This window comes from Mustela lutreola, chromosome 9, assembly GCF_030435805.1.
Source record: "Mustela lutreola isolate mMusLut2 chromosome 9, mMusLut2.pri, whole genome shotgun sequence".
Lineage (NCBI taxonomy): Eukaryota > Metazoa > Chordata > Mammalia > Carnivora > Mustelidae > Mustela > Mustela lutreola.
The window spans coordinates 91,152,355-91,224,443 of record NC_081298.1 but is presented as its reverse complement, the minus strand read 5'-3'; the positions used below and the strand labels follow the sequence as shown (position 1 = coordinate 91,224,443).

Below are 72,089 nucleotides of genomic sequence, written 5' to 3'. Positions count from 1 at the left end.
TGCTGCTTTAATTATAGAGAATTTATAGTGTATTAGTAATTTCTAGAGTTATCTCTCCTCATTAATCCTTTTCCCTCCCCCCAGATTTTCCTATATATGCATATATACCTGGGACGGGGGGCTGCCAGAAGAACTTTAGAATCAATTTTCCGGAAAATTGATTTCAGGAAAAGTACTTGTTGAAATTTTACTGGAGTAGTGTTAAACTAGGGATGATTTACATCTCAATGATGTCGAGTGATCCAAGACCAAGGAATATTTCCACTTGTCTTTCAGGAGTGTTTAAAATTTTTCCTCATTTGAGTTTTGCACATTCCTTTTTAAACTTATTTCCAAGTATTTTTATCTCTTATGTTGCTATTATAAATGTAATTTTCTCTTCCTTTATCTTCTAATTGATTATCATTACACACACACATACTGCTATTGATTTTTGTAGCTTGATTTTCTAGCCTGTTTACCACTGTATTCTTTTGTTCATATTAGTGTTATCATTGAGTCTATTGAGTTTCCCAGATATATTATCATATCACCTGCAAGTGAATTTTACTTCGCTTTCAGTCTTATGTCCCTATTGTTTTTCCCTTGAATGAGTACACTGATTTATGTATCCAGTATGATGTGAAATAGTAATGGAGATTGTGGACATTTTTTACTTGTTCCTTACCTTAATGGGGATGCTTTCAGTGTTTCTTTCAACAATCTTTCTCTCTCCCATATATATATATATATGTGTGTGTGTGTGTATATATATATGTGTATATATATATACATGCATATATGTAAATGCCAACATTTTAAATAATTTGATAAATCTTTGTAGCTATTCAGCCACATATATATATATACACATATATATATATGAGAAACATTAAAGGACAATATATGATAATTATATAATTTATAATATATAATATATTAATCACATTAAAGGGACATCCAGGGATGCCTGGGTGGCTCAGTCGGTTAAGTGTCTGCCTTCAGCTCAGGTCATGACCCCAGGATGCTGGGATCGAGTCCCCCCTTGGGCTCCCTCCCCAGTGGGGAACCTGATTCTCTCTCTGTCTACCTCTTCCTGTGCTAGTTCTCTCTCTCCCTCTCCTGGACAAATAAATAAATAAAATATTTTTAAACAGGAACATCCATTAATTTCTATTTTATCTAATACTTTTACTAGCAATGGATATTGAATTTTATAAAAGGACTATTTGACATTTATGATTTAAGTTAGACATTTCTCACCTGAGAATTTTTAAGAACTTTACAAGTATTATGTTACTATTCTACATGCTATAACAATAGCTTCTTTTTTTTTTTACTTATTTATCAGAGAGAGAGAGGGGGAGAGAGCGAACACAGGCAGACAGAATGGCAGGCAGAGGCAGAGGGAGAAGCAGGCTCCCCGCTGAGCAAGGAGCCCGATGTGGGACTCGATCCCAGGACGCTGGGATCATGACCTGAGCCGAAGGCAGCTGCTTAACCAACTGAGCCACCCAGGCGTCCCTATAACAATAGCTTCTTAGGTTGCTATAACACATGCATGTTTTCTCATATCCAGAAAATCAACAGTATTGAAAATCATGTTTTACAACCTTGAGAAACTGGATGAGCAGCCTTGCTTTCTTCCCCCAAATTGTCTCGTAATAATAATATCTTCCATTGATTTACTTTTACATAGCCATTTACTCATCAAATAGACTTGAAAGCTAGTGCGCTAACATTAATATTTTAAAGATGCAAAAATTGAGATTCATGGAGGCAAAGTAACTTGAGTAAGGTCAAGGAGCTTGTACCTGGAGGAAGGAACTTTGACCCCAGGACTGGCAGAGAAACTGTCTCTGCTACACCATCCTGGAGACCTGTAGATGCTACCTGGTCGCCAGCAGGGGGAGCAATGCCTCTGTTGAAACTCTGACAAGGAGTTTAGGAATAAGAGGACAGAGTTCCTCATTTCAGCCATGTTAGCTAATTGGAAAATCTCAGAAGTCAGAACTTATACAAACCTTTTTGTTGTAAATGACAGAACTGAAACCAGTCCTGCCCATCTTCTGGGCATTTCCCAGAAGAGAACACTGGAGATAAATAAAAAATGACAAGCAGTTTTTCTACTTGGAGAGTTAAGATGTCAGGGAATAGAACACGCCAACGAAAAGAATTCTCATTCCATGCTGCCCTCCACTCCTATCCTGACCTCTCCATAGATTTGTGTCTTGATTTCCACAAGCACAATAAAGAACACATGAATTCAGTTTTGCAGCTTTTTCCCCAAAGAAGTATGTCCACGTCATTATTCTGTGCAGATGTTTTTACATAGGGATATTACTTCTTTTTTTTTTTTTTTAAATAGGTTTTTTCTCCAGATTTTCAGCCCTGTGTCCATGGATACTGTAGTTCCATGAGGTTAGGCTGTTAGTGTGAGTATATTCTACTAAAGTGACAGATGTGACTTCTGAAGTGGTCGCATTCAAGACTTACAATTTCTGGTTTAACAATCTTTAGGTGTCAAGAAGTTTCTTACCCTTTTACCAACATTGTCAATAAATTCTATTCTCTTATATGAAGAGACTATAAAAGGAATTCATCCAGCAGTGAAGACTCCTCTAGAAATATGTTTTTAGTTTCCCTTTGAAACTCATTTGGGCAGAAAGAGTGAGCCAGGGGCCCTAAGTAGTTGAGTAAGGTAACCAAAATTCATGTGCAAGATTCCATTTCATTTACAAATAAATCTGTCACTTGTCCACTTCTTGGTTACACATTTTATTATGTATATAAATATCCTTATCTCAAAATGGAAAGCAAAACGTTTGTTGTTTAATTTTATCTTATATCACTTAGTTTTTTTAATTCTATTTTACTGACCGTGCCTGAAGAACAGTATGTTTCTGATATAAAAATCACCACTCAAGATTAATGCCTGTAGATAATAACTGCGACCCTAGGTTGAGTGCTCCCTATGTACAAGATACCTTTCCAACAATCATTGGACATAGTTCGTTCCTACATCTTCTCCTTACTGTGTGTGCAAGTTATCCATGCCTTAGATTTTCATCTGTAATATGATTACAAAAAGATTCATCTCATGGACCTGTCATGAAAATCATGTCCCATCTCCCCTTTTCCCCTTTCCCTGCCTCAGTTACTGCTTATCTACTTTCTGTCCCTATAGATTTGCCTATTCTTTTCATTTGAGTCAATTTTTATAAATGGTGTGAGGTAAGGCTTCATACTTTTGCATTAAGCTCTCTACTTGTCCCAGCACTATTTGTTGAAAAAAACTGTTCCTTCCTCATTGAATGATTTTGGGACCCTTGTTGAAAAATCACTTGACCTACATGGGTTCATTCTGGAATCTCCATTCTATTCCACTGAACTATCTATTCTTACTCCCGTGCCTCTTTGTCTTGATTCCTGCAGCTTTGCATTAAGTGCTCTCAGGAAGTGTAAGTCCTCTAACTTTGTTGTTTTTTAAGATTGTTTTGACGATTCTGAGTCTCAGGAGGATAGTTTTTTAACCTTACTCTAGCTGGGGGAGTTTTCCAAAAGGAAGAGAGAGAAAACTGTCCTGGGTGGGGTGTGGGAGTGGCGGAGACTTCTGAGTGATTGCACTGTCTTTTCTCACAATCTCAGCATGGAGTAGATCTCTTGTAGCTAAAGTAGCAGAAGGTATTTAGTAATACATTAATACTCAAGACATATTATCCCTCTGGTATTTTCCATATTACATACTTTTGTGCAGTAGCAAATACTAACAAAGATAAAGCAATAGATTTTTTTTTTTAAGATTTTATTTATTTGACAGAGAGAGCGAGCATGAACACAGACAGGGAGAGCTGCAGGCGGAGGGAGAAGCAGGGTCCCCACGGAGCAGAGTGCCCGACATGGGGTCCCATTCCAGGGCCCTGGGATCATGATCTGAGCCAAAGGCAGACACCCTGCCCACAGAGCCACAGAGGCGCTCCAAAGCAATAGAGTTATGAACACTGGTTTTCAGTGATGCTCCAGGCTGAATCCTTCTGTTGACAAACAGGCCTGCTGTTGGCATTAAAGAGGCACTTGAGAGAACACAGGCCCTGGCAGTCTGGGCAATCTCTGCTCTCAGAAAACTATTCCGGGGACCCCAACTCCTAGGAGTTACTTAAGTCCAGAGGTCACTTTGAGAGGTCATGCTGAGTAACTCATGTCACTGTCAGCCTTGTTTCTTTTTAAGTAATGGGAGCTTATTTTTCCTGACCTTCATTCCACAAATACTTGAGGATTTGGAGTTAAATTTAGTAAGGTTTAACATTTTGATTTTATGCACTTCCCGCTCTAGTCTTTTGTCACCTCTCTATTTTTATTCTCTGTATTTATCCTTTAGCTTAGTTTGACTTTGTTTTTACTTTCACCCTATCTATTCTTGACTTTACAGTGTATATTTTACCCTTCTTTATATCCTTTTTATTTAGCTCAAATGTTTATCCTTAATCCTTGTTTCTTTAATTTTTTAGTTATATCCCTTTTACTATTTCCTTTTTATTTTACTATTTATTTTTGAGAGAGAGAGCAGATGGTAGGGAGGGGCAGAGGGAGAGGGAAAGAGGGAATCCTAAGCAGGCTACACACCCAGCACAGAGCCCAACACAGGGCTCGATCTCATGACCCTGAGTTCATGACCTGAGCTGAAATCTAGAGTTGGACACTTAATCGAGTGAGCCACCCAGGCACCCCTCCTTTTTCTTTGTTTAACCAAATCTATTACTTTATTTTTCTGAGTTATTCTTGGCTCAGTCCTGGTTTAAAAAAGGGGGGAGTGCTTACTTTTGTAAGGAACCATATAATGTTTAACCCTCCCCTAAATCCCTATGGAATAAGGCAAATTCATTCTTCACAAGCCTGCTTCTATGTATTTTTAATTGGATTTGTGTTCATTTTTCATGAAATTACTAAAAGATCCTTTCATTCTTACATTCTGTGCGTTTAGTAGGTGAATTTTCTTTTCTCTCTTCCCTTTGTGTTCCTTTCAGAGTCAGGAAGTTCCTAAAGAAATCAAAGAGTCATTTGATTTCTTTAAATACAGGAATACATAAATGTCAAGTGCCTTCAGGGGCCAAGCTGGCAACAAACAGGAATGAAGCAAGCTGAATATAAGAAAAAGTCACCTAAGGAGGGGCGCCTGGGTGGCTCAGTCAGTTAAGCGTCTACCTTCAGCTCAGGTCGGGATCCTGGGGTCCTGAGATCCAACCCTATATCTAATCTCCCTGGTCAGTGCACAGTCTACTTTGCCCCTATCCCTCTGCCACACTCCTTGCTTGTGCACTCTCTCAAGTAAATAAAATCCTTAAAAAGAAGAAAAGAAAGTCAGCAGGGGAAAGAGAATCAAATTTGCCTTATTTTTGCATGATTGTGGCTTAAGCACATAATCTCATACACATTTATACAATATTAGAAGATTTATTGTGAAGATGAAACGGAATACAAATAAAAAATATAAATATTGAATTTTCCTGAATACTTTCATAGGTTTTCTTACACAACATATACACATAGAAAAGCATTTTTCCTTTATTTAGCTGACATGACTGATCAGGTGTTCACTGGAAGCCTCCAGCCTCTGAGTTTCAGCAGAGGAAGAAAGGTTTACTATTTAATCCATTTCAAACCTTAGACCAATCCAGTGACATAAAGTATTACTAAATATCAAACTTTTGAGAGAAATGCTCACATCTTATATTTCCTGCTCTCTATCCTGTTCTCATTCAAAATGGTGAAGAGCACTGGGGGTAGAGGGATACATGGGATTTTGCACCAGAAGAGATCACATGACATTTATTCTTCTATCATCATGTGGGCTTATGGCTGCTGAAGCGTAGTTGGCTGGTACTGTCCTGGGCTGCTTCTAGCCTCTGCTGCTGATTTACATGGGCTTTTCTCCACTGTCTCGTGCTAACCAGGCCTGCCTTTAGTGATTGGTTTGCTATAGACATGACTCTCCTCCGGGTCTTCCATTGGTCTCATAGTCAATAGCTCTCCCTTCTGTTCTGCTGTGAATGACTGCTCCTACCAATGGCAGTCATGATGACAAGCCTGCTGGCTCTCAGCCTGGAGCCAAGATAGGATTGGTGTCTAAATGGGAGCTGCTCTCTTCATGGTCAACGCACAACAGCTTTCTTGGCTATGCTGGTTCACCTATACTGACCCAGAGCTTCTACCCAAGAGTCCCTTCCAGAATCTCCAACTGTGAGCAGGGAAAGCCACTCTCCCTTCGATTTATCTGACTCTGCCCATTCTCTACACCAAGGCCCAAAGATGGACAATCACAACACACTTCTATTCCTTCTGATTCTTTCTTTCTGTCCTTTCCCACAACCCCAGAAATAGAATGGGCAGATGTCAACCACCACCACCCCTTGTTGTGCTCTAGCCTCCCCACCTGGCCATCCCAACGGAAGTCTGTTCTCTACATTACCTCTACGATCTCAGTTTGCAAGACTTAGAAAAATGTTAGCCCTTTCTATCTCCCCATTAACTGGATTTCAAGCATATCATCTCACTGTAAATCTCAAAGAATGTCAAAAAAGGAGTATTACCTTATTCTTGCTCTCACATTGCTTCTGTAACAGATCTAAATCTCCTCCAAAGCTAAGCAGGAAAATGATCACATACTTGGAAAGGCACAATTATACTTTTCTCTAAATATCATCACTGTTACATTTTCCTTCTTTAATTGGTTGCTTCTTTGATTTGGAACTAAAATATCATGCATTTTCTTCTTCACTAAGCTGTCACTGCCAGGCTTGTATTTTTTGTTATAGTTTGCAATGCAGAATTTAGTCTTGAATCATTTAGGTGAGAGAGATAATTATTTTTATTCATAATGAAATCAGCTGATCACAAATGTAGGTACTTTGAAATATGGGTACGATATTTGCACCATGGTCTTTATACCTAGACTAGCCATTCTTAGGATATTTGTAAAATTCTGCTCTTCTGAAATCACTTGATTTTTTTTTTTTTTTTTTTTTTGCTCTTGCTTAACTGCATTTGGTAACTTTCCTTTGTAGCAATTTTCTACAATATCAATACTCAGATGATAAAAAAGAATCATCCTAGCTCATTTTCATAAATTTAAAGTCAGAGAACTTTTTGAAATTTAGTTCTTAGCTTCACAATTATACTTCATACCATGATTTCTATTTTTGGAAACTGACTTCAGTGTAGCAAAGTGGGTCAGATTATTTTCCACCAGTTGAATTTCCTTGACACAATTTCACTAAGAATGAGTAGGTTCCATGTGATATGTTTATGTCACCACATATGAATGCCCATGCAAGGTTATATTCCCTATGATGAATTGAAATGTCAGGCAAATGACCAAGTATTTGATCTGATCTTGTCAGGTATCTAAGGTAGGGATTTTTTTTTCATGGCATAAAACAAACTGGTTGCTTTGTTTTGTTTTCACATTTTAAGCAATCTCTTCAACATTTTGCAGAACTAAGTCCTTCAATTGCTGCTACCACATTGTGTAGCAATTTACTAAGCAGAACATAGAACTGTCTGGGTATTAAGGAACTGGGCCATATTTAGTTCATAGCAATACATCCATAATGTTTTAAATGATAATTTGCCCAAGTTAATTCTTTAATAAACTGTAATTGCCACATTTTATTTTGAGGCTTCACTTTTTAACTAGCCCTTTCACTGATTTTAATTTCACTGAAATTTTAGTTTAAAGAAAACTTCAGGCTTAGTAAGAGAAAGTATACAACGCATTCTACCAATTAGTATTTGTAGCTGACATCCAGGTGCCTGGATGGAGTAGAAAATGTAAGTGGATGCCTTCACTTGTGTGCACCACATACACAGACACTGTGGACTTTGGGGCAGCATTTCTGGCACCTTTGCTTCCGTATGATGCTGAAACACATGAAACAAATCAAGTAAGGGGATATTTGCATCTTTGCTGACTCACGACATAAACAAGCAACCAGCCCCCAAAGGTGAATGCAAATGAGGAGTGAGGAGATAGAGAATGTGGGAGGGAATCAACTGGAAAGATATTTTTCCAATTCGTGATAAGACCTTGAGCCCTGAAGAAGCATCCACAGGGAGAGAGAGAACATTTAGCACCGATATACGAATGCATAATGATAGCCACACAAAGGTGTGTAAAACTTACAGGTAATAGGTTAGCATTCTACATATTAATCCACAGCTCCTCGATCAAGTTATAGAACCTTCCAGCATCCTACAAGATTCCCTGTTGCTATTTCCCAAATTATATCCCATGCCCCCCCTAAATAATCCATATTCTGACTTTCAAAACTACTAATTTTGCTGGATCTTAAAAGCCACATAAATGGAATCGTGCAGTATGTATTCTTTGGGGGCTGGTTTCATGTGATATCCATGAGAAGAATCTATATAGGGTAACAATTTGAAATATTATCAGAGGGGCGCCTGGGTGGCTCAGTGGGTTAAGCCGCTGCCTTCGGCTCAGGTCATGATCTCAGGGTCCTGGGATCGAGTCCTGCATCGGGCTCTCTGCTCAGCAGGGAGTCTGCTTCCTTCTCTCTCTCTCTGCCTGCCTCTCAGTGTACTTGTAATTTCTCTCTGTCAAATAAATAAATAAAATCTTTAAAAAAAAATGAAATATTATCAGAAACGCTTTTTATTCTTGGCAATTTGCATTGCTCCCTTAGTCTGTTCAAAGGGGTAAGCAGAACCCAGCTACCAAAAAAGGAAACACTGTTTGACTTTTAGTTCCAAACTAGGCATTGATACCATTTTAGAGATAAATAGTTATGAAAACCAATGTTTTCATTAGCGAGTGCTAAGTTTTATTGGGAGAAGAAAGGAATTTTATGTTCAGTTGAGCCAAAGCTATAGGATCAGATAGAGTTCATTTAAAAGTTAACTAGACACTAAGGAAATATTAAAATAAGATATATAAGGACACTTTCTGAAATACAAGAAAGGCTTCTTTCCAAAAATACATACCAATTCTGTTTGAGGTTAGTGATTCCACTTCTCGCCTGCCGATCCCATGACACGTGGAATTCGAATAGCCCAGGTGTCAGCAATAACTTGTAGTTTACTAGCAACTTTGCTGGGTCCTCTCGAGAGACTATTCTTCCTGGGGATGAGGACCTCTAACTTGCAGCATCCAGAGTTGCAAGGACCAGTAGCCCAAAATCACCTGGTGCGTCATTGGGTATGATGGTAAGTGAGGCTACTCCTGCTTCCACCCACTGGTTCTCAGACACAGTGCCACATAGAGGTCTCTGATTCAGTTGACACACTGCACCCTTGATCTCTGCAGAGTACTGCTCCAAACTGTCACTTTAGCTGTGCATCCAGTAGGCCATTCCAGAACATTCTACCACTCCAGAAGTCTCAGGATGATACAGTATGTCATATGACTAATGGATCTCATGGTAGTAGGCTCATTTCCTCACCTCCCTCATTGTGAAGTGGGTTGGCTGTTTGAATGCTATGTTGTATAGGTCCCATGCCTTAGATCAGGCACTCTATAAACCCTTAGATAGTGATGCTGCCTGAGGACTCTATGGACAGGAAAGGAAAATTCATACCCCAAATTGACGTCTGTTCCTATCACTGGCCCTTCCAGGATGGAAGGTATTCGATGTAGTCAACTTGCCAAGTGGCTGGTTGGTCTCCTTGAAGAATAATGCCATACACGGAGCTCAGCATTGGTCTCTGCTGCTGACAGGTTGGGCATTCTGAGGTGGCAGTAACTAGAAGAGCCTTGGAGAGTGGAGGTATATTCTGTTGGGACTAGTCATAGCCCCCATCTCTGCAACTGTGACTACTCTATTCGTGCGTCTCCTGTGCCCATTCACCCCTCCAGGAATAAATGATAGCCCAAGGACTCGCTCACATCAACTGACTAACTTTTAGGGTGAATGCTTTTTGTGGGGTATTAACAAATGATACAAACACCTTCATACTTGAGGCCCACTTTCATTATGTCCATATACCACTACCCCAGAACTTCTTGGCTATGATCTTTTTCTTTATAGCCCATTGCCACTTCAGGAGTCCATCTGTATTACCATCCTGGGCCATCTCTCCTTCCTCACAAAACTCAAACCTCTGTCCACCAGGAGGATTATCCTTTGTCACTGACTTCCAAGGCCACCCCTGTCAGATCAACATCACAGTCTAAAAGGCTTTCTCTACCGAACTTCACTTCCTTTTTCTTTTATCTTGTGTGGGATTAACGACCCCTGCCCCTCTTCTCAAAAAGCCTCTTTCATTCCTAATGCTGTCTCAGTGTCTGTTTTCCAGAGAACCCAGCTGACGTGTTCTTCCTTCAGAGGAGTGGTTTTCAGAGGAACAAAGGAGGAAGAACTGTATGCATGTGTGTTTTATATATATATATATATATGTGTGTGTGTGTGTGTGTGTGTATGTGTATATATAAAAGAACCCTATGTATATATGTATATATATGAAAGAGTTTCATCTATATATATGATATATATATAAAAGAGTGAACAGAAACTGCTTCATGTCAGGGATGGGCAATGACAACTAAGATAGGAGGAAGAATTTAAAATGAGAAGGGAGGAAAGAATGTATGTCTTCTCCTCACACTTCAGAAGTTTTGGAAAAATTGGTGAGGTGGTCAGATTTCCCAGGTGTACAGGTAGACAGGAATGGAGTCATCTTGTTTGGATGCTAATAGAAAAGATAACCACAGAAGGCTGGAGAATTCCTGCTACAGTCTGTGCTAAATGTAGCAATGGATTCAAATGACACCCAGAGGAAGAGCGTGAGGAACAGAAGAGAAAACATAACATTGATTAAAATTGCAAAATCAGGGTTTGAATCCCATCTCCAGTGCTCTAGTCATGTAAGCTTGGCTAATTTATTTCGCCCTTCTGAGCCTCAATGCCCTCATCTATAAAATGGGGATAATGAAAGGAACTATAGCAGAGGGTTAAGGTGAGGTTGAAAGAAAGCAATGTTTGCTTAGCACAGCATCTGGCCCAGGCTACCAATTCTGTAAATGGTTATTCTTTGATTAAATTCGAGGAAGCACCAATATCACATGTGTCACCCCTCAAGGAATAAATGATAGTGTGCATTTTTCCCCAGAAGAATTGCAAACATATGGCTGAAACTGTGCTACCCAAATTGCACCATCTTTGCCCTTGCAAACAAACCTACTGTTCGTAAAACAACTTGAGTCTCCCACTCATTCCCCAGGAAAGAGAAAAGATGTTAAAGAAGCAAGATTAGGGTTCTTCATGACTCCCTCACACGTAGATACTCAAGCAGAACTTGTAGTTAGAGGAACTTTCGAAAAGAGGGACATACCCAAGACATTAGAAAGTATGTACTCCTTCAACCCTGTACGTGCCACATGGCAAGTTATACATCCCACATACCGCCCCCACACACATCATTATGCCGAACACTATCATAGCGTCTCATCAGAGCCTATTTAATTATGAGGACAAGCCACAATGAGAAAGTGGAAGGAGCCCCAGGAGAAACGTGTATTCCATCCCAGTACCAGGATTTCTGCTCTGATGTTTCTAATTTCCTACATCAGAACCTTCATATCTTGTCCTCCTTTGCACAGACCTGGGTTTCCATTCCCTGACCATTCGCCTCAGACTGGGAGTGTATCTCATCTCCTCAGTCCTCCAGGGTTCTTCTCCTGAACTGTCACACTGGTAAGGATCCTCAAAACTGCAGTGTCTACCTGAAGTGGCCCAAAGACCGCCAAGCAGGAGAACTTTTATATTATATGCATTGAAAGTTGTTTCGCTTCGTGATTTCTCACCCTAGTACAATCTTAATATATAATAATAATCTTTTAAGCTTTTATTATGTGCCAGGAACTGTCCTCAGGTATTTACATGATTTTGAATTTAATCCTCATATTAACCCTACCTAGTAGTATTTTCATACCCATTTTGCTGATAAAGAAACAGAGGCTGAGTTAAGTAACTGGCTGAAGGGCATCTAACCAGGAAGTAAAATGCTCTGCTGCTGGATCATTCCCTGGAGGAAACTGAACTCCAGGAGAGCCTCCTGCACCTTCCTTATTATACTCTTATGGGAGTCCATTCAGTTCCTTCTATTATTGAAACAGACCCTGAGAATCTGGCTGAACATTAACCTCTTCGAACATGCCTGTATTTCCACTTCTGAAACAAGTGTATATGCATTTTTAAAACTGGGAAAACATAAAAATATATAAAAAGTAAAATGTAGTAAATTTATCAATAAGAAAGATCCTCAGATCTCTGGCAGAACTGCACCATTCTTATTTTTAGAAGTATATAACCTTTGAAAGCCTCATTCTTTAGAACAGCTCATTACAAATTTTAACATACATAGGACATCACCCAGGGATATAGTTAAATTTCACTGTCTGACTTGGGAATCAGCATTGGAACCTTGGCTTTCTGGAATAGACTCCCAGGGGCTACTGACCCTGTGGTCTGGGGACCCTACTTTCAGTTGCACTTCCATACTTTTATGCTGCTACACACACACCCAGCCTTCCACCCACACCAGGAACCTAACCTCTTAGCCCCACTCAGGACACTGGTGTCCTTCTGTATCCCATGTGTGCCCTGTTCCTACTGCTGGAGCCACCACCCCAGCCTGACTTATTCCCTTCAGGTCCTTTGTCCTCACTTTACGGTTCCTACGGACTCTGACAGATGTCAAGGGCTTTTCTTACTCCTTGCACTACATTGAGACTGATGTTCTCTACTCTCAACTGAGCCTCCAAAATTTCTACTCCAAACCTCCTCTGTCCTCAGGCTCCAACTGTTCCTCTCACTCAAATCCCCCTGCGCGACCTCATCACTCGCTTGAGAGAGAGATGTCAGAAGGGATGCAACCTAAGCTGTCTTCTCTCTCCCATCAACCTCTAAAGGACTCTGTAGCTATATGTGCCTGTATGTCCTTTTCTGCATCAGTGGTGTCCCTCCTGCATTCCATGGCAACCCTCTGTCTGGCCCCATGATCTAAACCATCCCCACCCTCTCTAAAACCCTCCTTCCTCATTTTTCTCCTCTCTTCTCTCTAGCATATTCCTGTCCTCAATCTATGACTTACAAACATACAGTCCTTCAGTAGGAGAAAAATCTTGCCCTTGGTTCTAACCACTCCTCTAAACCCCACCTCCACCTGGATGGCTCTAAACTCATCACATATGAGCACAACGAAACCCCTGACTCCCACCCCGCACCCCACATCTGCACCTCCTCTAACCTTCCCATAACAGCAAGTGGTTTTACTGGTTATGCAGTCACTCAGGCCAAATACCTAGGAGACATCCTGTTGTGATTCTACCACCAACACACGCCCCAAATCTGACCCCTTCTCTCCATTTTCAGGCTTACCAGTCCAGTCTAAGCCATGCTTACCCCTTCCCTAACTTATTCAGCTTCTTCTCCTGTGTCCATGCTTGAACTCCTGCTTTCTTCTGCAGTCCATTCTTCACAAAGTTGTAAATCTGATCGTGTCGCTTCCTTGTATAAAATCCACAATGGTGTCTGTCTTCTTGCATGTAGAATAAAATCCAAAGTCCTTCCCTATATCTCTTGGATGTCTCCTATCACTTTCCCTGTAACTCATCAAGCACCAAACACATTGTCTTTTTTGTTCCTTGAATATTCACTCAATCTTGCTTCAGGATCTATGAACATTTTCTTTCCATAGATGGGAAAGGGTTTATTTCATGCCTTGTTTTATTTTCATCAACAGCACTTTGAAGATCTGAAGTTGTCTTCATTGCTTAAAGACTGTCCCCTCCACACTAGAAAGCAAGCTCCAGAATACCAGTGATCATGCCCGCCTTATTCACTTAGCAGTGAACAAGCAGGTAGTGGGCTCTAATAAATATGGTCCTGTTGAACAAATAAATGAATGAGTTACCTATTATTCCTGGAAGCTACAAACTGATTCTCTACTCTATAATTCACTATAATAAACTTCTAGAATGAACAGTGTGCAACTACTGCTTCTCCCTTTCACACCCTTCCTCCCCATTGTCTCTGTGCTGTGACTTTTCCCCTTGACCTCCTTCTGAAACTGTTCCCTTGAAGGTCACCATGGTGCTTTAATCACCAAACCCAACTGTCTTTTTGAGGCCTCAGCCTCCTTAAGCTCTACACATTTGACACTTTTGACCACTTCCTTTTTCTTGTAGAATCACCCTTCTCCCTAGGCTTCTGACAGTCGTCATCTAAAAAGATTGTTCCCAATCTCCACCATGAGATAAGGCTGTATTGTCTTAATTCTACATATTTACCTTCGGTGAACGTATCTCCTTAGACCTCAGCTCTTACTTCTTTGCTCAGGAGTCTAAGCAGATCCCTGCATCTCACTCCTTTATCTTCAAACTCATGTCCCAAACCTGCCCTCACCATATGACTTTCCTTTTTCTGTTAAGCAACTCCTGTCCTTAGAGGATCAAGACTCTACAGTCCTCCCTGAGTATACATAATGCTCACCATCTTATTCGGTGGGTACAATATGTGGATTCTTCTTTTAAATAACTGTGCTCACCTTATCTCTACTACCTACACAGTATTACCTCTCATACAGATAAACTATAATAGTACCCAACTGATTACCCTGTCCCTTGAGTCACTGTCCTATAAGCTCCCTCTGTCCTGGCCCCCTTTAATAAATGCCTCCCATTGCCTACAAGGAAAAAGAGAAAGCTTAAATTATTTAGCTTTTTGGCACAAATAGTGCCTCAAGTCAGATTTCTAGACTTTCCTCAACATTTCCACTTTCTCACTTTTTAAGAGATTTTCTACAAATGGAAGTATAATCTCATCACAGTGATCATCTATGTGGTTCATGGGCATTAATCTTTATAAACAGATGTTAAGTCCCAGGGACATGATCAAGTCTTGGCTTTTCTGTGCCTGCATAACCCCCAAGGGTATGGTCAATTAAAGTTGGTCCAATCAACTTCTTTTGAAGATTCATTGCTTGCAGTGCAGAAGAATCAGATAACAGGTGGGAGAAGTGAAAGGTTACATTAATAAATATGATTGAAATTTCTGCTAATTTTATTAATATTAACAGCTATGTGTACAATCAACTGAAATTTTTGTTATAGTTCTCTCATTGATGAAAAGCTTTTTTTTCAAATGTAGGTAAGATCCAGCTAAATTTTCCATTCTAGGAAGTCTCATCCTTAAAATGTTCTCTTGGTTTTCTATTCTGTCTAATTATCAGCTATCGATCACTTCCCCTGAACAATCAAGTTTCTTAAAAGAAAAGTACACTCCTGCTCTTTCCAAAAGTATACATCTACGCAGATTGATCTCACATTTCTTTATTTACCACATTGTGGGGCTTTCAGTAGATACTGAATGTGTGAGTGAATGAATGGATGGACTCTTTCTCCCCTTGGGCATTCTCATCTATTATTACTGTTTCAAATACCCCCAGACAAGCTCTTGACTCTGAAATCTAAAAGCTTTGACCTTTCTTCTTTGCTCCAGTCCTGTAGGTCCCTAAGAACCAGTCAGCAATCACTCCCAGATTCCTAACTAGAACTTTGTTATTATTTTTGTTTTTTATCTAAGTGCATCCTTTTTTCCCACTAACTAGGCTGTTCTTCTTTTATTCCTTACGCTTGTCAATGAAGTGACCATCTTCTCAGTGCTAAGTCATCTGAGATTCCTTCTTCTTGTTGACTCTTCTCCTTAAGTATCTTTCAAATCTTTCTCCTACCCTCTTTGCCGGGTAAATCCTATTTGTCCTTCAATATTTCACTCAAAACAAAACAAAACAAACAAACAAACAAAAACGAACCTTTGCTCAGTTGTCAGCATTTCTAGGAAGGCTTCGCGGCACAGGCCATTTCCCCTTCTTTGTGCATCGCAGCACTCAGCAGTCACAGCATGTTGAAGACATCACCCTAAGAGTTCTTTGAGGGCAGAGAGGAAGGCTTAGCCACTTCTTATTCTGGCACAGTTTCTGACATATGATGTACCTTCTGTAAATATTTGTTCGACGGGTGATTGAAATGGACTCTTATCAGCCTCATCCTCACTGGTGTGACTCCGTCGTGTCTTCCCTGCATTTTGACGACAGGCTTGACTGCTGTTGTTCTCCCGCAGATATCTAGCTCTGCATACTCTTCAACACCGCCCCCAGAATGTGCTTGTAAAACCCTAACGTGAACACTTTGTAGAGAGGCCCAGGGAGCAAGAGAAACAGGAAGGGAGGCTTACCTGAGTGGGCTGTTTATTCAAGGGTCACTGTGACAGGAAGCAAATGATCAAACTGGGGCATGAATCTTCTGGCCGTGGGTTAGCCTCATCTGCAAAGACAAGACAACCAGAAAGTTATCTTCCTTGGGTGTCAAGACGTGGACACAAAAAGAAAAATCCACAGTGATATCTGATTTGTCTTTCTTCTTCTGAATTACTACTAGACCAGAGTCCCTTTAAAAGGATAAGGAAAATCCTAAAAGATTCTGCTATTTCTGGTTATTGGTCACAGAGATGAGGAGTCTAAAGGGAAGGAATAGACATTCATGGAGATTTCAGAGGATAGACTATTCAGAAGGTTCTCTTCTGCTGCCTTTCTTTTTCCACACTGACCCAGTCAGGATAGTGAGGGCATTAATACTGCTACAGTAAACAACCCCAGACCCCAGTGCCTTAAACTGCAAATGTGTATTTCTTGCTCACATTGTACATCCATCATGAATTAACTGTAGGATCTGCTCCATGTTTTTGACATCTTCACTTTAGGAATAATCCAGACTGATAGAAGAACTACTCTCTGGAACATTACCCAATAAAAATATAACGTAAGCCACAAATGTGAGCCACATGTATGATTTTAAACTTTCTAGGAGCCATATTTTAAACAGTAGAAAGGAAATAAAGAAATTACTTTAAATAATATCTTTTGCTCTACCCACTTTTTAAAAAATAGTATCTTTTCAACAAGCAATACATTAAAAAATATATTAATATTTTATCTTAACATCATTATCTTAATTATATTAAGTACTTACAAGCATTTTGGTTTTTGGTATGAAGCCTTTGAAATCCAGTATGTCTTCTCGACTAAAGGCAAATCTCAGTTTGGACTAACCATTTTTAAGCGCTCAGGGGCCACAGCGTCGCTGTGGAGAGGATGTGGACATTGACAGAGAAAAGAGAGCTCAGGAGGGTTGTAAAGCTACAGTGAGATGCTCAGCATGGAACCGGTCACAGGGCGACACCCAACCCCACGGGCTGGGAAGTGCAATCCAGCCAGGTTCCTGGGAGTGAGCTGGGACTGTGCCGTGAGCAGCCCCCAGAACTGTCACATAAGCGTCCATGAATAATATCTCTGTTGTAACCATAGCTACTTTAACCCTTGTGCTGAAAAGCCAGCCTTCTAGAAGGCAATCAGAATAAGCCTTAATCCATTCAAATCTGTTCTGAGGATCTAGGTCTTTCCCATGCTGGGACGGGCCCTCAGACAGGTCCCATCATACTTTCCAGTCTCTCTGAGGTAAAAAAAAAAAAAAAAAAAGTCCTCAGTCATTTCAAATCAACTATCTCAACTGACTAATTAAAATGTAGCATTCCATGCAATACTCTGACCACAGTTAGAGTTAGGGAGTCTGTTTCTTATAGATCTGGCCTGAGAGGCTGGAGACATCTGTAGAGGGAAAGGGCACCCACACGGTAAGAACCTCTCCATTTCCTTGCCCTGTGCCTCTGGCTCTACTTCCTTCAGCTATTCCAGAAGTCGAGTGAGGAGTGGGGAGCCAAGGGTACAAGAAAGTTTTCACTTCACTGGTACCTCGTTGGTCTCCTCTCATCTTGCCCAAGTTCAAAGCTGCCTCTTCATGGAGGTTCTCGAGGGTTTTCAGAGACACCCTCCCCCCAACAACATTAGGACGCCCTTCCCATGCTGCTGCTGCCTACAATTTTCCCTTTAGCCTCTAGGAATCTGATGGTCCACGTTCGTCAAGCTCATATACCCCCTGTTCAGGCAATCCTTATGGCAGGATTTCTTAAAGCCTACTTGGCCCTCTCCCCTTGGGGCCCTACTGGGAAATACTCAGGCATCCTTTGTCCTGGCAATCTAGGAGCACAGGCCATTTCCAGTGAAGCCCCTTCTCCTTGCCTCTGCCACAAGGGCACCCATGAACCACAGTCTCTGGGTTTTAGGCTTTTTTCCAGCCATGATCTACCACCAGCCTCTGGGTTACACAGATTCCATTAGGTACAGGTCAAGGTCAAAACCTTCTTTGAAGCCCTTCCTACTGTGTTTCAGATGAAGGGAAGTACCCACACCTCGCCCATGGAGTGGAAAGGAAAATTCCATTGCATGGCAACTGCTTTCCCCAAAGAAACAATCTCCCCGATTTCCAACAGATCTCTTCAACTCTTAGACCTTCCAGATGACAGAAGAGTGAAGGGCTGCAGAACTGGCTTTTGGCCACCCCTTTGCAAGTGTTTTTTCCTGTGAATGCATCCAGTGCTACCTGTAAAGTTAGGTTTTCTTTCTTTCTTTTTTTTTTTTTTAAGATTTTATTCATTTTATTTGACAGACAGATCACAAGTAGGCATAGAGGCAGGCAGAGAGAGAGAGGAGGAAGCAGGTTCCCCGCCGAACAGAGAGCCCGATGCGGGGCTTGATCCCAGAACCCTGGGACCATGACTCGAGCCGAAGGCCGAGGTTTTAACCCACTGAGCCACCCAGGTGCCCCGCTTTTTTAAAAAAGATTTATTTATTTATTTTAGAGAGAGACAGATGTGCAGAGAGGAGGAACAGAGGGAAAGGGAGAAATGTAAGCAGATTTCACACTGAGCTTGGAGCCCAATACGGGGCTCAATCTCACAACCCCAGCCAAAGCCAAGAGTCGGACACTTAACCAACTTTGCCGCCCAGGAACCCCAAGGTTTTGAAAGTTATAAGTGCACAAGTGTATATCCGTGTTCATATATACACACATACATATATACATATATATGTGTCAGAGCATAAAATCTTCAGAAAGCTTGAAACCAACGTCAGCAGGGCAGAGATATTTCTATCCCTGTATCTGACCATGGAGGTTTTCCTTTAAACAAAGAAAAGCTTAGAGCCCAGTGCTGTGGCTGTGGCTGTGGCTGTGGCTGTGGCTGTGGCCTGCCCTGACAGGAAATGTGAGTGCGGCTGACAGAGCAGCAGGCTGTTACTGTCTCGATCACACAGGGAGCCAAACAGGGGCAAGAACCAAATAATATCCTCGGTAACAGAGCAAAGCGCTTTAGCACAGGAATTCGCAAGCCATTCAGATCTGGGCTTGAATCTTAATTGGCTCCTGGCCCCAGGGTCCTGAGCAATTTGATCAAACTTGTTTTCTTCCTTTGCAAAATGGGGGTGAAGCTGCCTTGCATCATTGTACAGTTAAGTACAATATTGTTGTACAAATTAAGGGAGGAAAATTGTGTGTATGTAGCGAAGTTCCTGGCACTCAGAGTCAGAACTAATTAATTAAAATTAAACTAATTAAGCAAAAGGGAAGTTTAAAGTGGGGATTACGAGCTTGAACTCTGGGGCCAGCCGAACCGGGCCAGACCATTCCTAGCTGTGTGACCCGGGACAAGTCACTTCACCTCTCTGCGCCACGATTTCTTCTTCCATTAAATGGGAATAATATGGCACACATCTCCTAGGGCTGCGTTAGCTCAGTTCCTATCTGCAAAGTACTTAGAATGGTGGGTGATAGCAGACAGGTGGGAAGAGTTTGTTGTCACAGCTGCAGTGAGGGCTCGAGTCAGCATACAGGAGGCTTCTGACTGTGACTAGCCATAACTTCATCTACGAACCAGCTATTTATAAAGCACCTGTCAGCACGAGCACTGAATGAGATGTCAAGAAGACACTGAAAAAACAAACTCTTTTCTGCCCTCAAAGACCACAAACCCTAAGACAGGAAGAATGGCTAATAATATCAACGAACATGGTATGTGACTAGATGGTACAAATAGATGGGCGAAAAATTCTGAGACACAGGGGCTTCCTGGTAGTGGAGGGAAGTTCAAAGAGAGGCAATAGCAAAAACATTAAGTTGGAGCTTGCTGGAAGAGTAAGACATCGAACAGAATGCCGTAAGCCTTGGACGGGTGCCAACAAGAGGCAGTTACTGCGGTGTGATGGCCACCCCAAGGACCAGGGATAGGACCGTGTGTCTGGAAAGGAAGGCAAAGGAATAATCTGGTAAGGGGTAGGTGGGGGCCGGTTTGTGAAGGGCTTCACCCTGGGCTCGTAGCCTCAGTGTCTAAACTGAAGGCAGCAGGGATTCAAATAGCTTTCTGGTAGTTTTAAACCTCAATGTTGACAAAAATTACACATCTACTTAAAAAAAAAGTCGAAGCGCAAACATTGAGCCCATCTGCACACACATGAAGTCAGAAGCCCTGATGCTGAGGCTCAGGCACGTGTGCAGTGGAAAAAGCCACCGCCCATCGTGACATTGACCAAAGGCTGAAACTCTCCGCTGCAAAGCCCTCCAAACCTGGACGACCGCAAACAGCTCCCATGGCCAGAGGCTTCCGAGGAAATGAGGATTTGGTGAGTGCCCACACATGCCAGGGCACTCACAGCTGTGATTTCAGTTAGTCCCAGCAACAACCCTATGAGAAGGACATCATTATTCTTACCGTAGGCCTAAAAAAGCCGATAACTCAGACATGTTGCAAATGCAGAATATCCCAGACTGGGCATGCAAACACGGGTCCCAGGCTCCACTACCTTTCCTACCGTATCACACAACCCTCCCAGTAACCACCCAGGTGCATTTTCCCCTGGACACTTACCGCAGCTCGTAAACACTCCCCCCATCCTCATTTCTCTCCTCCAGTGGTGTCTAAATTTTACCTTCCCTGTGTCCTGAAACTGAGTTTGTGTCTTAAAGCAGGCTTCTCCTACCTTTCTCCTCCTCCCAACCTTTTCTCTCCGATGTCCCCTCATCCACCCTACGGAGTTTTGATATTCTTCATTTTCAGAGTAAAACATGAAGTGGAACGTGAAATCTTAAATAATTCCGTTTGTGGTTTTCTTTTACCTTAAAGCTGATGTCGGGTGACAAAGAAGTGGGGAGGAGGGTTGTCCACGATAGATTTCACACAAAATCCAAAGGAAAGGATGTTGATGCTCTCTTTAGCCTTTTCTTTTCCTTGTTTTGTTTTGCTTAAGATTTTATTTATTTATTTAAAGGGGGAGGGGCAGAGCCCGATGCAAGGCTCAATTTCATGACTCTGAAATCATGACCTGAGCTGAAATCAGGAGTTGGACACTTAACCAAATGAGCCATCCAGGCGCCCCTTAGTTTTTTCTAATGTCTACTATTAGACATTAGAGCACTGGGAAACTGTTCATTATTTTAATCTAAGCAAGTTCCTCATTTGGAAAGCAAGCTTCTGCTGGCAGAACTTTAGCCACTGTGTGTGTGTGTGTCTGTGTGTGGCTACAAGAGACACTTCACATCTTAAGTCAGTACTGTATTCTCCTCCTGCATGTAAGATTCTCACTTTACAAAGCATCTTCCTATTTTTTTCCCAAACGGGTGTTGGATTTTTCAGATCCAATGCTTTATTTTTCTGACTTGCTGCTGGTCACATGATGCAAGGAGACATTTCCTTCCCTCCGTATATACTTTAACTCTTCTACAATTGATTATTTTACAATTTATATTTCTCCCACTCTAAATTGGAATCCTGGGTAAATGCTGAGCAGCCTTTCTTTCCAGCTTTAAATATTCTTCAAATGGAATTGACAGTTTGTGCGTTCCTTCATCCACATCACTGAGGGAAACGTCCATCAGTCTGGGGCTCAGTCTCATGAGGATTTTCCTATTACTATGCTTGAAAGGACCTGAGCATGATTTCTTAACCAAATAGGGTCAGACATAGCATCTATGCCTAAACTCTAAATATCCACTTTGCCAAGTGACACTTCCATTTCACCAGGAACAATCAATTACCCATGTTAGGAAGCCATAATGACACTTAGAATTCTCTACATACCACTGGGTACACATTTGCAAATGGTATAAAGCAAATCCAAGGAGTGACAGTCACCTAAACTGCAGTGTGAATAGTGCCTTCTGGTGTTGAGCAGTGCACATTCCACTCAACCATACATAGCAGCCCTTCAGTAGGAAACTTATTTTCCCCTAATGTGAATAGTTTTCTGTATCCTTAATAGTTATAGACACTTTTGGTTTATAGACAACTTTGCTTACCTGAACATTATAATCAAGGTCTTGTGAACTAAAAATTATTGATACTTATTTTTTATTGTCCCCATATTTGCATTATTCCCTGGAATAAACTGATTTTGTTTTTTAAAAAATGTTCTAAAGTCATTGAGATGACTTGAGAGACAAAAGGTGGTATTATCCTCAGGAAATGAAAGTGGGTTGTAGAAAAAGAGTCATCTTTGGCAAGTAAAACGTCACACCAAAAAAACGCTAAACATGGTCATGTTTATTTCAAAACATAAAGTTGACTCCATATTAATAAATACTTGTAACACTGAATGTAGAAAAAACTAATGCGCATGCTCTAAGAAGCTTACAAAATAATTAGAGAAAAGGTAATATTTTGCCCCTAGGCCACTGAGAAAACAATCTGGGTGTAGGAATAGCTTCAAGGATATTGTGTGCAATTGGGGGAGGGAAAGAGAGAAGGTGACAAAATCAGGAAGAATTTTCTGCTCTCCTTTACTCATTGGAGCCTGAAAGTCAGAAATCTGAAATTGGAAAATGTACCTTGACAGGCATACCTGAGGTTTTTCTCAATTTGGGGTTAGAATCACTAGTTGGTGGACAGGGTCAGAAGTTGAAAACAGGCACCCAATTTGAATGTAGCTCAGATCACTCTGATTGGTAAGGGGTTCACAGGGCCCTGCAGAGGCCAAGCAGGAACAGCTAGCTACAGCTTATGCCTAGAGCTCAAGGACAACCAGAGTACCGTTAACTGGGGAACTGAAGGCGAGCAGTGTGGATGGCCACCTCCGTGAGTTCCGTCTAGACCTAAGGCATCTCAGTGCTTTGTCTAAGCCCATCAACCAGTCTGCCAGCCTTCAGCTCAGCCCCTGCAGCCTCTGGAACTGGGGGTTATACATCAACCTGCCAGCCCCCTGGGCCCTTCACCCATGGAGGGAACCCATCTGACCACTTTTTCCTGCAAACATTCAATCGAAACAGAAGCTCAAAGATTTGGAGTTCCCCCTCCTAATTATAATCAATGGTAGAGAAATGCTCCGGAAAGGGGCAAAGATACGAGCATCTCAGATCAGCCCCAAAGGGGATTGAAAAATGCCTGCTATGGGTAGCTTCAGGGCACGGAGAAGACCCTCGGCTACACCTGGCTTCCTTGGGTCATTTTCCCAGAAGATAGAACTTTCCAGGCTGTAGAAAATGATGGAAGGTTTCAATCCAAAAGCTGCCACTGGGGCACTCGCTTTCCGGAAGTTTCTGGTCCGAGTGAGGAAGAAAGAAGAAAGCTCTCCTTCATGATACATGATCTAATGGCCAAGAGCAAGAGAAGGTGGCAAACAAGAACAAGAGGTTTACACCTAGCCCCCTTAGTTCAGACTGGGAACAGATTTAAAGGGAAGAATGCGTCGGGCTCTGAAGGCCAAGATGGAGCCCAGCGATGACACCTACTACTTACTGGGCGACTAGAGACATTTTTACTTCCACCGGTATTAGAATCACAGGGCTTTGGGTTCTGAAGCTCAGGCCTGGAGAGATTAAGCAGAGAAGCCAGGCCACACAGCTTGTTACATCGGCTTGGGGGGAAACAGAGAGGCTTCAGTGAGCAGTGTGGTCGGTGCAGGTGAACAGGACGCAGCGTGTGGTTAGTTACATTCAGAACCTCTGCAGACGAAAACTTCCCAACCCTGGGCCCTTTCTCATTGACGTGTCACCAGAAGTGGACAGGTCCTGGACCGAGCTTCTCTGTGGGGTTCCCTTCGGAGAGTGACAACAAGCGGCAGAAATGTTTTTACTTCCCAGTCCGGGAGGCCACCTGGATGGCTTTGATCCACTCAGTGCGCTCCTTGGGGGTGGCCGCTTGCAAAAAATAGTGAACTTCGTCAGCAGTGATGATCTCAAAGAGGTTCTCTTCTTCACTCTTCCTGACTGCTGAAAAAGAAAGTGAATGACAGCGCGTGTGCTCCGGAAAGGCCACCCGATTCGCCTTCCTTTTGCAAGGAGGGTAATTTTAAGTTTTTTAGTGTTCTAAGAAAATTGAATATGTGGTTTTCAAACTTACCATCATTGTATGATCATATATATTTATTGTATAATTATATATATAGTATTTATATCGATAAGTACATATATGATTCTGTGCATGTGTTTGAGTGTGTATGCTTAAGAAAGAAGCAAAATACTCAGGCACAAACGTTTTCTTTTATAGTTTACAAGCAAACTAGATTTCTCACTTTTGCACACCAATTATGCCTAATGAGTACCTCTAATAGTGCTTACTGAGTACTTTTCCTCTGCTCATATTATGAACCAAGAGCTGGCTCTAATATATTAAAATGAAAAACAAAACCAAAAACCCAAACCTACTTCCATTACCACCACTATAGCCTGGACTTGTTTTTGCACAGGCTAAGTTACAGTCTCTGCCGAAAGAGCAAAAAATAGTAAACTGGCCAATAGTGAGACTTAAAACATTGACATCAAATAAAAAATCATCATTCTATGAGGAGAGGAGGGTGAGCAGATCAAGGAGTAGTAAAAACCTAGTTTTTGCAGCTGTAGCTTTTCCCCATCAGCCTCTATAATCTATAAACTCAAAATGATATGGCAAATCCAGGGCTGGGCTGTCTAAACCACCTCTCCCCTGGGAGCCCTCATTCCGGCACCTGTGAAGTTGGCATACACCTGTATGGTCATTCCATGCAACACATCATCGACTTGTGACCTAGGACATAGAGGTCACTGGTGTGACCCCTCATTCCAGACGAGGCACTCAGACCCAACTTCATTAGGTGATTCACCCAAGACTAGCACAGACGTGACTATCAGCCAGGAGCATTTTCCACTCACTGCACAAATGTTCCATTGGCTGTGGGAGATTTTCTGGTCTGGATATGACAAAGGTCCCCTTTAAGGAAAGTCATGGCTCAATGACAGGCCTCAGGAGCTAACAAGTCTCCATTTAAGCCAGTTCCGAGGGGGAAGGTTTTCTTCTTAGCATTGCTCCAGGATTTATTTGAGGCATCTAGAAAGCCACTCTTCCTCTCCAAAGCCCAAAGAACCAGGGCAGCATCTGGGAGAAAATATCTTGGCATCTCCAAGATGTGGAGGCAGAAATTCATTCCTGCTTAGGCTGATTGATTAAGTGACCAATAGCTGTTGGCCCTGGATGCCCAGGTGTGAGAAGGAAGCCTGAGCAGACACACCTCTCTCGAACAAAAATTCATTCTTACCATCTGAGCTGCTCTCCACGGAAGTCACCACACAGCCTCTCAAGTGGATTGCTCCCAGAGGATCTTCACCCTGGAGAAGAGAGAAGTCCTTAATGATGTTCCCAATAAATGAATATACTTTATCCCGTTGGCACAAAAGCCCCACGAACTCTCTCTGCTATGGAGTAGGGCACCCGAATGGATAAGAGCGGAAGGAGATGGAAGAAAACCCCTTCCAGAGCATCCACCCCCCACTTTACTCCGGGAGGTTGGACAAGGAGACACATGTCAATCTGGAGTAGAGTGCCAGGGCAGGGGGAAACACTGCCTCACCACACCCCATGAGAGAACCGGTGCATGTTTCCGGAGCTCTTTGGCCCCCCTGCTACTGACACAGGACCATGACCCTCGCAGGACGGAATCAAAGAGCCCAGAGCTGCAAGAGGAAGCTAAGCACCCAGGCCGGACAGAGCTATCTGCACACTGCAGGGCTGGCTCTTTTTATTAAAGAAAAAGCCCCTTCTGAATAGCCACAGCCCACATGGCTGGACTTCCCCGATGCTCTCATCTGAATTGGCCCAGAGGAGGGATTATCACTTTTTTGTGTGATTTTAAGATATTAAGCCAAGAACAATGAATCGGACTGGTTGAATTGCTCTGAAACTATCAGATCAGGACAAACAAACAAACAAACAAAAACTACGTTGAGTTGACCAAGTAAATGACAATAGAGTGATATTTTCTTTCATCCCTGAGCTTATGTTGGTCTCAAGGCCTAAGACTTCACATCTTCACAGTGAGAAGAGAGAGGAAGAGGGACCGGAGGGCAGGAGGAAAAGAAGTGGGGGTGGGGGTGAAGAGAAAACGGGGAGAGAAACCAGGTGGAAAAGAGAGCAGTGGAGGCTCCGAGCGCGATGGGTTTGGGGGCCCCAGGCTCTCACCCCAGCGGGGTCGTAGTAGTGCAGGTACGCAGGGTCTTCTCTCAGAATGAACTTCCTCACTTTCCAGTTTTTCCTCCTGTGCCCCTGTATCCAGGATCAACATAAGAAGAGGAATGGTGAGTTCTTGGCATCACTCTGTACACATAGTATCTACCTAGTGAGTCTTTGTTGAATTGAAAAAAGAAGAAGATAAACTATTATCTCCAGGAGAACCAGGACCCAACCCAGGTCTTTGTCAGGGAGACAGCACTAGGGCCAGTGAACAATTTGGATGTTATGATATTATGGATTAATTATTACTTTCTGTTTTTAAAGATTTTATTTCTTTATGAGAGAGAGAGAGAGAGAGAGCACAGACAGGAGGGGGAGCAGAGGGAGAGGGACAAGCAGACTCCATGCTGAGCACAGAGCCCAACTTGGGGCTCAACACGCCGTTGAATCCCAGGACCCAAAGATCATGACTTGAGCGGAAACCAAGAGTCAGGCGCTTAACTGACTAAACCACCCAGATGCCCCATAGATTACTTATTTCCAAGATTATCTTCCAGCTCTACTATTATACAAGATGGTACTATATACAAGGCACATACATTGTATGTTATTGAGTAACATGGGGATATAAAGAGATTAACACATAGCCCTAGTCTTCAAAGAGTTTATAACCTACATGGAAATATAAAATAGTAAATGTCCAAATCAAGTAATTATTATGGATAATGGATTTCAGGGGAATTATATGTGGGATATGCAATTGCGGGTTTGGGATGTCGAAGAGAGATCCATAAAGATCTTGACTTACCCACAGAGGATACACAGGAGTCAGATGGGTGAGAAAGAGGTGGATAGGAAGACTTGACAACAAAAAAGAGCAGTGGGAACATACCAGGCGTATGCAGACATCGGTGACTAAGACCAGTCTGGCTAGAACACAGAGTTCATGAGCAACAGCAGAGGAAAATTTGGGAGAGTGGAAAGAGACTTCAAATACAAGGTGAGGATCATTGCTGATAGCTTCTGAGTCAGTTTTTGGGAAAAGATCACAATCATGTTTCAGGAAGATGAATGTGGTGACCATATATAGGATGGACTGATCAGCCAGGGGAAAGAAAATAAGGTAAAAAGGAGGTCATTACGGCATGATTTCAACAATCCACACATCGAATTACTAGGAACTAATATCGGGTAGCAGCAATGGAAATGGGAAGGAATTGGCACTGTGTCAGATACGATGAAAGAGGATAGGACTTGGGCTTTCGCAACAGAATGATGTCATTCAGACTGTAAGGTTGGAAGGCAGGATTTGTGTCTTGTTTAACCTTTGTTCCTCCAATCCCCGGCCATGTGCCTGGTATAGAGAATCTCGCCCCAGAAACTGCTTTATATCTCTTTGTGATTGCCTTGAATTACCCAGTTTCTTCAATTAGCTTGTAAGAATTTTTTAAAATGTCATGGTAAATGACATTTCCCATGGAAAGTTCAAATCACTAAAATATCTCTAGTAACAAAAATAGATATATATATAGATATCTATATATATATTACATTAGAAGATATATAGTTCCAACTTGCCAATATAAATCATAGTATTTGTTAATTCTAAGGCACCAAATATTGACAGGCACATATATAAATTTTCCAATATTTTTCATTGTGCTCATGTAGAAAACAGTGAAACATTTATGGTTTTAGCAAACAGTGCCTTCTTCATAATGTCAAGTTAAAGGAGTTTAAAAAGAGCTTTCAAGAATGGGTCTAAGTTATTTGGCCAAGCATTTGGTCAAGGAGCTCATCTCCAAAGAGGCTTTTACTTGCCTGAAAGATGAAAGCCAGGAACCCTATAGAGTCATAAGGGAGAACAGAGAATATTTCTATCTGGATATCATATCTAAAATAGCTTTTGCAAAGCATCAATTTCTAAATTCTTTTTATGAATTCTTGCTCTTTGCCTTAGCTAATGTTGCCCACTAGTTGAGAATACTCAAGTTTCTGCCCTACACCATTTCCTCCTGACCTGGGGACACACATCGCAGGACCTCTCATGCAACCACTGGGTGAATAACAAGTTCCTATGAATTGAAGAGGAAGGTAAGAGGAGGATGTGAAATCAGCCAACCCTAGCCAGCTACCTATTGCCTTTAAGCCCTCACTGACATTAGAATGTGATACGTTGAGAAGTTTAGTGTTCTTAAGTGGGTGTCCGGCCATCCTTCATTTAATGAGGATTCCCTGGGGGATTTTAAGGAATGTGTGCATGCCTGGAATTGTTGCCGATCTGCCAGTTAATTATATTCAATTTCATCTGATCTACAAAGTTTTATTATCTATTGTAGACTAAGGATGCTGATGTGCAACAGATATGAGAAAAACACATATCATATATTGTCCCTCCTCAACAAAAAGCTTACACATGGTAGAAAAATTAGATATTTTATTCATTGTCACAACAGAATGAATTATATTCAAGGGGTTATCTTGAATATAATTCACAATCTTTCATCCTCAAACTTGCTGCATCCCCAAGCAGAATTATTTTTCTGGGATGGGAGAAGTGGGAAGAATAGGGGAGGACTGATCTCCAGGTGGACACAGCTTCTTCCTGCCTGTGAGGTGTGGGACACAGGTATCCTTTTTCATGATAAGCCTCTACTCACATTAACCCTGGCTAAATGCCAATAGCTGACAGAGAATGGTTTAGCTTTGTGACACTTGAAGAAATTTTTGCTAATTCCCTCAGGTGATTCTGATATGAACCAGGTTATAAACAACTAAGGTTGGAAATATTAAAGGGAAGCCATCAATCAAAATAGGAGAAGTTTCTCTTCCCTCTCCCTCCCTCAAAAATTGGAGGAAAGAATATTGTAAGTGAACAACGTTCCTAAGTACACGTAGATTTCTGTTTTCTTTATGTTAAAAGGAGGCTAAGATGGATGACTATTTAAATAGTGGTATTTTGATAATAGGAGAAATTCGCTTTTAAGAAAAAAGCCAGGGGTGCCTGGGTGGCTTCGTTGGTTAAGCCTCTGCCTTCAGCTCAGGTCATGATCTCAGGGTCCTGGGATCGAGCCCCACACTGGGTTCTCTGCTGGGGAGGGAGTCTGCTTCCCCCCGCCTCTCTCTGCCTGCCTGTCTGCCTACTTGTGATTTTTCTCTCTCTCTCTGTCAAATAAATAAACAAAATCTTAGGGAAAAAAAAAGAAAGAAAGAAGGAAAAGAAAAAGGCCAGCTCTGTTTTTCTCAGCCTTGGCTACACATCAGAATCACTTGCAGAGCTGTAAAATTCAGAGACTGATTTAATTGGCGTGGGGTGCAATTTTAACAGATCCTTAGAGGATCTGTTAGATCAGAGAACCACTTATTTGCCTTAGCTAATGTTGATGACCTCATAACCTAATAATGATAACCTCAGCCAATTTTTTGACCATCCAGGACACCCACTGGGAATGCTTGGCCTAGACATGACTTCAGTCCAGCCCAGACTTTGTCTCTCCTTTCAACCTTCATGTTTATTTTTTTCAGGGCTCCACTCTAAACTAACACTTGTCAGATCAACTAAGTCAAGAAAAGTTACAACTGATAACAAGATAGAATAAGACAAAATCAACAACATAAAGAAGTAATGAAATTCCTTCTCAAGTTCCTCTTGTCTGAACATCCACCTTCCAGCCCCTATAATCAAAGAGTCAGGAACACAGGGCAGAACCAGAGCAAGCTGGCAATGGGCAAAACAGAAAACTGCCAGAAGCTTCCCTATCAAAGACTAGCCCCGCTCCTATACTTGGCTTTAATCTGGTTGGTGATCGCTCTGTCATAAAAGTTGTTAGAATCATCTGTGAATTAATTCTTTCTACGTCTTTGCTGTAGTATCTCTTAGGAGCCTGTTTTCTCAAAACCTCATGTTAAGATCAGTTTTTCACATGAATGCCCCACTTTCCCCAGTGAAACTCAAAATCTGTGTGTATATCTCATCTCAGCTAGTCCAAAGTTCTTTTTAAATATGACTATAGGCTCAGCTTTGGTTCTTTCCTCTTCACCCTGCAAGTTGGAGCCCTTTTATGAGGTAAGCTAAATCTCAGTCCCATTCTTTATATACTAAGCAGTGCCTTTAAGACAGCTCACCACACAGCCGGGAAGGTAAAACCCTGGCTTTAGAACACAGCTTTGGTTTCTATGATACCATGTGCTACTATCACTTTTCTTACCCTGAATATTCCCACGTCTTCCTGTTGCTTTCTTTTCTACCAGGTGCCAGCCCTGGCTTCCCCACCTAGCCCCAGCCCTTGCATTCTCTTACCTCTTGACATCTTGTGCCTTAGCCTCTGGTAAACAGCTAGAACTCTTCAGTCCAACCCAGCCACTGCCTCCCAGACTGACAGTGGCCTGTGCCTGTGGAGACCTGTCCTCTAAACCCATGTCCTACCCACAGTCTGGAATATGACTTTCAGTCGTACATGATCCTCTCCTGAGTGTGGCTTGCTCCTGTTTCCAGGTCACTTTGCAAAAAAGAGGGATAGGCTTTTCCTGTCCCCTAAAGGGGAAGTACTTTTCCCATGAAAACTCTAGGTCCTCCGGATGGCTCCTTTTCGCCAATGGATTTCTCCCAGCTCATGAAAAGGTCAGTATTTTTCTTGAAACATCTCTTTTCCCCCACGGTATTGATAAAAGAAGAATGTCCAGATTTCAAGGTATATCTTGTACTCTACCTGCCCCAGTCCTCCTGTCCTAATGCCACTTTGATCATCTCCTTGGCTTTTTTTGTCTTTCCCTCTGTGGGGTTCATTCTCTCATTGAGTATTGGACAAACAGAACAAATACCATTTGGTAACACAGAAGTTAAAAGAATCTGGCAAGGGGAAAATGACAAGAAAGGGATAGTGGGAACCACTCACCTGCTTCAGTAAACATCCCTGCTTGATAATGACCCCTCTGAATTCTTCTTTCAGAATCACATCATCATCACTGGAATTCTCTTCACAGAAGAACCCACTGTCTGGCTGTTGGGAAACCAGACAGCAAGTCTGTTTTCTGGTCTAAGGCAGATGGCTACTTAAACCTTTCCCTTTCTCTCTCTCCCTTCCAGCCCCTGGAGTAGGCTCCTTTTCTCCTTTCTACTATGGTTCATACCCCAAACTAAACTTTAAAGGTCTTCCTTGGTGAGCACATCTCCCTCCCCATTTCTTGTCTCTAGCTGCTTATTTCCTGTTGCTAGATGTTCTCCCTCATCTCCACTCAAGTGTCAGCTTGTCAATATCCTTTCATTTTCTTGGGTTCCCCAAGCCATACTCTAAGTCTGGCTCAGCACATCTCTTGCTTGCTCAAAGTCTTCTTTCTCTTGGCCCCTCAAGGTCACGTCCTTGAAAGCAGAGTTGGCTCATTTATAAGACACTGCATGACACAATTTCCATTAGGAGCTTTGCTACTTAGCACCTTCTACTTTGAGAAGGCCAAGAGCATGATGGGCCATTCAGCCTCATGTTCTAAGGTCAAGAGGGAACTGGGACTCGCTCAACTATTCATAACTAATGAATCATATAGAGGAAGAAGAACCCACTCTGGGGGGTATTTTTAGACTCCCACATTTAAATGGCTATAAAAACCAGATTGAAGGTCTGGAAGAAAAAAAAAAAAAAACAACAGAAACTGACAGTGGAACTTCCCCCAAAGTGAAATGAAACTCTCTCGGAGATATTCACTTCATTTTTGTAAGAAGGTGGTTCTCTCAAGTAGCTTCCTAACTTTTGCACTCAGACCCCAAATTGGAACAAAACTGCCAAAATCCCCCTAGAAACCCACGGTTCCTGGCTTTCTCATATGGTGCAAGATTAGGTCCTTTGTGCAATGTAGTGTTTCCCAATCTGGGGTAAGCATACATGCGAGATAAACAAGATGACTCGGGAGAGGACGTGGGTGAACACATTCTGTGTTAGTAGTGTATCGTAATACAAATTCCGGAAAATACAACTAGTACATTGTGATTTCATAGAGCTCCCTCTAAAAAGAAAGCTCCCTGAGGGTCACAATTTTGCTCGCCCTCTTTTTTTTTTTTTTTTTTTTTACTGTTGCATCTCCTTTGTCCAGGAGAGGGCCTGGACTGTACTAGGGCCCAATAACTTTTTATAAATGAATTATTGCTTAGAATAAGAATACAGTTTTAAAAGTCAATTAAAAAAAAAAAAAAGGCTCAAGTAGGAGCGCCTGGGTGGCTCAGTGGGTTAAGCCTCTGCCTTTAGCTTAGGTCATAACCTCAGGGTCCTGGAATGGAGTCCCACTTCGGGCTCTCCGCTCGGCAGGGAGCCTGCTTCCCCCTCTCTCTCTGCCTGCCTCTCTGCCTACTTGTGATCTCTGTCAAATAATTTTTTTTAATAAATAAATAAAATTTAAATAAATAAATTTATTTTTAAAGACTGGAAAAAAAAACTATTCAAGTAAACACCATTTTTCTCTAACCTGATTCACTGGATATAGCAGGCACTGCAGAGGAAGACAAGTCAGAGACACCTCACTACTCTCCATAGGGCTGGGCCCTGTGCTTAGCCCATTCCAATATAAATTAAGATCAACTAGAATCTGCTCAGGGCAGCGCCCACTACAGGACGAATGAATGGGTAGCATTTCTCACTTACAAAGTAGTAGAAGGCATCGGGGTTATCCAGGAAAGGGTTTTCAGAGATGCCGTCTGCTGCATTCTTAGACAGTTCTCCCGCGGGCTGCAGGTACCCTTCGCCCAGCAGCGAGGAGGCAATCATGAGGCCTTCCTGGCGATTCCGAACAGAGTTATTGGACACCAGCCAGTCGATGACACAGTTCCCTGGATGGGATCATCAGAAGGAGGTCAGTGCTCCTTACCATAGTACCAAAGAACAAGCCACTGACAGTCACCCCTGAAAAGTTCCAGAGGACCCCCGGGTCTGACTTGTCCCGTGTTCCCTGTTATTCCAAGAAGGAAAGATGAGATCAGTGGGATAAATATTTGGAAACAAAAGGCACCTCGTAGAAGGTTTTTAAAAGCATTGACATATTCCTTCAGGAGCAATGCATGCATCAAAGAAATAGGTCTTAGTAATTCCCTCATTTACTCCATTAATGAACAGACACTTATTGAGCGTCTACTAGGTGCAAAGCGCAGTGATGGAGGATACTGGGCACGCTCCATCGGATGAACTGAAAGGAAGAGATGGGATATACTTAAGGATTGTAAGAAGCCATCTGCCATGGGTAAGTGCAGTGCCATGGAGCTACAGGGTCAAATCTGCAAGGTGTGGAAAGGAGTGGTAGGGTAGGGGAGCTGGTGTGCGCAGCTGGGAAAAGATTCATAGAGGAAGTAGCACAAGGCTCAGGCTTAAAATATGAGTAAATGTTTGCCAAGCACGTGAAACAGGCAACCAGCACAGGCTGAGGGAGCAGCAGCGTGGGAACAGAGCTACACAGACATGAAGCAGTCCCTTTTGGGGGGCGGAGGGAAGAGCTGGTGAAAAGAAGACAAAACGAGAGAGAGGAAGGCACAAGGTGAGTGGGAGCACTTTGATGGCATATTAAGAAATTCGGCGATGAAGAACCAGTGACAAGTTTTTAGCAGAAGAGAACATGATCAGACACGCATGGTCCTAAATTAAAACTTGATCACGTCACTTGCAGGGTCTAGTAGTGACCTTGAAAAGGCATCTCACCAAACTTCTGCCTCAAGCGAGGACTGCAAAGGATTAAAGGAAATTGACCCAGCAATTGGATTATTAGCAGGCTACAGGGAAGCTTTATATTAAAAATGGCATATTCTGGGGGCGCCTGGGTGGCTCAGTGGGCCTTAGGCTCGGGTCGGGATCTCAGGGTCCTGGGATCGAGGCCCGCGTCGGGCTCTCTGCTCGGCAGGAGGCCTGCTTCTCCCCTCTCTGCCTGCCTCTCTGCCTACTTGTGGTCTCTCTGTGAAATGAATAGATAAAATCTTTAAAAAGATAAATAAACATATTCTGTACAAATGTACCCAACCAGGGCATCAGAGTAACTGGCAACAAAGTTCCAGGTCATCAAAACAAGAGTAATAGGATATACTATCTTTGAAACAGGAGTTGGTTAGTAAGCCTTCCATGAATTTCATCTATGAAAGGTTTTTTACTGACTTTTCTTTTGTTGAAGGATAAACTAATAAATACTGCCTTTCTGCTCTTAATCCTCATAGCAACCCTATGAAAGAGTTAAGGCAGTAGTTATAGACCCCACTTAAGAATGAGGAAATTAAGGCCTAGAGAGTTTAAGTGACCTTAGGCCTGAGTTATACCAGTAATGGCCCTTTACTCAAGTGTTCTAACCCTAGAGTTCATATTTGCTCAGTCAGGCATGCTGAAACCTGGAAAGAAAATTTCCATCTCCCTAACACCCAACATTCAAGAGTTTCCTTATTTGTCAGCAGTGCCTGAGTCCCAGTCTCTTCCATAGTCTTGTTTCTCCACTGAAACCACCAGGCCCCCACATGAAAACTTGACTCCACGGAAATTTCTAGAACCTACCCTGACCTTTGGTGGACAGGACTTCAGAAGTTCTAGTCCTATACTCTGGGACTCAGTAACACATTACACAGGGAATAAGTATGGCTTGGACCTTGTGCCCAGAACCTCTATTTCAGAGGTTCCTTATTCCCTTCCTTTGCTAGAGGGTCTGTCTTAGTCACATTATTCCTGCTCCAGTTAGGGCCCTGCCTTGCTTTTGTCAGTTTCCCTTACTACTGTCCACAACTTGGTATCTTGATCCCAAATTTCAGCCCTGACTTTTCTGGTGCTATTAAGGTGTAACCTTAACTCTCTGAGACTGATTTTCATGGGATACACTATCCTCCTGCAGATCACACCTCCACCTTCCTGACTTGGACCTGAACCATTTTCATGAATTATCTGTTGATTGCACATCCCCTCAGATTCTACGTCTATTCTATCTTCTCAGAGTTTTCCTCTCTTGATCTCTTCTGTCATAAGTAAGGCATGCCCAGCTTCTAACAACCTGGTCCCAAACTGCAATTCCCATTTAGCCCCCCAGTGAACCATGAGCTCTACCAACCTGGTCATTTTTCTTCTTCTGGATGTGTATTCTGGATATCTCTGCCCCATAACTTTGTCCTTACCAGATGAAATGCGACCATCTCTTTGTGTAAAATTTAGGCTCGTACTTCTGTTGATCCCAACAAACCCCTGAGTTCTTTTTCTTCTCTGAACTCAGAATTGTCTGTGCAGACATGTGACCTCTTAACACCATATAGTATTTAGTGTGACCAGGCACTGTCCTAAACACATTATTTGTTTAGCAGACCTATAAAGTAGATGCACTATGATTACCCCATTTTATAGCCAAGGGAAGTGAAGCCCAGGGAGGTTAAGTTATTGGTCTAAGGTTTTACGCCAAGTGAGTGGCTGAGCCAGGATTTGAACTAAGGCAGTCTGGCTCCAAAGAACATCTTTTAATGTCTATGCCATCTACCTAAACTCTTGCCACTTAGTACCTGACCCTGCGTAGCCTCAGGCATCTCTAGTATTGCCACTTAAATATTACATTGTGTGCCTGTTTATTATCTTGTTCAATTCAGTGTCTATTTCAACATAATGTCAATTATTTGGGGTGTGGGAGTGAGTCAGAGTTAGCTTGAACTCAAAAACTTTAGCTTGAACAACAGAGTTCTTTTCCACCTCTCTTTTGGTTTCTACCCTGAGGAAGTTCAAGTCTCATGTTCATCTATCTGTGTTCTATGATCCCACTCACTCACCAGGCTTCACACCCACTCCCACACACAAGGCTGAGTGAGAAATACATATTGCCTTCCCCGGGTACCCCGTTTCAGACTTGCAAGGCCTTTTACCTGTGAAGCAGTGATTAAAAATCTTCTTGTCCTTCTCTAGATTCAGTTCTTTTATTCCTTTCTCTGTATCTTTCATGGACAGGTACAAGGCACTGTGCAGAGATAAAAAAACAGACAGGTGAGTGAGGAGCCTTTCAGAGTAGTGAGTCCTCTCTGGGGGTCGCCATCTTGGAGAGGCTGACCATGACCACAGGCTTCCCCCATACTCAGGTGGTTCCTGAGCCTAGTCTCTCCAATGGGGGGATCATAAGTAAGGGGTTGGGTTCATATTTGGGTGACTCCGTGACTTACAACAGTGAGCAAAATACACAGGAAGATATTCTAAGTCTCTTACATTCATTAAGCTCTTTGGTGATTTAATTCCTAGTGCCCGAGGTAGAGAATTATCCCAGTTAGGTGCCAAGATGAGAGGTTCTCAGGGCCAATTGTCCACATACATTCTAGGTCTTTGATTGCCCTCAGTCCTCATGTCTCAGTTCTTTCAGTGTCTTTCAAGAGACCATCTGTTGTTGATAATGGTCTCCAGGAAAATGAATGTTTTGACTAAGCTTTTTTCTTATTCTAAAAATTATGAGAGATGGCAAGTTCTCGTTTTTATACTTGAGGTAATAAATTAAAGATAGCCTTATCAGAGAAATTGTAGACTACAAAATAGAAGGCCACTTTCATGGATCCCGTAGGTCCAAGGAGCACAGGCATCATTCCCACTTAGCACTGACAGCTGTGGCCAGAAACATGGTCACCTGACGACGCCCCCCAGCAGCTACATTTGAACGGGGCACTGGCTCTTGGGTCTTTACCAAAAAGCTTTCTTGATGAGGGGAAGTGCTTATTGTCCCCTAGCTCAAAGCTCAAACTTTATTAAATCCCTATGATATATTTTATTTGTTTATGTCTTATCATTAAGACTTGTGTTGGACTTGCAGAAGGGGTTTCTTCACTCCCATCCCAGAACCCCTCCCCATTTTGTAAACAGAGTCCTTGTTGGACATGTTAACATGGAACTCCTCCAGGCAGGGCTCCTGTTTCAGGATATGTTCAACATAAAAACAAAACTAGCAAGGAGTGAAGAGACTCTGGGGAAACAGGCTCATGTGGTAGGAGATGTAAAACATGCAGGAAGGAAGAAACCCTCTTCCTAACCCCTGGCAGGTGCTGAATTTACCTGTGAGTCTCTGAAAACCTTTAGGCTACACTATCTAAATTGCAACTACCACTTGCAATTCCAAATCAGCCAACATATAAGACCATTAAACCGAGTCAGGACATCACGGGCTTCTGCCCAGAATGGGTGTTCGCCTTGACTGGCTCTTGTTGGCTGTGTAAGTGCATGAACTTGAACTTGAAACCTTACCTGCTTCGACACATAGTCCCTGCCTTTTCCTACCTATCTAGAAATTCTGAACTTTACTTTCAAGACTAAGCAATATATTATGGCCACTTCATAAATACAATTATACATTCTCTCTCTCTCTCTCTCTCTCTCTCTCCCCCTCTGTCAAGGTTACCCAAAATGAGGGAGTTCATACTCCATTAGCCTCCTCTCCTCAGCTGCTAGGTCTTGGAGAGGTTACGATCACTGCTTCAGACTGTATCAACTTGGAATAGTGGTTTCAGCCTTCAGAGATAACCAAAGCAAGCCATGCAACAGGATCTGTTGTGAGATTTCCACAATGGGGAGGTGGGGGCATGGGTGTGTTGTGGAAGGGGTGGAGGGAAGCAAACACAGAAAATTACCCTAAGTCAACAGTTTCTGGCAATCGAATGGACCTCCTGGTGGATTTCCTTGCAAACTTTTGACCTCCTTCAATGCATTTAATGGCTTTCTTGATGTCCCGAACCCAGGCATCTCTCTCCTCCAGGAAGGCTGCCTGGAAGAAGTGGTCCTGCTGTTTGGTCGTAGTGATCTTAAACACAAACTAAAAATCAAAACACATCCCATTAGGAATGATCCCTTTCAAAGGGCTCAGTCCCTTATGAAGCACAGCAGTTCAGCCAACCCCATTCTGGAAGTGCTTGGCCAACGGAAACCGAAATGCCCGGGTTGGAGTGTGGGTGGTGGTGAGAAGGACAGACCCAGGGAGCACCATTCACATGGTAGGCTGTGCATAGGCTTAAAGGTCAGTGCGTGACAGGGTGTCTACCATGGCTAGTGATGTTGACTCACCATCCTTTTGCCAAAGTCTTGACAAGGGCTAGTCAGTGTGCTTCCTTTCAGGGGAATCATTCCTTTGGGGCTGTTGTCACTTTTCTTCTTATAGAATTCAATTCCATCTTCTAATAGTACAACCCACATAGGTTTCCAGGTGTTGAACATACTTCCCTGTAATGACAACAAAAGGAGCTGTGCAACAATGACTTCTAAAACTGTTCTTTTTTTTTTTTTTTGGAAGATTTTATTTATTTGACAAAGAGAGATCACAAGTAGGCAGAGAGGCAGGCAGAGAGAGAGTAGCTGAGCAGAGAGCCCAATGTAGAGCTCGATCCCAGGACCCTGGGTTCATGACCTGAGCCGAAGTCAGAGGCTTTAACCCACTAAGCCACCCAGGCGCCCCTTCTAAAACTCTTCTATAGATGGTGTATAACTTGATAAACAGCCTAGCTTTAGCCAGTGTGGATGCAGGTGATGCACATTGGTGTGACCAGGCTGGTAGGAAAGCAGCCCTCAGGAGAGAAGAGGATGGCCATTCAGATGGAAATTTAAAAAGAAAAAAATTTTTAAGATAAAATGTATACACAGCCATAAGCAGGTCTTGAGCTTCCCATAGGCCATTATCGAAGGAATATGGTATGGCTCTCTATTCTCTTTCTTGGACAGTTCAGGCTGGCTTTCTACAGCTTCTTTTCTGCTCCAGCTCCGCCCACTGTGTTCATTCCCCTTAGGGATTGCAAATAGATCTCAAGTGCCAATTCAGACTGAATAGTAGCCGATGTCTGAGGCCAGACTCACTGGAAAAATGTCAGAGTCGAATAGCTATTTCGACCAAGGGCGTGGAAGCCGTAAGTGGTGGCATGGTAGCTGCAGTTATTCCCGTCCTTTGGCCTAATCAGATTTTATCTGAATACAAACATCAAGAAGAAACTCAGAGATCGGCCTTGTGTATGAGCATGGAGAAGCTGTATGAAAATCACTTGCAAAGTGCCCTATAAAGACAGAGTGAATGAGGAAAATCCTTACTGAGAATGTTTTCAGTTGGGATTAATGCCAACCACACTTAGAGCAATCAATTAACTGTTCTGACTACATCAAGAAGGTCTCTTTCTTCTCTATATTTTGGGAGGACTTTGGAAAAGGAAGAGGTTCTTTGCTTCTCATCTTTGAACCCACGATGTCACCTTGTCATGACTACCACAAAACAGGATTATCATCCAGTTCCCAGCAGATCCTGCTGCTTATCTTAAAATACAAAGAGCTTCTATATAAAGGTCCAGTTGCCCAAAAGGAAGACTATTTATGCCATGAAGATAAATACTTGCGGGACTAATCGTTTTGCTTGTCCAAGTGTTTCCTTTGTTTTAGTTACTGAAAAAGTAATTTTAAATTAGAACACACTATCTCTTTTCTGCACAGGCAGAAGAACTATTAGTATTACCACTGGATTATTTCCCTGTTTAAAAAATAGGCAATGTCAGTGGCAGGGTGGGGGTGGCCTGGGTGGGTCAGCCAGGTCATGATCTCCAGGTCCTGGGATCAATCTCCATGTTGGGCTCCCAGCTCAGCGAGGAGTCTGATTCTCCCTCTGCCTCTGCTTCTCCCCACTGCTCTGTCTGAATCTCTCTCAAATGAATAAATTTTTTTAAAAAATCTTTGTAAAAAGTAGGCAGTGTCAGACCCCATGCCAACACATGAAATCATAATACTTCTCTGTTTTACATCTATCTGAGAGAAACTCCTATTCAGAATATAAAGAGCTCCTGCAAATCAGTAAGAAAAACACAATCTATTTTAAATGGGCAAAAACCTGAAAGAGACTTCTTATTAAAGAGGATATCCAAAAAGCCTCTGAGGTATCCAAAATCATTTTTCACCAGGAAAATGCAGATTAAAACCAAATGAGATACCTCTACACACCCACGAAAGTATCTAAAATTAAAAAGATTAAGAAAAGCAAGATTTGGCAAGGATGGTAACTGGAACCCCCATACATGAGTGCAAAATGGCCCATCCAGTTTGGAAACTGTGTAGAATGTCCTAATTCTTAGGAGATATATGTTGAAGTACTTAGGTGTGAGGTAGCATGATGTCTGCAACTTATTCCCAAAGACCTCAGCATAAAAATATGAGTGAGTGAGTGTGTATGTGTGTGTGTGTGTGTGGTGTGTCTATATATAGAGATATAGAGGTAAAGAGAGAGAAAGCAAATGCACCCCAGTGTTAACAGTTGGTAAATCCAGGCAATGTGCTATTTTTCCTATTTCTCTGTGGGCTTGGAATTTTTTGAAGTAATTGGGCAAAATTAATAAATAAATGAACAACCCGTGACACTACTATATATTAAAATTTGGGATGTAATTTTAGAAAAATATGGTACATCTTAATAAAAAAACCAAATAACTAAAAATAATCAAAGACATATTCACCGAAGTAGGAGTAAGAAGTTGGGCTAGATGACTGCAAAAGTGCCTTTCAAGTCCAGAATTTTATATCCTACCTCAAGCCTAGCAAAGACTTATCATGGCCATAGTCACTCAGAGCTTTTGACCTTGGAACCGAGAGAAACTGGGAGAGGTCAGCCTGCACAGCATTCCTTCTTTGACAATTAAAATAAAGCTACTCCAGAGCCATTGGGTTTTCCTAATTCAAGCATAGTAGCCTTAGGGACTGGGTCAGGCAGGTCCCTCAGAGGAGATCGTGTCCCCTGGGATTCAGGCTCCTGCACAGCGAGGAGGCCGAAGTTCCACAAAACAAAAGAAATCTGACCATTTATAAAGTCGAAACTTTTCTTCCAGGCTTGGTAGTGGTGAGTTAGGTTAGGGTGGCGAAACTGTGTGGGCCCTCTCTCCCCTCAGCTATTTCTGCCGCTGCTCGCTGGAGTAACCTGACAGCACTTCTCCCTGACCAGCCCCGTATTTACCCCTTCTGTCCCCAAGCTTCCTGGTGCCCATTCAGTAGCACACCTGGGAGTGTGATCCTGGAGCGCCCGTGCCAGAAAGGCATTTAGGATCATCTACCAATGCTCATCATACAGGTAAGAACATGGAGGCCTAGTGAAGTGACTGGGCCTAGTTCATCTGCTCAATCCATGTGGACTGTGATCTGAATCCAGGTCTGAGTCTCAATTTTATGCTCTTTCCATTTTCCCTCAGATGCCATCTTCATTACTCTTCTTACATAACTGTGAGCAATTCCAGAATCTAAATGAAAATGTTCATCATCCTGGGACTGGTGTAGTTTTGTGCACAAGAGTCTGACAATACATGACATCAAAGGAAGAAATCTTAAAGGACAAGATATTTGGCCATATAAAAATTATACTTTTATACTTAAAAATAAAGGGGGGTGCCTGGGTGGCTCAGTGGGTTAAAGCCTCTGCCTTCAGCTCTGGTCATGATCTCAGGGTCCTGGGATCGAGCCCCACATCAGGCTCTCTGCTCAGCAGGGAACCTGCTTCCCCCTGCTCTCTCTCTGCCTGCCTCTCTGCCTACTTGTGATCTCTGTCTGTCAAATAGATAAAATTTTTCAAAAGAGTTATAAAATGTATTGGTGAAGATGTGGGGAAAGGGGCATGTAAAAAAAAAAAGGAGCTCTGTGAGTCAGCAGTTTGATGTGGGCTGTCAAAAAAATCCAAGTCATTTTAGGCTCTATAAATAGAAGCATAGGATCTAAAGTGATGAAAGTAATATTCTAAGTTTAAATGGAGTATAACCAGTAGGTGACTGGATCTGGAGCTGACTAGGCGAGGCTCAAATCCCAGCTCTGCTACATTCTAGTAATGTGATCTTGAGCAAGTTTTTAAACCTCAGTTTCTACATCTGGCTAATGGGAATAATGCTACTATCTATTTCTTAACGTTATTAGGATATTAAACAAAATAGTCCATGTAAATTGTGTAGGGGAATATCTAGAACATAATAAGCACCCAATACATACTCCTTATTCCTTGTTATTCTGCGCTTATAAGTGTACCTGGAGAATGATCCTGAGTTCAGGAAATCTCAAAGCAGCAGCTAACCGGGGCCTGTTCAAAAGAGCGTGACAAGCTGGCATCTCTCTCTTTGGGGAAGAAGCAAGGTTTGGGCACAAAAGGGGACAGGCAGAGATGATGAGGACTGTCTTCAAAGGTGTGAAACATTATCATAGACTGTTTGGAGGCCTAACAGGTAGAGGTTTCAGGGGAAGGAAAAAAAAAAACCAAAAAAAAAAGTTTGTTGCATAACTTAAGGGAGAAATTTAAATTAGTGAGTTCCCCATCACAAGAGGTATTCCAGCATGCTTGTTAGTGAATTGGTAAAAGAAATATAAACCATAGATGGGAAAGGTCAATGAAATACTTATTTAAGTATTCAATATGCCTTTCAACCCTCAGGTTCTACACACTATTCCAAAAAAACCTATTGTCTGTTCTGTCCTTGAGTCTTCTATTTACAATGCCCTGCCAAACCTTGGGTGTCACCTACAAGCTAAAAACAAACACATGTTAAAAACATTTAACACGATCATCTAAAACTGAATCCTTCACTGGAAATGTTTTCTAATACTTTAAAAGTTACTATACTATGGGGCCCTGATTTCTTGGGTCTATTTCTGGCAAATTTCTTTCTTCGAGACACATTCATTCAACACATTATGATAAAACAGCTCCTGTGCTTCAGACCCTGGCCTGGGAGTTGGGGTATAAAATTGACCAAGAGGCTGTCTGTCCCCACCCTAAGGCGGGGAGGAAGGGGAAGGACCTTGACCAACACAGAAAGTGAAGCATGCTTTGTATAGCTTCGCGGAAAGCAGCCACCACTCACTGCTGCAGGTTAGGGCAATTTGAATTTGGTGTTGCGAACCCCTCCCAGACACCTCCCACAGAGTGCAGACACCTCCTTTAACTTCCTTCCCCTTCCCCTCAGACTTCTCTTTTCATATGTTGCGGCTTCGCTGGAATTCAAAGGCAATCCTATTATGAGCCAAACTATGTATCCAACTAAAACAGAACCGTGAGTAAGTATCATCTATCCTTCCAGACGCATGGGACGTGTCATTTTAAGTTGCTGTTGTATTAAAGTCCTGATTTCTGCTACCTCATCAATTGTATCATCTAATTCCAGTCTGATCTGTGAAATCACTTGTATAACATGTTGATTTTGTACCGGATAAATGGTCCATTTGTACCTATCTAAATTCTTCCAAGGCAAGGAAACTAATCTGTTCAGGAGCATATTTTTTTTACATAAGTAACCTTCCTAAATTGGACAATTTCTCAATAAAAACATGAGGTGAGCAATAGAAGAATGGCACCAAGTGTTCAACAGAATGATTTCTGGAGTCTCAGGGCTTCACATTCAAATCTCAACTTTGCTTCTTCCAAGCTGTGTGGCCTTAGCCAAGTTATTTAATTTTTCCAAATGCTTTTGCCTCCTCACCTGTAAAATGAAAGTAATTAAACACCTACTTCCCATTGTTGCAAAGATTAAAGGCGATACTATATTTAAGGGAGATACATATTTAAGCTAAAGGGCTTAGCACAGAGGCTAGCTTAGAGGAGCTACTCAAAAAAATGGTAACCACATAGACAGGTAAGATTTCAGTTTATAGGCAATAGTGTGAAGGCTGTCCTGGGCACCACCCATCATCACAGCAACAGAGCTCCAGAGAAGAAAATCACTGCAAAATGAGCCCATGAGGGCCACAAGTAACACGCGCATGGCTCGTGACCTTGAGGCCGCACTGCTGAGTTGCAGAATAGCTCTGCTACTTAAGAGCTGTGTGACCTTGGGCAAGGAGGCCCTTTGCCTCTCTTGTACCTCAGTTTCCTCTTCTGAAAAGTAAGGATAATAGTTGCACCCACTTTGTGGCGTTGTTATAAATATCAAATGTCTTAACACATTCAATGCTTCCATCTGTCTTTGCTGCAGGATAAGGACCACCTGGGTGAGCTATTAGAAATGGTGACGAATCAACAAATGCAAATTGCTGGGATTTATTTTGTGGTAGCTATCTGGAAGACAAACAAGGTTGCTGTGCGAAAGAATTCCTGGGCTGGGACTCCTGACTCTCCTGTTTTCCCCCCCTCAGCTTTCTTCCTTCCACCTCAGTTTTCTGCAGTCCTTCTCTCTCCTGCCCAAGCACCCCCATCCTTCTCTTTCCCACCACCCCAACTCCTGAGCTTTCGCCCAGCCTCACAGACCACCCTAAGCTCGAAGTCACTCTTGGGATCTGCCCTGCTGCACAAAGTGCCTGCTGGTTGTTTGTCCATCTGTCAACAGCAGTTTGCTCCAGAAACCACTAGGAATGACGTTGGTTTGGAACATGACTTAGTGGAGTCTAGCTTATTCATTGCATGAAAACTGCTCCTCTCTCTCTCTCTCTCTTTAAAGTTATGATTGATTATAAACATACCCAGATTATTAGTATGGTTTCAAGGACATTCAAAAGATGGCTGGGTTTATTGGATGGAATCAACTCCTCATCAGAGAAAAAGGGAGGTAGAGGTTACTAACCCCACTCTTGCCCCCAGTGCAATATGTCCAGGCCCCACTCTAGCTCTGGTAAGTTTGTCCAACCTCCCTTTTGCTGGCTTGGGTAAGCCTGCCTTTTAGAATGCTACGTGGATTGATGAGATGGTGGGGTTTGCTGTTAGGAAGCCTGGATTTGAATCTCAGGTCATCCTCTTAGCAGTGGTTTAGTTGTGGGCAAGTCACACAATGTCTCCAAGCCTCAGCTTTCTCATCTGTAAGATGGGGATAAGGATACTATCACAGAGGATGATTAGGATTGAATTGGATCACGGTCATACAGTCGTTAATGGCTATATGGTCAGCTCAAAGGGTTCTTTTTTTTTCCCTTAAAGTAAAAATGACAAGACCCTGGGGCAAGGAAATCTAGGTCTTATTAAGAATGAAAAATTGCAAAGTGACAGAATCATGTATTTTCCCTCCTTCTCTAGTCATCATTTCTATTTAAAGACCTTAGGCAGGAGGCAAAGCAGGAAACCAGAATTGTAGACTGTGTATGGTTATCTTGCACTGAAGAAAAGCAGGAACCTTTCATAGTCGATGCCATTGACTGTTGACCCCAAGACTTTTGGCTTGACAAAATCCTTCCACCAGCATTTCTAATATTGTATTTTGCCACCCAAAACATCTTATCTCCAATAAAGTTATTTCACAAGACAAGACAGGGAAAAAGATACTCTTTATCACTACCCAAGTATTTTAAACTGCATAAGAGAAAAAAGTAAATGAAGGGAGATTCATTGCTTGTCATGCTCTAACATCAACAACTATAATCAAACCATCTAATAGCCTTGCCACAGAAAAATTTCCATGGTCCTTTCTTCACTATTAAGTTGACAACCAACCCAGGCATCAGTACATATATCCCTGCTAGCATCTAGAAAAGGACCCTTACCTACTGAAGTATATGTCAATACTGATATAAATAATCATTGCCACATATATAGCACCTACTGTGTGCCAGGTTCCTGACATACATAGTTTTTTAATCCATATATATGAGGCAACTGGAAGAAACTTAGTGTCTAAAAACATTACTGGGAAATTCTGCTTCGGATGTAGTTCCCAACGAAGGGAATATTTCTGAATCAAACATTTCTTCAAAATGATAAATTAGAGAGTCTTAACACATTACAACAAAGACTGTTCAAAAGTTTCCAGAGAAAAATGCAAAAATTACATTATGTTACATTACATTTCATTGTAAATTACAGACGTGAGAATCAGGAAGATGGAAATTGTGGAAATATCAATATGAAATTTCACTATGCTTTTTTTCTAGGTACATTTTCTAAATTGGCTTTTATAAGCCATAATCTGAGAGAATTACTCACACTGATTAAAAACTATTAATATAAATCTGTAAGCTTGACAAACCTAACTCATTCATCCCCATTTTCTAGTGGGGCAGCCTCACTTATCTCACTTAGTCTTCTATATTTTTTATCATTTATGGAGTTTAAAATGTGAACACACAAACTAAACAACAGCAATTTTCACAGCAAAATATTTCCATTCACTTGCTCTTCTCCAGATACTAGCCCAAGCAATCAGGAAAGAAATGCCACCATTAATTATTACTCAACATTTAAAGAGAATGTTGGTATCTATTGCAAAGAATCCGCATACACCTGTCTGTGTGTATATGTGCGTCTTTTTCAAAGCATGTTTCAAAATAGCTAATGATGCTATGCTAGCTAAAGAGCAAATGAGCTGTGGGCTCCTTTATTCTCCAGCACCCACTTAAAACTCTCGCTGCCACAAATACTTTACAAACCCTAACCCACATTACACTGACTCTAAGAAAATCTTGGTGTATTGGACAGAGTTCAGCACCATGAGTCAGAAACCAAAGCCAGCGAGTGGGCTTCTGGTGTCAACTGTCACAGCCATGTGACCTTGGGCAGTCACCCAGCTTCCTGGTCTCAGTTTCTTCTCCTGGAAATGGGAGAATGGGGCCAGGTGGTCTAAGGTCCCTTCTAGCTTTAATTCATTTTTCAAGGTTTATTTGTTTATTTGAGAGAGACAGAGAAAGCACAAGCTGGAGGAGAGGCAGAGGGAGAGGGAGAATCAGGCTCCCCACTGAGCAGTGACCCTGACTTAAGACTTGATCCCAGGACCCCAAGATCATGACCAGAGCCAAAGGCAGACACCCAACCAACTGAGCCAGCCAGGTGCACTCCCCTTCCAGCTTTAAACCAAAACAGAACCAGGCAACAATGTGTGCTGCTTAACCCCCTCTTAAGTAGAACATTTTAGGCCAAAATGTTAAGCCAACAGATGACCTAAAACAGTGACATTAGGTGCTCATTCAGTTGAAAAGCTCGGCATCTGAATGAATGTCCTGAATTCAGTTCACTTCCAACAAGCTGAGCTCACATGGCTCATTGTGAGAATATCTGTTCACAGAGGTGTTGCCCACAGGATGCCAACCAGCCCTGTGTGTGAATTCACACAATGATATGACATACACCCAGCATTAGGGGAAAAACAAGCAGTGCTAAGAAAATTCAATTTTTTGATCATACAAGTGAGACTAATCATTTTTGAGTAAGCTTGCATCCCCGTTCCCTAATCTTTAAAATTATTACCTTAGTAGTACATTATACAAATTCACTCAGAATAGTGAATGAAGAGATTTGAGCCCAATTTAAGAAAAAGATAAGGTTTTTCATGCATTTTTAGATGACCCAAGAAATAAGATACAGTTACTGTGTCATATCAGCTTCCATTTAATCCTTTTCTTTTTCCTCTCCTCAATAAATACATAATAAGAGGAGGAATAAGGAATAATGTCATTGAGTAACTTCTACAGCAGAAGAGTGTGAGTCTTCTAGCATAATAAACACACACAGCTAGCGACAAAAATGCTCTAAATCATGATTTAGATTTTGCTGAGGTCCCCACCTTCCGAATCAGTCCCAGAAGATCAGGCTGTGTTGATGCCTGAGCTGAACTAGATTACCTTTAAGAAACAGAACGCAATAGAATGTGTGCTGGCTTCCCTCCCAACACTCTACAGGCTGTCGTGCTCTCCTGGGTCACCCCAATAGGTTCAGCATAAAACATTCTTAAAGAGAGTGGGAGAGAATCCAAAGCTGGGCACCAATCCTCCCCAACCCTATCTTCAGTGATACCCTTGTAGGTGGTAGTTCTGCTTACCCTCTTCACAAGGTAGCCCTCTCTGATCCGTTTTGGTTCCATGTCGGTTGGACAATCAGACAGCCAAGTCCACCGTCAGACAAGTCCTGTTAGAAGCCCAGCCTCCTCTGAGAGCTGAGGCAGTTGTGGGCCGCTTTTCTAGAGTGAGGTCCCTTTCACAATTTCCCATCTGCTGGCGATCGCATGATCACATCCTGTTCCCCTCACTGGGTGGAAGACAGAATGAGGAACTGCAGACAGAAAAAAACCCCATTCTTTACTAAGATGGGAGGCTTACTAAGAAGGCAGATGGGGTGAATATTTGCCCCATGTAAACTTTATTATCATATACAAAAACATTCTCCTAAAAGGGTAGAAAAACAGAACAGTGAAAGGGAGAGGAAAATGAGCAAGAAAACCTCATTTTGTTTAGTTCTTAGAAGAAATATAATTTCCGTAGGGAAATTAGATTACTGTCTTTTTCTTAGTTATAGGGAAACTCAGGCTCAGAGAAGAAGGCAATTGACTCAAGGTCATACAGCAGGTTAAGAGGAGGATCCAGAAGAGTAGAGAGGGACCTCACCAGGTCTGCTACCTCACATCTGGCCTGAGAACTGGGCATCACACAGAATGGTAGCCCACAGTAGACCTATAAAAGGAAGTCCACAAGCAAACATATTTGAGAAATAGTCCATAATAGTACCAGCTTTGTGACTCCCCTTCAGGTGAACAAATTAAAGACCCTCCCAAAATATTACAGCAAAGAATCCTACTGAAATGGTGTTCAATCCTGTGTTTCCCAAACTTACTTGGTTACAGAATTCCTTTCTGAATAATGTCTATTACCATTCATGTTATGTGTTAAATTGTGTTCCCCCAAAAGAATCCTAACCCCCAGTACCTTGGAATGTTACCCTAATTTGTAAATAAAAGTAATTAGTTAAGATGACATAATCCTGGAGTAGATGGATCCTTGATCCAATATGACTAGTGTTCTTATAAGAAGAGTGAAGATAGCCATGTGACAACAGAGGCAGAGACCGGAGTAACAGGTCTATAAGCCAGGGAATGCCAGCAATTGCTGGCAAACATGGCAAACACCAGAAGCTAGAAGAAGCAAGCATGGATTCTCCCTTAGAGTAGTCACAGACAGCTGGTCCAACTGGCATCCGACACCTTGATTTCAGACTTCTGGTCTACAGAACTGTGAGATAATACATTTCTGCTGTTTTAAGTGCTGTTTGCTGTACTTTGTGAGAGCAGCCCCAGGAAATTAATACAATTCTCAAAAACTGGTATTCTATAGAAGTTAATTTGGCCATGTGAAAATGGGCAAGTTATTTAATCACTATGCCTCAGTTTTCTCATCTACAAAATGGGCATAGTAACATCTATTCAACTGAGTCATTTTGAAAATTAAATAAGATAATACCTGTAAGTGTTTTTAAACATGTCCAGAAAAAAAAATAAATGTTCATAAATGTCATATTCCGCATTTTCGCAGAGTATCCATTACCTTAGGGCTGATCTTTTTCAGTAAATTCAGCAGAAGTTACAGAAGTAATCACCGGACTAGGTTCTTTTACTAGCTCCCTTTCTTCATTCCACCTGTCACCACTCTTTGACTGTTGTCAACAGAAACCAACTCTAGCTAATTTGATAGAAGAATATGGGGCGGCTCATAGACTTGAAGATAAAATGAAAACTAGGTCTTTGGAAAAACAGAAACCAGGACAACTGTGAGGTTCCAGGAAATGAAAACTAATGAATGAATGGTTTCTTTGAGACACCAAGCTAAAAGAATTCCAATGGATTTCAGGCTGGTCATTTCCCAGGAACGGAGCCTTTGATTGGCCTCCCTTGGCTTCGTGCTTACCTCTCCGCCACCTGAAGGGGGAGCCTGCGAACTGACCGCCCTTCGGGACAGCATCCAATTGTGCAGGGGCTCATCCCTGGGCGCTATTAACAGTAGAAGGGTGAAAGGTCCTTCGGCAGGCAACACCAACTAATGTCCACAGAAAGCATCTGAGGAACAAGGGAGTTGGGAGGGAGAAGAAGATCTGCTCTTGAGGTTTTCTAAGAGCCTCTTGATTCACTCTCCTCCTTCCTTCCAGCTCCTTATATAGTCAGTGTTTGCTGCCTCTCTGTTTCTCACTTTTCGCTAATACAGATTATGGAGAATCATAGATGGCTTGCCATCCATTTGTCATTGCACCAAAATTACTCAAAAACTGGGGGGAGGCGGAGTGGAAGAATCAACATATGACGGCACTGGAGTGAAACAGAAACAATAAAGTGATGATTTGCCACATATGCATTTCAACAAGTATTTTGGTACAGTTGTGTTTGTACAGGCGATGGAAATAGTTCATGGATTTACCAAGTCTGATGTCATGGCTATATTGATCTCCTTTTGTTTAATTCATCAAGTGACTTCTAATTTATGATGCTTTCTCCATTTGCCTAGTATGGTGAGAGGCCTTGAAGAACGCTTACATGGGAAATGTCCTATCATTCAGATGCTTACAATGTAAAATCACCTCTGCATCTTGAACAATTCATTTCAAGAAATATGTGTTTAATGGTTACCATGTGCCAAGTGCTGGACTAGGTAAAAATGGTAAAAATGTCTTGCCACCAAGGGCACTCCAAATTTGTTGATCAGTTGAGTGTATCTCGGATGGGTTGGAGGCTCCCTCTCCTGCTTCTCCTCCTCCTGCTGAAGATCATCATGCCTGGTTAGCAACACCTAGTGGTCAGTTGAGGACCTGTCGGAATCAATGACATTTTATTTAGGACTTTCTTCGCCTACCAGTTGGAGCAAATGCTCTTCAGTTGTCAGATTTCATTCCCAGATCAAATAATTACAACCTCTTCCAATATCTTTTACATGTATGTGTGTCTAAGCTAACTTTTAAAAATAACTTTCTTTCCTCCTTTTAATTCTCACATGTGACTAATACCTTGGAAACATACTTAGAGGACATTGTATCTGTGTAAGGAAAATTTAAATCTTTGGAATAAGCAAAAAAAGACTACTGCATGTCTCCAGTGGAAAACTATGCATCATTTACAGCACACCATTCCAGGTTATCTGATTCTATGGAATTTGTGCTTTTCCTTGTATCTGAATTATTTTACAACTCTATAAATTGTGGATAATTGATAGCAATACAAATAACTCTTGTCCATAAATATACAAATACATTCTATTTTATTTTTTTTTCTATTTTCTTCTTCAATAAACTCTATTCCACTCCACCACCCCATCCTAGCCCCAACAAAACAAAACATTTATCATGATCACTATGATAAATTCAGTTAGTATTTGTCACCTTACATAGTGAAAAACTTTTTCCTTTTGACAAAAATTTTCAAGATCCACTCTCCCAACTACTTTCAAATATGCAGTACAGTATTATCAACTATAATCACCATTTATCAACTATAAATCACCTTGCGTGATTTACTCATTTTATAACTAGAAATTTGTACCTTTGAGCCTTTCACCAATTTCACCTACCCCTAACCCTGCTCCAGGCAACCATCAATTTGTTCTCTATATCCATGAGCTCTGTTTCTTTGTTTTGTCTTGTGAGGGATTTTTTTAGGTTGGTAGTTAGATTTTTTTTTTTAGATTGGCATTTATCATTTTCTGCCTCATTTACTTCACTTAGCATACCATTGTGACAAATAGCAAGAATTTCATTTTTTTAATGACTGAATAATATTCCACTCTACCTGTATATTATATTTTCTTTATTCTTTCATCCATCAGTGAGCATTTAGGTTGTTCCTATGTTTAGGTTATTATAAATAATGCTACATCACTGTAGCATCACCTCATGCATATATATGTCTCTCTCAAGGTATAAAATAGGTAAGTAAATGAATAAATAAATAAATGAGGGAGAATAGATTAATCTATTCCAAGAATTCCAAATAATTTACGTAAATACTATCTCCTCAAAGAGATGGAGCGTATTTCTCTACTCCTTAATTGTGAGCTGCTTACAGTGACTTCCTTTCAAAGAGTACAGTATGAAAAGAGGGAAAAGGAGTAATTTTATGGTGGAGAGATGATCAAAGTCAAAATCAACAGTGATAAGTCATGTTCTATGTACCCGTGGTACCTAATCATGGGAAAAACATTAGACAACCCTCAGTTGTGGGACATTCTACTAAGCTTGGCCAGCACTCTTTAAAACTGTCAAGGTCATAAAAAAAACTGTCAAGGTCATCAAAAACAAGGAAAGTCTGAGCAACTATCACAGCTAAGAGACATGACAAGTAAATGTAATGTGAGCTGCTGGCTGGGATCCCAGAACAGAGAAAGCACATTATGAAAAGCCTGAGTAAATCTTAAGAAGTATGAACTTTAGTTGATAATAATGTACAGGTATTGGTTCATTCATCTCCATCTTCTTCATTTCCATAATGTGCAGATGGAGATTCCAGTGCAACAATTTCCATATAGTTATGTCCACATTCCATTTGTGCAGAACAATTCACTAACTTGAAAAGGTATTTGCATCCTGTATTCACTCCAGAATTGTTTACAATAGCTAAAATATGGAAACAACCTAAGTGTCTGTCAACAGATGAACGGATAAAGAGGGTATGGTGTACATATACATATACAGTGAAAAACTATTCAGCCATAAAAAAGAAAGAAAAGTTGCTATTTCTGACTATATGAATAGACTTCGAGGGTATTACGCTAAGTGAAATAAATCAGAGAAAGACAAGTGCCATATGATCTCACTTACACAATCTAAGAAGACAAAACAAAAGCCAAGCTCATAGATACAGAAAACAGACTGATGGTTGCCAGAAGTGTGAGTGCTGGGTGGTGTGAAATGGGGGAAAGAAATCAAAAGACACAAACTTCCAGGTATTAAAAAATAATAATAATAAGTCCTGGGGATTTAATACACAGCATGGAGACTATACTACTGTATTGCGCAGTTGAAAGTTGTTAAGAGAATAAATGTTCAAAGTTCTCATGATGAGGAAAAAAAGGTTTTGTAACTACATATGGTAATGGATGTTACTAGACTTACCGTGGTGATCATTTCTCAAACTGTACAAATATTGAATCATGTTGTACTCCTGAAACTAATCTAATGTTATATGTCAATTATACCTCTATATAAAAAAGGAAAGGCTTTAAATCAGTAAGAACTGTTTTTGTGGTGGGAACTGGTTTTGGGTTTTTGTTTTTTTTTTTTAAGTTTTGTTTTGTTAAGCCACTGAGCCACTGTGGTGGTTACTACTGCAGGTGTACTGTTTTGCCGGTTCTTCCTTCCCCTCTGAGGATTATGGAGTTAGAGAAGACCTCTTTTTAAAGAGTGTGCCTTGGTTAAATTTAAGATTTTAATGCAGTGCATAATTCTTTGCAATATGGTTTATAATAATGAGAAGTTGGGGGTATCTAAATATGCAAGAATAAAAACTTGGTTAACTGATTTACGAAGCATATGTAGAATTAAATGAATGGGATTCAATAGGAATAAGTGGAAAAAGCAGGACACAAACAAGTTGGAGACTTTATGTGCTAATTTTTATATAGCAAACATGGAACTTTTATTAAGCTCAAAAGGGGTGAAGTCCTGTGATGATCTAGGTGCTGAGGAATATACTGTCAAAGGGTTAACAAGGGCTTGTCTAATAACGGCCATAAATGTCTCAGTAGTTATAGGGAAAGCATGTTGGAGATTTTATGGTATAGTTTTGGTGTCCAAATAACAGAGGAATGGCATTAAAATATGCCAGAGTACCCACTGCTTTGGTGTAGCTTTAGCACACAGAAGGTTCCAGAAGACCAAGTACAGCTTTTCAGGAGTTTGGGCGACAGCACCACTCTCAACTGGGCTCTGCCACAGGCGACATGCTCACAGAGCAGATGGCAGTGTCCTTGATGTCAGGCATGCCCAGCCTTGATGCAGCATACAGACCGGGCATCGCCCACTGCGGTGGCCTCAGGGGTTGCAGGAGAGACTCGAAGAAGACCAACAGGGGAAGCCCACAGTAACTGACAGGCCGTTTCCATGAGTCCACGTGAGTCATCTCCTGCAGCATCTTCAAAGTACACAGGGGCCCAGAGAAGAGGACCAGAGCTCCCATCCTGGAAGTTCTGTGCACAGCTGAAAAGTACCAAGTGCAACTGAGGCTGTGAACCAGACTTTCCCCCAGACTTGCGGGGCTGGGGACACGCAGTTTCTTTATCTGCATCCCGGTCATTGACCCCAAGGGTATCTTCAATCTTCAGCTTGTTCCAACAAGTTCTTTCCTAAAACAGGCTTCTGAAGATACAGCTGCTGCTTGGAGTTCCAGTTGTCACCCCTCCTAACATTTCCTGCCTACGTTCAGATGAGCTAAGTGGCATTAAGTGTAGCTGAGGTCACTGAAGAGATGTTTAAATAAGCTATTTTAAAAGTTACTGACATCATCGGCTCTGAGCTGTTATTTCTAGGTCAGCACAACGTCTTGCCTGCAGCAGCGACACTCATGGCTGATGAACGCCTGACTGCAAGGGACACAGCGGGGGACCGAGGCGGGTGAAGCACCGGCAGCCAGGTGAAATCGCGCACCCTCTAGCAGCCAACTTCCCATAAAAGGTGGGGGAAACTCTTTTCCCAGTGGAATTTAAACCAAATGACATATCTGATCATGATTTGGTTCTGAAAATATTTTGACACTTAAAGTTCTAGAAATAATAGGTATATATTTCATCCTGATTCAAACAGACTTCCCATTTCCTTCAAAGATTACTTAGTCTCACTTATAGGGAAGAAAAAGTAAAATCTGGGTTTACTTAAATATTTACCAAGTGACCCCAGGAAGAGAAGCCAGATTAGACAACACCTAAGTTCTTTTCCAACACCTAGATTCTATAATTCTATGAAATAAGTAAGATTCACCCATATTTAGTTGGTTGGTTTTAGGTAGTTTGATCTTTTTTCAAGTTCAGAGTTTCTAGAATGTGGTTTCTGGATATTAAGAACAATAACAAATACATGTGTTTCACCTCTTTATGAGAGGACAAATGTCCGTGCATCTAAGGCTTGTGTAAATTTTCTAAATGCTGTAGATTATTTTAAAAATGGCATTCTTTTTACATAACACTTCAATCAGTGTGAGTCCACAGTAATAAGAGCTTACATTTACCGAATGTTTACCATGTCTTGGCACTGTGCTAAATCCTTCATTTTGAACTCATTTAATCCTCCCACTTTACCCAGTCAGGGATTATTATATTATTATTACCCCTGTCTTCAAGATGAGGCAGCAAGCAAGGAGACATTGAATGACTTCCCCACGTCAGCTGAGTTCATAAGGACAATGGGCTGGGATTTGTCCGGGTCTGTCTCATTCCAGAATCTGCAATCTCCATACGATAGTGTAATATGGTCATCTCTAGTCTGGGGTTCCTGGCAGCCAAGATAAATCAATTAAATTCACATCAACCCCAAAGGGAGCCACCATTTCCACAATGAAACAAAGCTTCCTTGATTTTTCATTCTAAAAATACAAACAAACAAACAAAAACAAAAAACAAAAAACTCACTGTGTATTTTTTTTAAGATTTTATTTATTTATTTGACAGAGAGGGAAATAACAAGTAGGCAGAGCAGCAGAGCAGCAGAGCAGCAGGCAGAGAGAGAGGGGAATTCAGGCTCCCTGCTGAGCAAAGAGCCGGTTGTGGGGCTCTATCTCAGGACCCTGAGATCATGACTTGAGCCAAAGGCAGAGGCTTAACCTGCTGAGCCATCCAGGTGCCCCTTTCACTCTGTATTTTTATATAGGCACCAATAAATATCCAATATCCAATATCCAATATCCCTGCAGTAAATGCGATTTCTTAAAAATCTCTTGACAAATCTGAGGTAAGGAAATAAATAGTTTGAAAAAGTTGTCTCTTCTGAAGGGAGTTTAAAACAATAATCATCTAATCATCTGTCTTAATTCAGAAATAAAACCTGGGATAAATAAATAAATAGACAAATAAACATAAGCATGTACACACACATACACACACATAAAATCTTAGATGAATATTCTTTTTTTTTTTTAAGATTTTTTATTCATTTGAGAGAGCCCACACGAGCAAGAGTGAAAACATGAACAAGGGGAGGGTCAGAAGGAGAGGGAGAAGCATACTTCCTGCTGAGCAGGGAGCCCAACAAGGGGCTTGATCCCAGCACCCTGAGATCATGACCTGAGCAGAAGGCAGACGCTTACCCAAATGAGCCACCCAGGCGTCCCTCAGATGAATATCCTTTGAACAGTCCTCCCTATAGATCATTTCTCATCACAGTGCTTAAGATAAAAGTTTAGCAGCAAAAAGTTTGAGGTTATGGTCTTTGGCAAAGGCCTGAAATGTGTATATTCTAGGCGGTTATTTTTTTTTTTTCAAGATTTTACTTATTTATTTGAGAGAGAGAGAGAAAGCATAAGAGGGGAGAGGTCAGAGGGAAAAGCATTCTCCCCACTGAGCAGAGAGCCCAGTGTGGGGCTCGATCCCAGGACTCCAGGATCATGACCTGAGACAAAGGCAGTTGCTTAACCAACTGAGCCACCCAGGCACCCCATCTAATGGCTAATTATTAGCAGATATATACTCTGAAATATTATCATGTTGTTATTCAATAAATGGTGGTGTAATGGATAGCCTATGAGAAAGAAAACAGATAAATTTGGATTCTACATCTCACACTTTATATCAAAATAAGTTTCAGATGGACCAAAAATGTAAATATTAAAAATATTGGGAAAGCTCTATCAGAAAACAGAAAATAAAATTATTTTTATAATTCCAGAATGGGAATGCCACAAGAGATTGATAGATTAAATTACATAGAAGTTAAAAATTACATATGAGAAAAACACCACAAACAAATAAAAAAGTCAATGTCAAATTGAAAATAAATGACGATATAACCACACACACACACACACACACACACACACAAATCACACACACGTAACAAATAAGATAAAGACAGAAAATGCATAAAAAATACGAACCAACACTCATAGAAAAGGGAGGCCAAATGATTCCTAAGCATATGAAAAATGTGTGAACCCATTCATAATAATAAGAAATGCACAAAAGAATGAGATGATATTCCTTATCTATCAGATGGCTCAGATTCAAAACTCTGATCACACTCTGTGGACAAAGGTGCAGGAAAATAGACATATGGCTGGTGGGGGTATTAAGTAGAACAAACTCGACAGGAGAAAATTTGGCAATGGTTATCAAAATTACAGAGAAAACACATATCTTTGACCCAGAAAATCTGCTTCTGTGCAAAAATCCTTGCATATATTTACCTGCTTGCAAATAACAAGATACAAGGATTCCCCTCACTAAGGTACAAAGTACCTCTGTGTCTTTCTCCTTTCTTGGTCATGATAACACCCAGACTGTCCTTAGGACCCACTTATTGGTCTTGACCATCTCCCCCACAAGAGTGTGTCTGTGCATTAAGGATGAGCAGCAGACCTGCTTGGGGAGGTGATCCCAGTTTACCTTCTCACAGCACCCCTTCCTTGTGTAAATGCGGATACCATGAGTTCGTTATCCGTCCCGTTTACTGGGAGAGCGGCAAATTGACTCTCAAGCTTTGAGTCTATGTAAATGGAATTACATAGGCAGGTGGGGAAGTAGGGCAGTACATTCTCTCTTTCAGAATGAATCACACATACCTTGACCTCGTTCACAGAAACTATGTTTGTATTCCCCACTTGCAGCTGCTGGACCACTGCGAACACCAAATAGGCTTCCCTGACCTGTTTCCATCTGTGGCGTAAACTTCATGTTAGATTTGGTCCAACTGAGTCCTACTAGCTGCCTTGCTAGTCTGAACCTGGAATTACTCCTGGTGGCAGGACAGTGCACCAGAAGGCAGGCTGCATCCCCAGCATTGGGACAGGACCTGATACAGAGGAGCAACTCTGTAGGCAAAAGTCAAATGATAAATGAATGGATGAATGAATATTGTTAAATGAAAAAGATCAAGGTACACAACAGTAACACTGCATGCTACCATTTGTGTAAAAAGTTAACATTGCTTCCATTGGCACAGGCTAAGACTGGTCAAGGGCACAAGTAATTCGCACCTCCATAAATGAATGCACTTCTATGTTTGGTGGTTACAGGATTTCTATAAAGGTTTTTATTGGGGGGCACCTGAGTGGCTCAGTCAGTTCAGCGTCTGCCTTCATCTTGAGTCATGATCTCAGGGTCCTGGGATCGAGCCCTGTGTCGGGCACCCTGCTCAGCTGCAAGTCTGCTTCTCCCTCTCCCTCTGTGATTGCTCTCACTCTCTTTCAAATAAATCAGAAAAATTTTTTAAATTTTTAAAAAAGAAAGGTTTTTAATTGGAAAACAGTTGTTGGTCTGCTTTATCATATATATAAAGGAATAAATGATTAATTGAGATTGTATTTCATAGGCAATAATGCTTTTGAACTGAAATATCATCAAGCAGACATTATCGAAGAGCTGGAAGTGGTATGCAGTAGATCGGCAGATGTCGCGCGTGGATCCCTACTCATCCCATCAGGAAAGAGAGGCTGGAAAATAATAAAGCCTAAAGATATTGGTCACATTCATCTTCCCGATGAAGTTGCTGAAAATCAATCAATAGGTTTTGAGGCTAAGGGCTGCTAAAAAAATAACAGCTTGCATTATAAGGAGTTTATATTAAGCTTTCTGATCACAGTTAAATATCTGTAAACATTCCTATTTCACAACAACTGAAATAAGCATATACATAAGAATAAAGAAAAATACATTTTCATTCCTTACATAACAAATGGAATAAATAGGAGAAGCTTACAGAGAATCCAAGAACTGTTAAAAATTATTAAGAAATAAAGATGGATAGTGCTGCTTATCTTTATACCACTTAGAATTATCATATGATTTAATAGTTTCCTATTCCTGCTAACTGGTTTTTATGCATGGGTTCTGTATCAGGCATATTTATCAAAACAATATTTATCAACCTATGTCTTCTATATATTTTAGCCCATTAAAGTCCAACAAACAAGCTGCAAATACTGTAAATCTTTCCACTCTGGCTGGTAGCAATGTAAACTGTTCCCAGCCCTACTGCTGGGAATGATTCAACCCATTGCTTTCTTTCCTGGCCTTATAGAATTTTGCCGCATACCTGCGCAGACAAGTGGACTGCTCTGCAGATACCTAGAGCATTCTCAATCTCTCCATTCCACATCTCCCCACTCACAATCTGCCCTACAAATTCTAGCCAGTCTCACCTCCTTCTCATCTCTGCTCCTCAGTTCAGTGGGGCTACTGGGCTCTGTTTCAGTTCTCCTTCCCGCTCCGTGGCCTGGAAATGGCTTCAGACAGTGTAGAAAATCAGAGGGCTCCTCTTAATTATTTCTCTTCTCTCATGTTCACAGTCTATGCTACCTGCTGTCCACTGTCTGAAAATAGTTGTTCCTGCTGTTTGAATTTCTAGCTTTTATTACAAGAGGGAAATTCTTGTTGCAGTTAAACCTTCATGGGAAGAGGTATAAGTCAATAATTTTATCCTTCGTACTTCCCCAAGAAGGATAAAAACTATCTCCAAGGTCAATTTAAATGATGTTATGGTCATGTTAAAGACACACACACACCAGAAACAACAATAATCCTTGTCTTTTAGAAATTCTATTAAAATATTCATGGACTAAGTGATATAATTTCTGAAATTTGTTTCAGAAGTATGAGTGAGGGTGAAATTCCATGAGAATAGACACTGGTCATGAATTGGTAATTATTGAAATTGGGTGAGGAATACTACCTACTTTTTATGTTTGAAATTTCCCATAATAAATGTTTTCTGAAATCAATGATAAGAAACTCTGTTTAATGCCCACTAAATCACTTCTGTGTCAAGTTCCTAACAATGAATGATCTGAGAACAGAGGTTTGGTGGCCGAATATGAAAGCAGGCAGTGTAAAAAGAGAAACTTCAGGGAAGGGAAACTGAAGAGTGAAGGACAGTTCTCAAACACCATATCTTAATCAGTTCAAGTACCGGCCCTCCCTGATAACCCCAACGACCAGGCTAGTAGGCTCTCCCCCTACTGTGAGACGGGCCAGAAGTTCTGCCCCACACCACGTAGTTACTGCTTCTGTGACTGCTTAGTCCCTATTTTAGAGAGTGAAATTTCACAAATCACTAAACCAATCTGTCCTGCCACAAACTCTGACTAAATAGAACCTGGGTTCTATTGCTGCTATGGTAACAGCAAAGACAGGCAGTGAGGGGGGGATGCGTGCTTTGTCACAGGGATAAAAAAAAGTAGGTGAAAAACAAAAGTCATAGAAAGCAGTCTATTCATCTCTCAGGACCCAGCCCGAAGCCCTCTGCAGTCAATGCTCTGGAGAATGTAAATTCTGCCTCCTCTCGAACCTCAGTGGCCTCCTCTATAGGGCTATGTTTTTAAAGCACAAAATCTGTGCATCCAAGGAAGGTATCATCATGTCCATTTTGCAGAAGGGAAAACTAGGCTCAGAGAGACTAGGAAACTCTCTGAAGTCTAGACAGTGCCGAAGCTTGGATCAAAACCCAGATCTACCTAGTGCCAAAGCCTACATTCTCCCATCTCTGATACAGGAACATTGAGCATTTATGAGTTCTCATACAGAGAGTATCCATGTTAACCTATATGTCCATTATAAAATAAACAGAATAAACAACAGCATAAAGGCAAACACAGAAATCATGATTAAGCATTTAAAGGTCCAGAGTGTTTTAAAGACTCATATGCCCTCCCCGTCCTCTCCCAAATTTCAACCAAATAGAAACATATTATTAGACGATACAAGTAAAGGGGAAATCTCTTTCCCTTATGGGAACCTGAGAAGAGACATGTAATTACAGGTCTGCTTTCAGAGATGGGCTAAACAAGCAATATTTTAGGACATAAATCTATATGCCAATCTAAATATCATTGGGATACATAAAAATTATACTGTTCTGTTCAGGTTTCCTCACATAACTTCTTAAACAGTGCACTGTAAATCAGTCTTATTCTTGTTCAGTCCCTATAATAAATTCTCTATTTGAACATTTTTTAATGTGGTAGATAAAAGGGTATTTATTAATTCAAACTGGTTTTTAAGGAAGGTGTTTTTGTTTGGTGTTGATGCTATTTGGGGATATTGTTCATGTTTTGTTGAACACAAATACAACTTTTATCTACAGGCATGCTTACCTTGTCATACTTCAGGAGAGAAATCAAGGGTACTCTGGAAGGAACACAGCCAAGAGGCTGCTATTGCTACAGAACATACCCTATGAGCCACCACTTCCACCAGTGAATTCTAACTATATTTTAGTCTTTGCATTATTCATTCAAGATTTAACATCCCGTTTAGGTGGGCTCCAAGATGGCAGAGGGGTAGGAGATGTAAATTTCATCTGTTCTCAGGAATTCAACTAAATAATTGTCAAACCATTCTGAACACCTACAAACTCAACAGGAGATTGAAGAAAAGAGTAACAGCAACTATATGAATGGAAAAGTGACCACTTTCTGGGAGGTAGGATATATGGAGACATGAATCCGAGGCGATATACAGGAAGATAGACCACAGGGGGAGAGGCTAGCTCCCAACAAGTGATAGAGTGGCAGAGCACAAAACTGGAAATTTTGTAAGTCTACTCCACTGAGGGACACCACTACAGTGGCTAAGTTGGGGGGTGGGGGAGCCCTCGCTGGGATTGTGTAGTCTCAGGACTCTTAGGGTCACAGAAAGACAAGGAAGCCCGGGAGTGACAGAGCTCCCAGGTATCAAAGCAGGGAAGCCAGCTGCAAAGATGGAGCTGAGGAGTTGGCACTCAGCTCAGGGTTGCCATAAACAATGATCTGCAGCACAGTCGGGCCACTACCCTTCGAGTGGGACCCCATAAGTGGCAGATCTGGGGAGACTCCCCTTCCTCCCCCAAAAGGAGCTGCACAGGAGCACACTGCAGGAATCTGCTGGGTTTGGAGACTCCAAATGGGGCCATGCACCAGAGATAGAAACACTCGGTCACAGGCCGGGTCAGCATGGAGTGTGACTGGAGACCAATGAGAAGGGAAGGATTGGCTGCTTTTCTCTCAGGGTGCACTGAGTAGAGGGGCCCTGAGCTCTCAGCTACTCCAGGCCAGAGATTAGGAGGCTTCCATCATCATTCTCACCCTCCAAAGCTGTACAGAAATCTTTCAGGGAACAAAAGCTTCTGAGAGCAAACCCCAGCAGATTGTTTAGCTTGGCCCCTGGCAAGGGTGGTGCAACTCCTCCTGGGCAAAGACATTTGAGAATCACAGCAACAGGCTCCTCCCCCAGAAGATCAGCAAGAACATCCAGTGAAGACAAAGTTTACTGATCAATGAGAACTGCAAAGCTCCAGTGCCAGGAGAATATAACCCATAGAATTCATGGCTTTTCCCCTCATGATTCTTTAGTCTTTCAAAGTTAATTTTTTTTCTTTTAAAATATTTTATTTATTTATTTGAGAGAGAGAGAGCAAGCATGAGAGGGGAGAAGATCAGAGGGAGAAGCAGACTCCCCACGGAGCTGGAAGCCCAATGTGGGACTCGATCCTGGGACTTTGGGATCATGACCTGACCCAAAGGCAGTGGCTCAACCAACTGAGCCACCCAGGGACCCCCAAAGTTAATTTTTTAAATTTTCTTTATTTCTTTATTTTTCTATTTATTCTTTCAATTTTTCTTCTTTTGTTTTCCAACCAACTTCTTACCAATTCCTTTTTTAAAATCTTAGATTCTTCTAACAGAGCAAAATATGCCCTAAATCTAGTGTATGCCTTTGTTCTATTCACCCACCTGATCATATTCTCTCCTCTTTTCTTAAATTTTTCTTTCTTTTTTTCAACCAACTTCTTATCTTTTCAATTCCTTTTTTAAAATCTTTTTAAATTTTCATTTTTACAGTCATATTCCATCCCTTCATTGTATTTACCCTTATTTTTGTATATATATGTTTTTCTTTCTTTAAAATTTTGGGAGGCAGTTTCTTCTAACAGACCAAATACACCCAAAATCTAGTGTGTGTCTCTATTCTATTCTATTCACCAATCTAATCATATTCTTCTTTCCCCCTCCCCCACAAGACACACACCAGTTTGGGGTCTCTTTTGATTTGTTTAGTGTATATTTTTCTGGGGCCATTGTTATCCTTGTAGCATTTTGTTCTCTTGTTCATCTATTCTTCTCTGGACAAAATGACAAAATAGAAAAACACTTCAAAAGAAAAGAACAAGAGGCAATACCAACTGCCAGGGAGCTAATAAACATGGACATTAGTAAGATGTCAAAACTAGAATTCAGAATAATGATTATAAAGATATTAACTAGGCTTGAAAAAAGCATAGAAGATAATAGAGAATCCTTTTTTGGAGAAATAAAATCTAATCAAGTCAAAATAAAAAGGTTATCAATGAGGTGCAATAAAAAATGGAGGCTCTAACTGCTAGGATGAATGAGGCAGAAGAGAGAATTACAGGGGCACCTGGGTGGCTCAGTTGTTAAGCGTCTGCCTTTGGCTCAGGTCATGATCCATGGTCCTGGGATCAAGCCCTGTGTCAGGCTCCCTGCCCAGCAGGAAGCCTACTTCTCCCTCTTCCATTCCCCCTGCTTGTGTTCCCTATCTCACTGTGTCTCTCTTTGTCAAACATAAATAAAACCTTTAAAAAGAAGAAGAAGAGAGAATTAGTGATATAGAACACCAAATAATGGAGAATAGACAAGTTGAGAAAAAGAGAGATAAACAGCTATTGGATCATGATGGGAGGATTTGAGAGATAAGTGGTACCATAAAGTGAACAATATTAGAATAATTGGCATCCCAGAAGAAGAAGAAAGAGAGAGGGGGCAGAAGGTGTATTAGAGCAAATCATAGCAGAGATCCCCTAATCTGGGAAAGGAAACAGGCATCAATATCCAGGAGGCACAGAGAATCCCCTTCAAACTCAATAAAAATAGGTCAGCACCCCAACACCTAATAGTAAAACTTATAAATCTCAGAGACAAAGAGAAAATACTAAAAGCACCTCAGTACAAGTGGTCTGTAACCTACAATGACAGAAACATTAGATTGGCAACAGACCTGTCCACAGAGACCTATCAGGCCAGAAAGGACTGGCATGATATATTCAGGGTTCTAACTGAGAAAAATATACAGCCGAGAATACTATATCGAGCTAGGCTGTCATTGAAAATAGAAGGACAGATAAAAAGCTTCCAGATAAAACAAACTAAAAGAATATACAATCACCAAACCAGCCCTACAAAAAATATTGAAAAGGGTCCTCTAAGCAAAGAGAGAGCCTAAAAGCAACATAGACGGGGAAGAAACAGAGACAATATACAGTAACAGTCACTTTAAAGGCCATACAATGGCACTAAATTCGTATCTTTCAATAGTTACCCTGAATGTAAAAAGGCTAAATGCCTCAATCAAAAGACACAGAGAATCAAACTGGATTAAAAAAAAAAAAAAAAAAGACCCATCAATATGCTGTCTGAAAGAGACTCATTTTAGACCCAAAGACACCTCCAAATTTAAAGTGATGGAGTAGAAAACCATTTACCACGCTAATGGACATCAAAAGAAAGTTGGGGTAGCAATCCTTTTATCAGAAAAATTAGATTTTAAACCAAAGACTCTAATAAGAGATGAGGAAGGACTATATAGTACTTAAAGGTTCTCTCCAACAAGAAGATCTAACAATTTTAAATATCTATGCCCCTAATAAGGGAGCAGCTAATTATATAAATCAATTAATAACAAAATCAAAGAAACACAAAAACAATAATACAATACTAGCAGGGAATTATACTATCCCCCTCACTGAAATGGAAAGATCATCTAAGCAAAAGATCAACAAGGAAATAAAGGCTTTAAATGATACACTGGACCAGATGGACATCACAGATATATTCAGAACATTTCATCCCAAGGCAACAGGAACACATTCTTCTCTAGTGCACATGGAACATTCTCCAGAATAGATCACATCCTGGGTCACAAATCAGTTCTCAACCAGTACCAAAACATTGGCATCATTCTCTACATATTTTCAGAACCAGTACCAAAACATTGGCATCATTCTCTACATATTTTCAGACCACAATGCTTTGAAACTAGAACTCAACCACAAGAGGAAAGTTGGAAAGAACTCAAATACATGGATCCTAAAGAGCATCCTACTAAAGAATGAATGGGTCAACCAAAAAACTAAAGAAGAATGAAAAAATTCATGGAAACAAATGAAAATGAAAACACAACTGTTCAAAATCTTTGGGACACAGCAAAGGTGGTCCTGAGAGGAAAGTATATAGCAATACAAGCCTTTCTCAAGAAACAAGATAGGCCTCAAGTACACAACCAAACTGTACACCTAAAGGAGCTGAAGAAAGAACAGCAAAGAAAGCCTAAACCCATCAGGAGATGGGAAATCGTAAAGATCAGAGCAGAAATCAATGAAATAGAAACCAAAAGAACAGTAGAACAAATCAATGAAACTAGGAGCTGGTTCTTTGAAAGAATTAATAAGATTGATGAACCCCTGGCCAGACTTATCAAAAAGAAAAGAGAAAGGACCCAAATTAATAAAATCATGAATAAGAGAGATCACAACCAACACCAAAGAAATACAAACAATTATAAGGCCATATTATGAGCAATTATATGTCAACAAAATTAGACAACCTGGAAGAAATGGATGCATTCCTAGAAACATATAAACTACCAAAATGAATGAGCAAGAAATAGAAAGACCTGTAACCAACAAGGATATTGAAGCAGTAATCAAAAATCTCCCCAAAAAATGAAACAAGATGGGATTGGGAGGGAGATAAACCATAAGTGACTCTTAATCTCACAAAACAAACTGAGGGTTGCTGGGGGGAGGGGGTTTGGGAGAAGGAGGTGGGATTATGGACATTGGGGAGGGTATGTGCTTTGGTGAGTGCTGTGAAGTGTGTAAACCTGGTGATTCACAGACCTGTACCCCTGGGGATAAAAATATATGTTTATAAAAAATAAAAAATTTAAAAAAAAATCTCCCAAAAAACAAGAGTCCAAGGCCACATGGCTTCCCACAGGAATTCTATCAAACATTTAAAGAAGAATTAATACCTATTCTTCTGAAACTTTTCCAAAATATAGAAATGGAAGGAAAACTTCCAAACTCATTTTATTAGGCCAGCATTACTTTGATCCCCAAACCAAAGACCCCATCAAAAGGGAGAATTACAGAATAATATCCCTGATGAACACAAATGCAAAAATTCTCACCAAAATACTAACCAATAGGATCTAAGAGTACATGAAAAGGATTATTCACCACAACCAAGTGGGATTTATTCCTGGGCTACACGGTTGATTCAATATCTGCAAATTAATCAGTGTCATACACTACATTAATCAAAGAAAAGACAAGAACCATACAATATTCTCAATAGATGCAGAAAAAGCATTTGACAAAGAATGGAATTTTTCTTAATTAAAACTCTTCAAGTGTAGGGATAAAGGGCATATACCTCAATATCATCAAAGCCATCTGTGAAAAACCCACAACAAATATCACTCTCAATGGGGAAAAACTGAGAGATTTTTCCCCTAAGGTCGGGAACATGGCAGGGATGTCCACTATCACCACTGCTAGTCAACATAGTACTAGAAGTCCTAACTCTGCAATCAGACAACAAAAAGAAATAAAAGGCATCTGAAACAGCAAAGAAGAAGCCAAACTCTCACTCTTTGCAGATGATATGATGCTCTATGTGGAAAACCCAAAAGACTCCACTCCAAAACTGCTAGAACTCATACAGGACTTCAGCAAAGTGGCAGATTACAAAATCAATGCAGAGAAATCAGCTGCATTTCTATACACAAACAACGTGCCTGAAGAAAGAGAAATTAAGGAGTCAATGCCATTTAAAATTGCATCCCAAGCCATAAGATACATAGAAATAAATCTAATCAAAGAGACAAAGAATCTTTACTCAGAAAACTATAGAATACTCATGAAAGAAATTGAGGAAGACACAAAGAAATGGAGAAACATTCCATGCTCATGGATTGGAAGAACAAATATTGTGAAAATGTCTATGCTACCTAGAGTGATCTACACATTTAATGAAATCCCTATCAAGATACCATCAATTTTTTTTCAAAGAAATAGGGCAAATAATCCTAAAATTTATATGGAGCTAAAAAAGATCCCAAATAGCCAGAGGAATGCTGACATAGAAAACCAAAGTTGGCAGCATCACAATTCCAGATTTCAAGTTCTATTACAAAGCTATAATCATCAAGACAGTATGGTACTGCCACAAAAACAGACACATAAATCAATGGAAGAGAAGAGAGAGCCCAGAAATGTACCCTCAACTCTATTGGTTAACTAATCTTCAACAAAGCAGGGAAGAATGTCCAATGGAAAAAAGAGAGCCTCTTCAACAAATGGTGTTGGGAAAATTGGACAGCCACATGCAGAAGAATGAAACTGGGTCATTTCCTTACACCACATACAAAAATAGACTCAAAATGGATGAAAGACCTGAATGTGAGACTGGGATCTATCAAAATCCTTGAGAAGAACACAGGCAGCAACCTCTCCGACCTCAGCCACAGCAACTTCTCCTTAGATACATCACCAAAGGCAAGGGAAGAAAGACAAAAATGAACTATTGGGACTTCATCAAAATCAAAAGCTTTGCACAGTAAAGCAAACAGTCGACAAAACCAAAAGACAACCAACAGAATGGGAGAATATATTTGCCAATGTCTTAATCAGATAAAGAGCTAGTACCCAAAATCTATAAAGAACCATAAAAATCTATAAAGAACAAACGCAACATCCAAAGAACAAATAATCTAATCAAGAAATGAGCAGAAGACATGAACAGACATTTCTGCAAAGAAGACATCCAAGTGGCCAACAGACACATGAAAAAGTGCTCCACATTACTCAGCTTCAGGGAAATACAAATCAAAATCACAGTGAGATACCACCTCACACCAGTCAGAATGGTTAAAATTAACAAGTCAGGAAACGACAGATGTTGCAAGAATGTGGATAAAGAATGTGGATAAATCCTCCTACACTGTTGGTGGGAATGCAAGTTGGTGCAGCTACTCTGGAAAATAGTGTGGAGATTCTTCAAAAAGTTGAAAATAGAGCTACCCTATTGCCACGGCCGGTGCGACAAATCGACCAGGAACATGAGGATAAGAGGATGGTGAAAAGAAATTAAGAAGGGCACCTGGGTGGCTCAATGGGTTAAAGCCTCTGCCTTCGGCTCAGGTCATGATTCCAGGGTCCTGAGATCGAGCCCCACATCAGGCTCTCTGCTCAGCCGGGAGCCTGCTTCCCTCTCTCTCTGCCTGCCTCTCTGTCTGCTTGTAATCTCTGTCTGTCAAATAAAAAAATAATAATAATTAAAAAAAAAAAAAGAAATTAAGAGACAAAGAGATGGGGGCAGGAGGAGCACCAAGGAGGATGTCCAATAGTGCCAATTTTATTTAAGGCTGTGAGGCATTATATAGTTGACAGAAACAATCATAAGAAAAGCATCTAATTTTAGTTGATTACTAAAGAGTTTGCAATATGTACAGAAAATCCTTCAAGCTTTCCCATTATCTATTTCCCAAGCACCAATAGCAGACCCTCTAGCGCCAGATGCACTGACCTCAAGGCCACTCAAGACATAGTTTAGGTAAGTACAGCACAGTCTTACAGTGGTGTAGTCTATAGCCCATGCAAGGACAGCAAGTGCCAGCCAAGAATTTCTGACCCCAACCAAATCGTCTCTATCTGACTAACAAACGTGTGGGAAGTCACGTAGGTGAGTGCCCTTTCTCAGTGCTACTCGACTTTATTGACCTAAGCCTTTTGTTCGGCTATTCATCCTTTAAAGGAGGCACAAGTCAGGGCCTGGTTCTTCGTCTCAAGCCTTAACGTAGTCTCCCACATCTCCCCCTTCCTTTTTAAATAAATTAAGTATGTGAATTTGTGTTTGAGCATGTAGTCATTGTTGTTCTGCATGAATCTGTACAATGTACCATATTAAAACAAAAGCAAATAATATAATGAGGAGTCCAGTAAACAACCAGAATGAGTGATACTAGTGCTGCTATTCCTACTATCAATAGACTCAGAAAATGTTTGACTCATTTGAGCTGGAACTGCATTTTAAGGGCAAACTGATAACCATAATTAGCATACCAAGGTCCTTCTACTTCCACAGGTAATAACATATATGGAGGTTGTATAGTTATAAACACTATCATGGGACCTGAGCCTGACGAAGGCAGGGACACAGGTAGACAATTTGTTAACACACAATAGTCACAATGGATATTATACAATAGATGTCCCCCTTGGAAAGAGGTAAGAACTATTGATCCCGAGCCCACGACCAGTAAAAAAAGGTCTAGGAACACAGGCCCGCAAAGTCAGATTGAAGTCTTTTGTGGCAGTATAACCATTTCTGGCTATTTGTGCTCTGATTGGTCCCAGGGCAATAATCAGTTTCCAGAGTTCTGCATGAAACCTCCCTCCGGCTGTAAGGGGGAAGACGTCTTCTTCTCCTTCGCTGATTTCTCCGACTCAGGGTTAGTGTTATAATTCGTTGCCACAGGGGCGAGGAGTCGGCACCATATCTCTGGCATCCAGCATGGGGTATCCTCATCCTGCGGAAAAACACAAACAAAACGCGTCCTCTACGGAGGACAGGATCAGGACCCTTCCAAGTACCCGTCAGGGGGTCTTTCCACCTAGCATAAGGAAGAGGAGAAAAGTCTGGATGCCAAAAGCGTTCAGCTGCTGTGCGACCTATATCGTCGACATTCAAAAAATTTAAAACATGAAGAGTTAAAATTAAATGCATATGAGGAGAGTATTTCACTGTTCCCTGTAGTATCTCCCCTTTTAATTTTTTGAGGTAAGATTTAAGGGTACCATTCGTGTTTTTTGTTTTTGTTTTTGTTTTTGTTTTTTGACAATGGCTTGTCCTTGTGAATTATAAGGGATGTCCATTGAATGTTCTGATTTGTTTGTAAATAAATATTTTTACATTTTGTAAGTTATAGACATCTTAAGAAAAAAAAATCCCTAGTTTGGAAGAGTAAATATTAGAGAATCATTAATGTTTAAAATAAGACAAAACATTAAGAGATATAACATTATAATTTTTTAGTTTATTTAGTTTCATGTTACTAAATCTGGTGAATGTAGTTTTAGTTTTGGAAATTTTTATCCATTTTAGTTTTAGGATTTTTAAGTATATCAAATATCTGTATTTGTTCTGAAAGTTTCCCATATGAATTTTCTCTAAGAATTTATTTTTCAAGAGAATTAAAACAATTACAAATGACTAAACTCAAAATAGATATGGTTAAATTACTAGGTGATGACTTTATCAAAATATTAAAACTTTAGAAAATGTATAGAACTCTTAGAGTAGTTACAGCAAGTCATTTTTTTTCAAACAACCTTTTATATAGGACAAAATTACCTTTTTTTACTTTTAACAAAATGTGTTTTCATTTCTTAAATTTTTTTTACATATTTTTTACTTTTTTACATACAGGGTTGCTTTCTTCATTTCCATCAGCCTTACAGTTAGCAGAATTTTGCACTCTTAGAAATATCTTAATCTCTAGTGAAGACAAAATATAAACCAATTGTGAATAGTTACAACAGAATTTTTTAGAAGGCAAATTATGAAACAGTTAAGCATAAAACATGTTTATTCTTAGTTTTTTTTTGTAGTAAGAAGTTAAAAGCATAAACCTATATCAAATACTCAATGCTTTAGCATTTTATTCCATTTGGTTAAGACCTAGATGTTTATAATTTAATTCTATTTGTCAACTAAAGGCACTCTATCCTCAGGGGCGTCTAAAGGGTCTGATTGTGAACCAGTGAGACCAGCGATTAACTCAGGAGAGGGAGGAGGAATATTTGTGTCCAAGTGCTCATACACATCCTCTTACTCATCTACTACCAAATCACAGGGGGAATCCCGAGAGGCTATAGACATTAAATCTATAGAGTATTGTGGATCTAAAGCCTCCCAGATATCCTCCCAAATTTTTATTGTTCCTTTAGGGCAAGTATATGACCGCCTAATTTTTGATTGATTTTTAATCTTTTGTCCCACTTCTTGCCATGTACCTAAACTTACAGTCTCTTCCTTTGGGAACCATGGACATAACACTGAAACAGTGTCAAAGAACTGCTGCAAGGTTCATTTAGTAACCTTGGACCTCTGCTTTTTCATTAGGGCCTGCAATGCTGTCAAAAAGAAAGTTTGTTCCACTGATTGACCTTGCCCCATGTTATTTTACTCCTGTTGTGGCCCCGAAAAATTGGACTCCTCTTTCCTGGATTTGTTAACTACTTACCCATAAGCGTGCATCTCCTGAATGTGCTCAGGTCCCTGTTCGGGCGCCACTTGTCGTGGCTGGCGCAACAAATCGACCAGGAACGCGAGGATAAGAGGATGGTGAAAAGAAATTAAGAGACAAAGAGATGGGGGCAGGAGGAGCACCAAGGAGGATGTCCAATAGTGCCAATTTTATTTAAGGCTGTGAGGCATTATATAATTAACAGAAACAATCATAAGAAAAGTATCTAATTTTAGCTGATTACTAAAGAGTTTGCAACATGTACAGAAAATCCTTCAAGCTTTCCCATTATCTATTTCCCAAGCACCAATAGCAGACCCTCTAGCACCAGATGCACTGACTTCAAGGTCACTCAAGACATAGTTTAGGTAAGTACAGCACAGTCTTACAGTGGTGTAGTCTATAGCCCATGCAAGGACAGCAGGGACCAGCCAAGAATTTCTGACCCCGACCAAATCGTCTCTATCTGACTAACAAACGTGTGGGAAGTCACGTATGTGAGTGCACAACACATAGCACAGACCCTTTCTCAGTGCTACTCAACATTATTGACCTAAGCCTTTTGTTCGGCTATTCATCCTTTAAAGGAGGCAAAAGTCAGGGCCTGGTTTGGTCCTCGTCTCAAGCC

At 41.1% G+C, this 72,089-nt stretch overlaps 1 protein-coding gene and 1 long non-coding RNA gene across 3 annotated transcripts; one reads left to right on the top strand and one right to left on the bottom strand.

The window, feature by feature from the left end:
- Positions 1–22,461: 22,461 nt before the first annotated feature.
- PLEK (pleckstrin) lies at positions 22,462–48,180 on the bottom strand. Of its 2 annotated transcripts, none has more exons than XM_059187853.1 (9): positions 48,028–48,180; positions 38,369–38,524; positions 37,939–38,120; positions 36,202–36,293; positions 32,987–33,171; positions 31,253–31,357; positions 26,367–26,450; positions 25,447–25,516; positions 22,462–24,145 (listed from the first exon to the last, which is right to left on the bottom strand). In XM_059187853.1, exons 1-9 carry the CDS (start codon positions 48,067–48,069, stop codon positions 24,006–24,008), a joined length of 1,056 nt encoding a protein of 351 aa, XP_059043836.1. In that variant the 5' UTR covers positions 48,070–48,180; the 3' UTR covers positions 22,462–24,005. The 2 variants fall into 2 exon arrangements, with proteins under 2 accessions (XP_059043836.1, XP_059043835.1); XM_059187852.1 differs by having other exon boundaries at positions 22,462–24,142; positions 48,028–48,084.
- On the top strand, positions 33,747–59,846 carry LOC131840233 (uncharacterized). The gene is made up of 4 exons (XR_009357286.1): positions 33,747–33,869; positions 41,293–41,390; positions 54,482–54,626; positions 58,470–59,846. It is a non-coding gene; the product is annotated as an uncharacterized LOC131840233 (long non-coding RNA).
- Positions 59,847–72,089: the final 12,243 nt, after the last annotated feature.

Excerpts from the sequence above, each read along its gene's own strand:
- PLEK (XM_059187853.1), bottom strand. The coding sequence starts at position 48,069 with ATGGAACCAAAACGGATCAGAGAGGGCTACCTTGTGAAGAGG. Across the intron at positions 36,294-37,938 it reads CCAGAAACTGTTGACTTAGG|TGCCTTGTACCTGTCCATGA; the intron begins GTAATTTTCTGT and ends ATCTCTGCACAG. Across the intron at positions 24,146-25,446 it reads CGTGGAGAGCAGCTCAGATG|CAGTCAGGAAGAGTGAAGAA; the intron begins GTAAGAATGAAT and ends TTTCTTTTTCAG.